Source organism: Amblyraja radiata, chromosome 15 (assembly GCF_010909765.2).
Source record: "Amblyraja radiata isolate CabotCenter1 chromosome 15, sAmbRad1.1.pri, whole genome shotgun sequence".
Lineage (NCBI taxonomy): Eukaryota > Metazoa > Chordata > Chondrichthyes > Rajiformes > Rajidae > Amblyraja > Amblyraja radiata.
Genome location: NC_045970.1, coordinates 1,716,524 through 1,783,995, shown reverse-complemented (window position 1 = coordinate 1,783,995; position 67,472 = coordinate 1,716,524). Strand labels below are relative to the sequence as shown.

The 67,472-nt window shown below is 47.4% G+C and overlaps 1 protein-coding gene across 2 annotated transcripts; it reads right to left on the bottom strand.

Moving 5' to 3' along the window:
* Nucleotides 1–7,182: 7,182 nt before the first annotated feature.
* On the bottom strand, nucleotides 7,183–39,687 carry vps52 (VPS52 subunit of GARP complex). 2 transcript variants are annotated; one of them, XM_033033530.1, is made up of 20 exons: nucleotides 39,585–39,687; nucleotides 38,041–38,128; nucleotides 35,439–35,491; nucleotides 33,512–33,587; nucleotides 32,184–32,251; nucleotides 30,417–30,592; nucleotides 29,158–29,308; nucleotides 28,541–28,641; nucleotides 26,713–26,845; nucleotides 25,735–25,792; nucleotides 24,786–24,919; nucleotides 21,524–21,679; nucleotides 20,937–21,055; nucleotides 19,139–19,262; nucleotides 18,160–18,255; nucleotides 15,610–15,717; nucleotides 12,501–12,566; nucleotides 11,469–11,580; nucleotides 8,037–8,155; nucleotides 7,183–7,730 (listed from the first exon to the last, which is right to left on the bottom strand). In XM_033033530.1, exons 1-20 carry the CDS (start codon nucleotides 39,594–39,596, stop codon nucleotides 7,584–7,586), a joined length of 2,097 nt encoding a protein of 698 aa, XP_032889421.1. In that variant the 5' UTR covers nucleotides 39,597–39,687; the 3' UTR covers nucleotides 7,183–7,583. The 2 variants fall into 2 exon arrangements, with proteins under 2 accessions (XP_032889421.1, XP_032889420.1); XM_033033529.1 differs by having other exon boundaries at nucleotides 39,576–39,633.
* Between the last annotated feature and the right edge of the window lie 27,785 nt (nucleotides 39,688–67,472).

Genomic DNA, 67,472 nt, shown 5'->3' with positions numbered 1-67,472 from the left:
TAGATGAGTCTAGAAGTTGGGAGGTCACGTTGCAGTTGTACAAGACATTGGTGAGGCTGCATTTAGAGTATTGTGTTCAGTTCTGGGCACCGTGTTATAGGAGATGTCATCGAACTGGAAAGGGCGCGGAGAAGATTTACGAGGATGTTGCTGGGACTCGAGGGGCCAGAGCTACAGGGAGAGGTTGGGGCAGGGCTGGGACTCTATTCCTTGGAGCGCAGGAGGATGAGGATTTATCTTATAGAGGTGTACAAAATCACCAGGGGAATAGATCGGGGAGACGCACAAAGTCTCTTGCCCAGAGTAGGGGAATCGAGGACCAGAGGACATGGGTTTAAGGTGAGAGAGGCGGGGGTGGGGAAAATTTGAATAGGAATCTAAAGGGCAACTTTTCCACACAGGGTGTGGTGTATGGAACGAGCTGCTGGACGTAGTTGAGGCTGGGACTATCACAACACTTGGACAGGTACATGGATAGGACAGGTGTGGAGGGATATGGGCCAAACGTGGGCAGCAGGTGGGATTAGTGTAGATGGGGCATGTAGGCCAGTGTGGCAAGTTGGGCCAAAGGGCCTGTTTCTATGCTGTATCACTCTGTCTGTCTGTCTGTCTGTCTGTCTCTCTCTCTCTGCTAGTGGGGATTGGGGCGAACGTAGACCCAATTCAAGCAATGCCAGCAGGGGTGAATGCGCCGAAGGGCCTGTTTCGGTCGCTCTGGGCTCCCCGCATCCACGCCGTTGTCCCACACGGCCGGCTTGGTGACTTTGGAGGGGAGGGGGTGGGTTTTGGGCAAAAGGTTTGGAAATTAGACAGAAATCGGCTTGAGGGGCTATATTAAGTGTGAATATAGGGTGAGTTATAAAATGCGGGGATCGGCCTGCCAGCGCCTGTGCATGCTCCCCCTGCTGCATTAAAGGGAATGCATGCATCACTGGCTGCATTGCTGCCTCTTTTGCTGCATTGCAGCTCTTTTATCCTTACCTGATTTTTTTTGCAGCTGGATTCCCGCACCACTTCCGGTTGAGTGGCGAGCCCCTCATCCGCAAAGGCGCTTCCGGTGGGACGCTTTAGGGCGGCGCATCGGCGCTGGCAAAGCGGGACGGCGGGTCTCACGCGTCCGGGTGGAGCGCGAAACGCGAAACGCGAAACGCCACGGGTTTGGTTCGGGTGGGGTTTTGGTTATTTTCTGGGGCATTCAGGGTAGAAAACGGAGGGGAGGGAGGGAAAGAGGGAGAGAGAGAGGGAAAGAGAGAGGGAAAGAGGGAGAGAGGGAGGGAGAGGGAGGGAGAGAAGGAGGGTGGGAGACGGAAGGGGAGATAGAGGGAGCGAGAGAGGGAGGGAACGAGGGAAAGAGGGAGGGAGAGAGGGAAAGAGGGAGGGAGGGAAAGAGGGAAAGAGGGAGGGAAAGAGAGAGGGAAAGAGGGAGAGAGGGAGGGAGAGGGAGGGAGAGAGGGAGGGAAAGAGGGAGAGAGGGAAAGAGGGAGGGAGGGAAAGAGGGAAAGAGGGAGGGAGAGAGGGAAAGAGGGAGGGAGGGAAAGAGGGAAAGAGGGAGGGAGAGAGGGAAAGAGGGAGAGAGGGAGGGAAAGAGGGAAAGAGGGAGGGAGAGAGGGAAAGAGGGAGAGAGGGAGGGAAAGAGGGAAAGAGGGAGAGAGGGAGGGAAAGAGGGAGGGATGGAAAGAGGGAGGGAGGGAGGAAGATAGTTTGGGAGAGTTTTGAAAAGTTTTGAGGAACTTTTCAGAAAGTTTGAGGAAGTTTTGCGGAGTTGAGAGGGAGAGAGGGAAGGAAGGAGTGTGAGAGAAAGTTTGGGAGAGTTTTGAGATAGTTTTGTAGAGAGAGAGAGAGTTTTGGAAAGTTTTGAGATCGTTTTGAGGAATGTGTCTGATTCTCTCTCTCCCTCACCATTCCTCCCTCTATGTGTGTGTGTCGGAGATAGGGAGAGGGAGGGAGAGAGGGAGAGAGGGAGAGAGGGAGAGAGGGAGAGAGGGAGAGATGGAGAGGGGGAGTAAAGGAAGGAGAGAGGGAGAGAGAAGTATTCACCTCTCCCTCCCTCTGTGGGTGGCACGGTGGCGCAGCGGTCGAGTTGCCGCCTCACGGCGCCAGATACACTAGTTCGATCCCGACCACGGGTGCTGCCTGTACGGAGTTTGCACGTTCTCTCCCCGTGACCTGCGTGGGTTTTCTCCGGGCGCTCCGGTTTCCTCCCACACTCCAAAGCCGTGCGGGTTTGGAGTTTAATTGGCTTCGGTAAAGATTGTAAATTGTCCCCAGTGTGTGTGTGTAGGATAGTGTTAAGTGTGCGGGAATCTGGCTGTAAACTTTTCTTCAGATGCGTTTTCATTTTGTATGTAAAAACCCACTTGAGAACCATGGGCGATTTAAAAAATTTACAGCCAGATTTATCACTTATGAAACTTTTTAGATGCCAAAGGAATCAAGAAAAAACACAAATAATGCCTTAGTTGATGAAATGCAGTGAGCAAACGGCAAATGTTCGCTAACCACTCTGGCTGTTGTTGTCCCTTCAGCTCTCGTTTCTATCTACTATCATTTCTCCTCACTTTTGGAATTCTGAAGTAGGCTAAATGTCTCACACGCTTATCCTGATTTCCATAATTATTTACAGCGCAAAAGTTGACAATTTTGGCGGATTTTAACGGGCCCACTACGCTGGAAACAATGGTAAGTGCTTACCTGCAGTACATCGCGTGTACTCCACTTGGAGTAGCGTAGCAACAGTACGGGTCATGGGTCGTGACCCGACTGCCATGAAACCTCCCTATAATTAAGTCTAATCCTGACCACTTCTTGTTTGCGCCTTATATTGGTTTTACGACGTTTGGCTGTGATTTTTGCCCATCTTACAGAGTCCCCCTCCGCTCTTGAATTTGGTGCCCTTGCACCCTGCTTGAAATGGAATTTCAAGGAATATCCGTGAGTCAACTGCAAGCCCACCAGCCATGAGTGAGTGAGCTGCCAGCACAACAGGCTTGATTGACCGAGCTGCCAGTTCAAGAATCGATTTGGTCCACAATGTCCATACTAGCCCTCTGGAAACCAGTCTCTTCAGCGCACAACACCCATACTAGCACTCCAGTAAGCGCCCCCCCACTGGCCACCAATATTGGAATTGGAGAGGTGGAATATTGTGTTGGGAGACCAGCCCTCCCATGTGGATCCCACTTAGTCTAGTTTTAATATAAAATTGCATACATGTAAGCCTACAAGTAACAAACAAAATGTGTACATCACCTCTGAAAAGAACATAGTTCCAATACCACTTGTTTTAGTGACTGAAATGAAAAAAAAGTTATCTAACTTGGGTGTGTGTGTGTGTCTAACTTAGGGTGTGTGTGTGCGTCTAAATTAGGGTGTGTGCGTGTGGTGTGTGCATGTGCGTGTGAGTTGTCTGTGCGTGGGTGTTAGTTGTCTATGCGTGATGTGTGGGAGGGGTGGAGAGAAGGGAGGAAGGAGAGAAAGGAGGGAGGGAAGTAGAGAAAGAAGGGAGGGAGGGAAGGAGAGAAAGAAGGGATGGAAGGAGAGAAAGAAGGGAGGGAGGGAAGGAAAGAAGGGAAAAGAGAAAGATGAGGGAGGGAAGGAGTGAAGGGAGGGAGGGAAGCAGGGAAGGAGAGGGCCGGCAGGAGGAACGGATGCCGGGGTCCCGGTGTGAGCTGAGGCCAAGGTTTGTTGCTCTAACCCCCGGCCCGGCCCTCCCTGTATTGTTCACCGCGTCTCCCCAGGGAGAGAGAGGGGGGAGCTGGGGCTGTGTGCGTGAAGCACGGCGACTGGAGGGGCGGGAGCGCTGCCCCGGGACCGTGAGGGAATGACCCACCCCCACCCCCCTCCATTCACCCCTCACATCCCCCTCCCCGTCTACCCCTTTCTTCCCCATCCACCGCTCTGCTCACTCTCCACCCGTCTCTCCCCCCTCCACCCGGGTTAGATCTACCCGAGCCGAGAGTCGAGAGTCGATTACTCTAGCGTGGGGCCCATTTGGGAGCAATTGGTCCAATTGGCTTAAGGCTGGCCCTGGGGCGGACCATGGGCTGTCAGACTTCCAGGCCAGGATTGCAAGATCGGGATGGACCCGCCCTATCGCCAACTCAAAATTCTCCTGGCTGTGATGTAGGACGGGGAACCTCACCATCCCACCCACTGGGACGGTGGTGATGGAGCCCGCGGTGGCTGCCGTTCCTGCTCTGCACAGCGCCGCAGTGTGGAGGCCCGCAACACAACAAGGGCCGGGGATGGTACACAATCCAGCGGTGATGGGGGCTGACTGGAGACATGGGACCAGAGCAGACAAGGCACCGTGCAACACGATAGGCAACATGTAGTGGCTGCACCAGTGTGGACCTCTAGTCACCGTGCTGTAGGATGGTGCGGTGGAGGTTCACCAGCACATCGCATGCAACAGATACAGCACAGTAACAGGCCCTTCGGCCCATCTCTCCTCTGCCAACCAAGGTGTCTACACCAACTCATCCCATCTGCCTACATCTGGACCATAAGAAAATATGTTCCCCATGTTGGGGGAGTCCAGAAACAGGGGTCACAGTTAAGAATAAGGGGTAGTCCATTCAGGACTTTTTCCTCACAGAGTTGTGAGTCTGTGGAATTCTCTGCCTCAGAGGGTGGTGGAGGCCGGTTCTCTGTATACTTTCAAGAGAGAGCTAGATAGAGCTCTTAAAGACAGTGGAGTCAGGGGATATAGGGAGAAGGCAGCAATGTGGTACTGATTGGGGATGATCAGCCATGATCACATTGAATGACGGTGCTGGCTCGAAGGGTCGAATGACCTACTCCTGCACCTATTGTCTATTGAGGTGCGGAAAAGCCTCTTCACCCAGAGAGTTGTGAATCTGGAATTCTCTGCCACAGAAGGCAATGGAGGCCAATTCACTGGATGTTTTCAAGGGAGAGTTAGATATGGCTCTTAGGGCTAACGGAATTAAGGGATATGGGGCAAAATTTGAACGATGTTCACCATGATCATATTGAATGGTGGTGCTGGCTCGAAGGGCCTACTCCCGCTTATATACTCCTTCATTATCCATTTACCTGTCCAAATGTTTAATGTCATACTTACCTCTACAGCTTCCTCTGGCAGCTTATTCTATACCCCTTTCCCGCCCACACCATCCTCCACCCCCGCATGAAAAATGTGACACTTGGGCCCCTGATGTAGTACATTTTGAAGATTTTAAGGAAGGTTTATAATCAATTTAAACCAAGACCTTACATAGACTGCGGAGGCCTCAATGGGCCCCGATCTCGGGTGAACATAGATGAAGAGGACTGAACTTCCCTCACAGTAGAAAATGTTGATTCTGCTGTGGGGGAACGTTCATGTTAAATTCTAGTGTGTTGTCCTGGGGGCGGAATTAAATTCATGGGAGGTTGGTCTTGGAGGGGGGGGGGATGATCCTCAAACTGCGGAGCACCCTGGACAACACAGCTCACGCTGGTCAACCTGAGAACCTTCAGCAACATGTAATGTTAAAATTGTACAAGGCATTGGTGAGGCCAATTCTGGAGTATGCTGTACAATTCTGGTCGCTAAATTATAGGAAAGATGTCAACAAAATAGAGAGTACAGAGGAGATTTACTAGAATGTTGCCTGGGTTTCAGCAACTAAGTTACAGAGAAAGGTTGAACAAGTTAGGTCTTTATTCTTTGGAGCGCAGAAGGTTAAGGGGGGACTTGATAGAGGTCTTTAAAATGATGAGAGGGATAGACAGAGTTGACGTGGATAAGCTTTTTCCATTGAGAGTAGGGAAGATTCAAACAAGAGGACAAGATTTGAGAATTAAGGGACAACATTTTAGGGGTAACATGAGGGGGAACTTCTTTACTCAGAGAGTGGTAGCTGTGTGGAATGAGCTTCCAGTGGAAGTGGTGGAGGCAGGTTCGATTTTATCATTTAAAAATAAATTGGATAGGTATATGGATGGGAAAGGAATGGAGGGTTATGGTCTCAGTGCAGGTAGATGGAACTAGGTGAGAGTAAGTGTTCGGCACGGACTAGAAGGGCCGAAATTAATGATCTGGATGAGGGAATCGAATGCAACATCTCCAAGTTTGCGGATGACACGAAGCTGGGGGGCAGTGTTAGCTGTGAGGAGGATGCTAGGAGGCTGCAAGGTGACTTGGATAGGTTGGATGAGTGGGAAAATGCATGGCAGATGCAGTATAATGTGGATAAATGTGAGGTTATCCACTTTGGTGGCAAAAACAGGAAAGTAGACTGTTATCTGAACGGTGGCCGACTAGGAAAAGGGGAGATGCAGCGAGACCTGGGTGTCATGGAACACTAGTCATTGAAAGTAGGCATGCAGGTGCAGCAGGCAGTGAAGAAAGCAAATGGTATGTTAGCATTCATAGCAAAAGGATTTGAGTGTAAGAGCAGGGAGGTTCTACTGCAGTTATACAGGGTCTTGGTGAGACCACACCTGGAGTATTGCGTACAGTTTTGGTCTCCTAATCTGAGGAAAGACATTCTTGCCATAGAGGGAGTACAGAGAAGGTTCACCAGACTGATTCCTGGGATGGGATATGAAGAAAGACTGGATAGACTCGGCTTGTACACTCTAGAATTTAGAAGTTTGAGGGGGGATCTTATGGAAACTTAAAAAATTCTTAAGAGGTTGGACAGGCTAGATGCAGGAAGATTATTCCCGATGTTGGGGAAGTCCAGAACTAGGGGTCTCAGTTAAGGATAAGAGGGAAGTCTTTTAAGACCGAGATGAGAAAATCATTTTTTACACAGAGAGTGGTGAATCTGTGGAATTCTCTGCCACAGAAGGTAGTTGAGGCCAGTTCATTGGCTATATTTAAGAGGGAGTTAGATGTGGCACTTGTGGCTAAAGGGATCAGGGGGTATGGAGAGAAGGCAGGGATGGGATACTGAGTTGGATGATCAGCCATGATCATTTCGAATGGCGGTGCAGGCTCGAAGGGCTGAATGGCCTACTCCTGCACCTATTTTCTATGTTTCCGTGCTGTAATTGTTATATGGTGAACAGACTGGTTCCACCAAGATGCAGCACAGAACGCCACAGGAGATCCTTCTTCCCTGTGGCTATCAAAGCGTACAACTCCTCCCCCTTGTGTGGTGGGGTAGACTGAGATTCAGACTGACTCCCCCCCCTCCACATCCCCCACAGTCAAAGAGACACCAGTTGTACAACAGAATGGTTCCATTGTTTTAATTCAGCACCAACTGGACAGAGCCTGGCCACGACCCTGCTCCGAGTCCTGTAGTCCAGTCCAGTCTGCTTCTAGCCTGGGTTTCCAGTCCAGTCCACTCCTAATCCGGGTGTGAGCGAGAGGAGGGGGGAGAGGATGAGGGAGAGGGAATATGAAGGAGGAGAGAGGGACTGTGAGATAGGGACATGGGGTGGGGGAGGGAAAGTGAGCGGGGGGAAGGGGAGAGGAGAAGGGGAAGGTGAAGAGAGGGGGAGGAGAGGAGAAAGGAGAAGAAGCAAAGAAGAGAGGAGGGAGGAGAAGAGTGCAGAGAGGAGAAGCAAAGAAGAGAGGGGAGGGGAGAGAAGGGATGTGAGGGAGGGGAGGGTCGGGGAGGGGGTCAGAAGTTGGGCTTGTGTTTCTTCACCTCCACCATGAGGTGGTGGATGTTGATGAGCTCCGAGCGGGCGGCCAGGGTTTTGAAGGGCGGCTGTGCCAGCACCTTGTGGAAGCGGTGGTAGTACTGGATCAGCTGGGTCAGTGCTCCCTGTGTGGGGAGTGAGAGGGGGGGCAGAGAATGGGGAGAGGGGGGAAGGGGTGAGGAGAGAAGGGGGGGGAAGATTACTCCCAGATCAGCAGCCTTCCCCATGCTCACCACCCCCCCCCCCCCCATGCTCCTGTGGCCCCCTCCCCCTCCGATCTTCTCCCTTCCCCCTCCAGTTTCCCCCCACCACCCCATCCCTTCCCGGTGGGGGGTAAATTCTGCCCCCATCCGCCCGGATGAAGCCCATGCCTCGGAGGAGGAGGGGTGGAGGAGGGGGGTAATTCTGCCCCCACTCACCCACCCACCCACCTGTATGATGCCGGTTCCATTCTTAAAGTTGGTGAAGGATCGCATGACGTCCTGACTCAGTCCCTCCACCGACTGCTTCCAGGAGCCGGCAAAGCCCCGAACCAGCGTCACTGCACGCCCTGGGGGGGGGGGGGGGAGAGAGAGATAGGGGGTTAATGAGTCAGTGTGTGAAGCAGGGGGCAGAGAATGGTAGCACTCTGACCCAAAATGTAGGGGAGAGAGAAGAAAAAGAAAATAATCAGAGAATAAGAGAGGGTGGGTTTCTTAAATGTGTATATTTTAATGCTAGGAGCATTGTAAGAAAAGTGGATGAACTTAGAGCCTGGATTGACACCTGGAAGTATGATGTTGTGGCGATCAGTGAAACATGGTTGCAGGAGGGCTGTGATTGGAAACTAAATATTCCAGGATTTCGTTGCTTCAGGTGTGATAGAATTGGAGGGGCAAGAGGTGGAGGTGTTGCATTGCTTATCAGGGAAGATATTACAGCAGTGCTTTGGCAGGATAGATTAGAGGGCTCGTCTAGGGAGGCTATTTGGGTGGAACTAAGAAATGGGAAAGGGGTAGCAACACTTATAGGGGTGTATTATAGACCGCCAAATGGGGAGCGAGAATTGGAAGAGCAAATATGTAAGGAGATTGCAGATATTAGTAGTAAGCACAAGGTAGTGATTGTGGGAGATTTCAATTTTCCACACATAGACTGGGAAACACATTCTGTAAATGGGCTGGATGGGTTGGAGTTTGTAAAATGTGTGCAGGATAGTTTTTTGCAACAATACATAGAAGTACCTACTAGAGAAGGGGCGGTACTGGACCTCCTGTTAGGAAATGAGATGGGTCAGGTGGCAGAGGTATGCGTTGGGGAACAGTTCGGGTCCAGTGATCACAATACCATTAGTTTCAATATAATTATGGAGAGGGACAAAACTGGACCTAGGGTTGAGATTTTTGATTGGAGAAAGGCTAACTTTGAGGAGATGCGAAAGGATTTAAAAGGAGTAAATTGGGACAGTTTGTTTTATGGGAAAGATGTGGAAGAGAAATGGAGTACATTCAAAGGTGAAATTTTAAGAGTACAGAATCTTTATGTCCCTGTTCGGTTGAAAGGAAATCGTAAAAATTGTAAAGAGCCATGGTTTTCAAGGGAAATTGGACACTTGGTTCGGAAAAAGAGGGATATCTACAATAGTTATAGGCAGCATGGAGTAAATGAGGTGCTTGAGGAGTATAAAGAATGTAAAAAGAATCTTAAGAAAGAAATTAGAAAAGCTAAAAGAAGATATGAGGTTGCTTTGGCAAGTAAGGTAAAAGTAAATCCGAAGGGTTTCTACCGCTATATTAATAGCAAAAGGATAACTAGGGATAAAATTGGTCCATTAGAGAGTCAGAGTGGCCAACTATCTGCAGAGCCAAAAGAGATGGGGGAGATATTGAACAGTTTCTTTTCTTCGGTATTCACCAAGGAAAAGGATATTGAATTATGTGAGGTAAGGGAAACAAGTAGAGTAGCTATGGAAACTATGAGGATCAAAGAAGAGGAAGTACTGACACTTTTGAGAAATATAAAAGTGGATAAGTCTCCAGGTCCGGACAGGATATTCCCTAGGACATTGAGGGAAGTTAGTGTAGAAATAGCAGGGGCTATGGCAGAAATATTTCAAATGTCATTAGAAACGGGAATAGTGCCGGAGGATTGGCGTACTGCGCATGTTGTTCCATTGTTTAAAAAGGGGTCTAAGAGTAAACCTAGCAATTATAGACCTATTAGTTTGACGTCAGTGGTGGGCAAATTAATGGAAAGAATACTTAGAGATAATATATATAAGCATCTGGATAAACAGGGTCTGATTAGGAACAGTCAACATGGATTTGTGCCTGGAAGGTCATGTTTAACTAATCTTCTTGAATTTTTTGAAGATGTTACTCGGGAAATTGATGAGGGTAAAGCAGTGGATGTTGTGTATATGGACTTCAGTAAGGCCTTTGACAAGGTTCCTCATGGAAGGTTGGTTAAGAAGGTTCAATGGTTGGGTATTAATGGTGGAGTAGCAAGATGGATTCAACAGTGGCTGAATGGGAGATGCCAGAGAGTAATGGTGGATGGTTGTTTGTCAGGTTGGAGGCCAGTGACGAGTGGGGTGCCACAGGGATCTGTATTGGGTCCACTGTTGTTTGTCATGTACATCAATGATCTGGACGATGGTGTGGTAAATTGGATTAGTAAGTATGCAGATGATACTAAGATAGGTGGGGTTGCGGGTAATGAAGAAGAGTTTCAAAGTCTACAGAGAGATTTATGCCAGTTGGAAGAGTGGGCTGAAAGATGGCAGATGGAGTTTAATGCTGATAAGTGTGAGGTGCTACATCTTGGCAGGACAAATCAAAATAGGACGTACATGGTAAATGGTAGGGAATTGAAGAATGTAGGTGAACAGAGGGATCTGGGAATAACTGTGCACAGTTCCATGAAAGTGGAATCTCATGTAGATAGGGTGGTAAAGAAAGCTTTTGGTGTGCTGGCCTTTATAAATCAGAGCATTGAGTATAGAAGTTGGGATGTAATGTTAAAATTGTACAAGGCATTGGTGAGGCCAATTCTGGAGTATGGTGTACAATTTTGGTCGCCTAATTTTAGGAAGGATGTCAACAAAATAGAGAGAGTACAGAGGAGATTTACTAGAATGTTGCCTGGGTTTCAGCAACTAAGTTACAGAGAAAGGTTGAACAAGTTAGGGCTTTATTCTTTGGAGCGCAGAAGGTTAAGGGGGGGACTTGATAGAGGTTTTTAAAATGATGAGAGGGATAGACAGAGTTGACGTGGAAAAGCTTTTCCCACTGAGAGTAGGGAAGATTCAAACAAGGGGACATGACTTGAGAATTAAGGGACTGAAGTTTAGGGGTAACATGAGGGGGAACTTCTTTACGCAGAGAGTGGTAGCTGTGTGGAATGAGCTTCCAGTGAAGGTGGTGGAGGCAGGTTCGTTTTTATCATTTAAAAATAAATTGGATAGTTATATGGATGGGAAAGGAATGGAGGGTTATGGTCTGAGCGCAGGTATATGGGACTAGGGGAGACTATGTGTTCGGCACGGACTAGAGGGGTCGAGATGGCCTGTTTCCGTGCTGTAATTGTTATATGGTTATATGGTTAATGAGACAGAGGGCAAAGAGAGAGGGGGGCGGTTAATGTGATGGGGACATTGGGGAGAGAGAGGGGGGGGGGTCAGAGAGATGTTCCATTCAGGATATGAGGAGGAATTTCTTTAGCAGATAAGGAGCGGGGGGACATGGAGGGAAGGGGGTTTCAGGGACAAAGGGGGGGTCAGAGAGACATGGGTGGGAGGCGAAGGCAGCAGCAGGCGGAGTGAGTGAGGGAGCTCCGCGGTGGTCTGGGGGAGTGTGAGCCGCTCCTCTCCGCTCCCCACTCACCCTCCTCTGACTTGAGCCGCTCCACCTGGCCCCTCTCCAGCAGCCCCTCCGCCTCCTTCACAAAGGCCATCATCCCGCCGAACGGGGCAGACAGGATCTCCTCAATAAACTCCTGCCGGGACGGGGGCTGCGTTAGGACAGGGCCTGTTATCTCACCCACCCCCACTCACCCACCGAGCCCCCCACCCACCCACCGAGCCCCTCACGCACACATCGAGCCCCACACCCACCCACCTGAGCCCCCCACTCACCTACTGAGCCCCCCACTCACCCACCGAGCCTCACCCACCCACCGAGCCCCTCATCCACCCACCTGAGCCCCCCACTCACCCACCAAGCCCCCCATCCACCCACCGAGCCCCCCACCCACCTAAGCCCCCCACTCACCCGCCGAGCCCCTCACCCACCCACCGAGCCCCTCATCCACCCACCTGAGCCCCTCACCCACCCACCGAGCCCCCCATCCACCCACCGAGCCCCCCATCCACCCACCGAGCCCCCCATCCACCCACCGAGCCCCCCATCCACCCACCGAGCTTCCCACCCTCTCACCGACCCAGCCATCCACACTCTGAGCCCATCCCATCCCCACCCAGCACCATCTCATCTCGCCCTGACCAGGTCCATCTCACCCAGTCCTATCCCATCCCATCCCAATCCGACCCGCCCCCATCATTCCCCTCCACTCCCATCCCATCACTGTCCCGTCCTGCCCCACCTTCACCAGTCCAATCTGACCCCATCCAGACCCGTCCCATCTCATCTCATCCCAGCCAGTCCCATCCCATCTCATCTCATCCCAGCCAGTCCCGTCCCATCCCATCCCATCCCAGCCAGTCCCGTCCCATCCCATCCCAATCAATCCCGCCCGGTCCCATCCCATCCCATCACCCCACTCCTGTCCCATCTGATCACAACCAGTCCCCCAGTCCCATCCCATCCCAATCAATCCCGCCCGGTCCCATCCCATCACCCCACTCCTGTCCCATCTGATCACAACCAGTCCCCCAGTCCCATCCCATCCCGTCCCACCTGCGTGCGGGCTCCGAGCAACTGCTGGAAACTCTCCACTTCCTTGCTGTCGTCAGTGGCTCTCTCCTGCAGACAGGGACACCAGGGTAAAGGGGCAGAACATCACCGTCCCTGCCCCACAGAGCCCCTGCCACACCGCCCCAGGCACCCCGCTTCCATCCTCACCTCGGCTGCTGTCGATGTGGAGTTTGCACGTTCTCCCCGTGACCTGCGTGGCTTTCCCCCCCCCCCGGGTGCTCCGGTTTCCTCCCACACTCCAAAAACGTGCAGGCTTGTAGAATAATTTGCTTCTGTAAACTGTCCCTGGTGTGTACTTTAGTTTAGTTTAGAGATACAGTACGGAAACAGGCCCTTCGGCCCACCGGGTCCGCGCCGACCAGCGAACCCCGCACATTAATACTATCCTATGCCCGGTACGGACAATTTTTACATTTACCAAGCCAATTAATCTACAAACCTGTACGCCTTTGGAGTGTGGGAGGAAACCAAAGATCTTGGAGAAAACCCACACAGGTCAAGGGGAGAACATACAGAGAACAACTCCGTACAGACAGCACCCATAGTCAGGATCGAACCCGGGTCTCCGGCGCTGCATTCGCTGTAAGGCAGCAACTCTACCGCTGCGCCACCGTGCCGCATCAGATGTAGGTGCAATGTAAGGTCATGTGATAGGAACAAACTTACGCCATTCGGCACATCAAGTCTACTCCGCTATTCAATCATGGCTGATCTATCTCTCCCTCCTAACCCCATTCTCCTGCCTTCTCCCCATAACCCCTGACACCCGCACTAATCAAGAATCTATCTCTGCCTTAAAAATATACACTGACTTGGCCTCCACAGCCTTCTGTGGCAAAGAATTCCACAGATTCACCGCCCTCTGACTAAAGAAATTCCTACTCATCTCCTTCCCAAAGGAACATCCTTTAATTCTGAGACTGTGCCCTCTGGTCCTAGACTCTCCCACTAGTGGAAACATCCTCTCCATATCCACTCTATCCAGGCATTTCACTATTCGGTAAGTTTCAATGAGGTCCCCCTCATCCTTTTAAACTCCATCGAGTACAGGCCCAGTGCCGTCAAACGCTCATCATACGTTAACTCGCACATTCCTGCAATCATTCTTGTAAACCTGTAAATGTAGAATCTGGGGGTGAAATCGATGAGAATGTGGGGGAGAATACAATGAGATCAGTGAAAGATCAGTGGTGCTTGGACAGTATGGATCCGATGGGCCTGTTTTGTGCTGTATCACTATTACTAGATTCCCTTCCCTAAATTAAGTATTAACCCAGATAGGTTAAACACAAAGTGCTGGATGAACTCAGCGGGTCAGGCAGCATCTGTGGAGAACATGTATAGGTGATGTTTCACAGAGTGCTGGAGTAACTCAGTGGGTCAGGCAGCATCTGTGGAGAACATGGATAGATGACGTTTCACAGAGTGCTGGAGTAACTTAGCGGATCAGGCAGCATCTGTGGACAACATGGATAGGTGATTTATATTGGGAAGGACCCTGACCCAAAATGCCATCTGTCCATTGGCTCCAGGGATGCTGCCAGAGCCGCTGAGTTCCTCCAATATTTTAGTTTGGTTTAGTTTAGAGATACAGCGGAGTTTAGAGATACAAGAGGTCCTTTGGCCCACCGAGTCCCCGGCGACCAGCGATCCTCGCACACTGACACTACCTTACACTCACTGGGGCAATTTACATTGATACCAAGCCAATCAAGCTACAATCCTTGTTCAATACGTACCAGGGGCCCATCCCCGACCTCTACCTCCGTTACAACGACGACTGCTTTGGTGCCACCTCCTGCACCCGCACACAACTGACTGACTTCATCCACTTCACCACCAACTTCCATCCGGCACTCAAATACACCTGGACTATTTCCGACACTTCCCTACCATTCCTTGACCTCACTATCTCCATCGCAGGTGATAGACTTCTGACCGACATCCACTATAAACCCACTGACTCCCATGGCTATCTGGACTACACTTCTTCCCACCCTGCTTCCTGTAAGGACTCCATCCCCTACTCCCAATTCCTCCGTCTACGCCGCATCTGCTCCCAGGATGATGCGTTCCACACCAGGGCATCTGAAATGTCCTTATTCTTCAGGGAACGGGGGTTCCCCTCCTCCACCATAGATGAGGCTCACACCAGGGTCTCATCCATACCCCGCAACACTGCTCTCTCTCCCCATCCCCGCACTCGCAACAAGGGCAGTCCCCCTAGTCCTCACCTTTCACCCCACCAGCCGTCACATACAAGTAATCCTCCGTCAGTTTCACCACCTCCAACGTGACCCCACCACTCGCCACATCTTCCCATCTCCCGCCATATCTGCCTTCCGCAAAGACCGCTCCCTCCGTAACTCCCTTGTCAATTCTTCCCTTCCCTCCCGTACCACCCCCTCCCCGGGCACTTTCCCTTGCAACCGCAAGAAATGCAACACCTGTCCCTTTACTTCCCCCCTCGACTCCATTCAAGGACCCAAGCAGTCGTTCCAGGTGCAACAGAGGTTCACCTGTATCTCCTCCAACCTCATCTACAGCATCCGCTGCTCTAGATGTCAGCTGATCTACATCGGGGAGACTAAGCGGAGGCTGGGCGATCGTTTTGCCCAACACCTCCGCTCGGTCTGCAAGAACCTACCTGACCTCCCGGTGGCTCAGCACTTCAACTCCCCCTCCCATTCCCCGTCCGACCTCTCTGTCTTGGGTCTCCTCCATGGCCAGAGTGAGCAACACCGGAAATTGCATCCTGCGGGCATGAACATTGAATTCTCCCAATTTTGTTAGCCCTTGCTGCCTCCTCCCTTCCCTCAGCCCTCGGGCTGTCTCCTCCCATCCCTCAGCCCTAGGGCTCCTCCTCCTCCTCCTCCTTTTTTCTTCCTTCTCCCCGCCACCCCCTATCAGTCTGAAGAAGGGTTTCGGCCCGAAACGTTGCATATTTCCTTCGCTCCATAGATGCTGCTGCACCTGCTGAGTTTCTCCAGCATTTTTGTGTACCTAGCAACTCTACGCTGCCACTTTGTGCTGTGTTCAGGGATACGGCCACGGCCACTCGCATCATCTCCAGCAGGGGACAGAGACTCACCATCAGGACGCCCAACATCATATCGTAGTTGTTGATGAGGAATATCAGCTGCTCCCGGCGGGAGGAAAACTCAGCGGCCATCCGCAGCACAAAGTTCTCCACCTCCACCTGTGAAGAGAAAGATCGGTCTGGGTCACAGCGCCGTTGGGAACAGCTCCGTCCAAGCCCCACGACAAAAAGCAGAGAGTTGTGGACATACTGCAGCCCAGACCATCACACACACAACCAACCTCCCTTCCATCGACTCCATCTACACCTCACGCGGCCTCGGCAAGGCCAGCAGCCCAGACCATCACACACACAAACCAACCTCCCTTCCATTGACTCCATCTACACCTCACGTTGCCTCAGCAAGTCCAGCAGCATAATCAAGGACCGGTGTCACCCCGGTCACTCCCCTCTTCTCCCATCTCCCATCAAGAAAGAGATACAGAAGTGTGAAAATGCACCCACCTCCATATTATCTTTAATTGGACTTATCTATATACTTTTAAAACTGTGTGTGTGTGTGTGGGTGTATGGCATTTCGCCTTTGAAACGTATCTCCTCGAAAACCAGATGCAAAAACGCGGAGATTTTTTACAATTTCAGTAGTGATCTTATGAGCAGAAATCTACTCCTTGGTCAATTATTTCCCCAGATTTTGAATAACATTGATCACAAAACTCACTTAGAAAAAAATAAAATTGTTGCTTGAGCTGCTGACGTCACAATGCCCATATGCGCACCAATCGAGGCCCACCTGCCTCCAGGCCCCGCCCCTCGCCGCTGTGGACTAAAGCTCCGCGCCCTGCCCAAGTACGCTCGCGCCATGCCTCCCGCAGCTGGCCTCCCCCACCCGCCCGCTCCAACCTCCCCCCCACCCCGTTCTCAAAATGCGCAGAAAGAACGAGCGTTCTGCAGAGGGAGGTCACAGCAGGTTACAGCCGGTCACAGGAGGCCACCGGTTTGCTTCTGAATTCACACCGTCTCCCCCACCCGATGGTAGAACATGGCGGCGGCAGTTATTGTCGTGCGGGGCACGCAATGAGAAGGTGGCCCTAGTGGCCATTACTCCCTCTGGGAAATCTGCAATTCCTCCGTTGATCGCAGGGGCACCGCCCTCTCCCTCTCTCCCCCATCCTCCTTCCTTCTCCCCCTCCCCCACCCCTCCCCCGCTCCTCCCCCCTTCTTCTCCCCTCCTTCACCCCCACTCGCCCTCTCCCCCCTCTTCCCCTTCCCACTCCTCTCCCCCACATCTCCCGCCGCTTCCCTCTTCTCTCTCCACCCACTCCCTCTCCCTACCCCTTCCCACTCTTCCCCCTCTCCCCCTTATCCATCTCCCCCCTCTCTCCCCCTCACCTCCCCCCTCCTCTCCCATCCAACCCCTCCCATCCACCACCTCCTCCACCCCATCTCATCCCCTCCCCCCTCTCACCTCCTCCCCTCCCTTCCCCCCCATCTCTCCCCCTCCCTTCCCACCCTCCTTCTCCTCCTCCCCTTCACCCACCCTCTCCCTCCCCCTGTCTCTTGCCGCTCTCTCTGTCTCTGCCCCTCGCTCTCTCTGTCTCAGTCATTCTCTCTCTGTCTCTGCCCCTTCTCTCTCCACACCCCCCCTCCCTCTCTAGAAGCGCCTGCGTGTTGGGAGCTATGCATCAGTAGATAGGGCCGTTATGGGGTAAAAGGAGCAAATTAATAATATTAATATAATATCAAGGGGGTAGTTAGTGTGTATGCGGGGGGTGGGTTAGTTAGTGTGTGACGCTGCATACTGCATCTCCACTAAATGTTGTGGCCTTTATCTGTTCCATGTGGACGACGTGTTTGTACTCGTTCATCGTTGTTTGACTGGATTTTCACTGTTCTTCAGTGCACGTGGTAATAATAAACTACATACACACATGCCCACATATGTATGCACACAGGTACATACAGACGTACATACGAACACACGTACGTACACAAACGTACACGCACGTACACACACACGTATACGCACGCACATACACACACACGTGCAAACACACACACGTACACACACCCATACGTACATGCAGATGTACGCACACACCCCCGTACACACACACACCTGTACACGCGCACACACGTACGTACACGCAGACACACACGCCTGTACACACACCCATGCACACACACATTATGTACACGCACGTACGTACACACGTACACCGACGCACACACATACACTGTAGACGCACACGTACATGCACACACGTACACATACATGTACACACTCACACGTACACACAAACACGTACATGTACACACACATACACGTACACACATACGTACACTCACATATGTACACACACACACACAGCTACACACACATACACACACGTACGTACACACACAGATGTGCGTACACACGTGCAGCTGGCTGGGTGATCACCAGGAGACAAGGTGGGTGTTGCTGAGAGAGCCCAGTGTTATCCTGGACCTGGTCCTGTCCTCTCACATCCCAGGAACGTGTCACCCCCCCACCCCCGAGCCGCTGTACCGGAGGGGGGTGTGGGGGGTGGGGGGAGGTGACCCGGCTCACACACTGACCTGTAGCTGGGCCAGTAGGCTGTGTGCTTTCTCGTTGGGGTAGGTTTCGTTGATGCTGACGATCGCTGAGGAGAACTCTGCATACCTCCTGGTGACCTGCGGGGGGAGAGAGAGGGGGGGAGGAGTGGACAGGAGTTACAGACGGCACCTGACAGCACCCTGCTGCCTCACGATCGGACGGCACCTTGAACCCTAGAGACACACACACACACACGAGATAAACAGCGGGCCAGGTAGAAGAGGGCTCTCCTCGAGCCCCTTGTCCGGGATTACGTTTGTGCCCGGGTGGGGTTAGAGAGGGACGACACACTGTCCACGGACGCTCTGGGGGATTTCCGGGACCGCTGGGCACCGCGGGGGGTGGAATGTATCCTTGACAAGGATTTTAATATAGTTAGTCATAGAGTCATACAGTGTGTGGGTGGAGAGTGTGTGTGGGCCAGGTGCGTACGTGGGCTGCGTGGGCCTTACATAGTGGGGCCGGGTGTGTGTGTGCGCGTGTGTGTGTGTGCGGGGGGCCGGGTGTGTACGTGGGCTGCGTGGGCCTTACATAGTGGGGTCGGGTGTGGGGCTTACATAGTGGGGTCGGGTGTGTGTGCGCGTGTGTGTGTGCGGGGGGCCGGGTGTGTACGTGGGCTGCGTGGGCCTTACATAGTGGGGTCGGGTGTGTGTGCGCGTGTGTGTGTGGGGGGCCGGGTGTGTACGTGGGCTGCGTGGGGCTTACATAGTGGGGCTGGGTGTGGGCCTTACATAGTGGGGCCGGGTGTGGGCCTTACATAGTGGGGCTGGGTGTGGGCCTTACATAGTGGGGTCGGGTGTGGGCCTTACATAGTGGGGCCAGGTGTGTGTGCGCGTGTGTGTGTGGGGGGCCGGGTGTGTACGTGGGCTGCGTGGGCCTTACATAGTGGGGCTGGGTGTGGGCCTTACATAGTGGGGTCGGGTGTGGGCCTTACATAGTGGGGCCGGGTGTGGGCCTTACATAGTGGGGCCGGGTGTCGAGGGCTCCCAGTTTCTGTGGGTCTGTGGTGCGAATGTTCTGGGTGTTCAGCTCCAGGATAAACTCAAACCTCGGCCACAGGATCTCCAGCAGGGTGTCCCAGTACCTGGGGAGACACACGCACCCGTTACCAACCTTGCCCTCTCTTGCAGCATCTTTAACCAAAAATAGATTCATTCAGTATTTACAACACCAAGTAATTCAGGACAAAACCCACCCACACAATACAAGTACAACAAATGTTCTTAAACATATGGGCGGTCACGGTGGTGCAGCGGTAGAGTTGCTGCCTTACAGCGAATGCAGCGCTGGAGACCCGGGTTCGATCCCGACTACAGCACGTCTGAAAGGAGTTTGTACGTTCTCCCCGTGACCTGCGAGGGTTTTCTCTGTGATTCAGTTTCCTCCCACACTCCAAAGACGTACAGGTTTGTAGGTTAATTGGCTTGGTAAATGTAAAGACTGTCCCTCGTGGGTGTAGGATAGTGTTAATGTGCGGGGCGGCGTGGACCCGGTGGGCCGAATGGCCTGTTTCCACTGTAAATCACTAAATTAAGTTAAACTAAACGTGTAAGGAGTGGATGCGAAAGCGGGATAACATAGATGTAGTGAGAACGGGTGATCAATGGTCGGCCTGGCCTGTTTCCATGAGGTATCTCTAAACTAAACTCAACTTAACCAAACTGATGGGGGTCAGGCAGCATCTGTGGAGAATGTGAATAGGTGACGTTTCAGAGTGCTGGAGTAACTCAGCGGGTCAGGCAGCATCTGTGGAGAATGTGAATAGGTGACGTTTCAGTGCTGGAGTAACTCAGCGTGTCAGGCAGCATCTGTGGAGAATGTGAATAGGTGACGTTTCAGAGTGCTGGAGTAACTCAGCGGGTCAGGCAGCATCTGTGGAGAATGTGAATAGGTGACGTTTCAGTGCTGGAGTAACTCAGCGTGTCAGGCAGCATCTGTGGAGAATGTGAATAGGTGACGTTTCAGAGTGCTGGAGTAACTCAGCGTGTCAGGCAGCATCTGTGGAGAATGTGAATAGGTGACGTTTCACAGAGTGCTGGAGGAACTCAGCGGGTCAGGCAGCATCTGTGGAGAACGTGGATAGGTGACGTTTCACACAAGTCTGAAGAAGTGTCTCGACCCGAAACATCATCCCCTCTCCAGAGATGCTGCCTGTCCCTCTGAGTTACTCCAGCATTTTGTGTCTACCTTCGGTTTAAACCAGCATCTGTAGTTCCCTTCTTACGACTGGTGTCGGGGGAGAAGGAGATACATAGATAAGGAAGTGTAAGGTGTGAAAAAAGGACTAAGGGAATAGTGAAGGAAATTGTAGAATTGATCAGTGTTCGCTGGGAAAAGGTGACAACAAAGCAAACACAGATAAAATGTAGTCAGAGCCAGTAAGACTGGAGGGAGAACTGGGAAGGGGGAGGGATGGAGAGAGAGGGAAAGTAAGCCTGACTTGAAGCTAGAGAAGTCAATGTGTAAGAAGGAACTGCAGATGAGTTTTTGTGTGAAACATCACCTATCCATGTCCTCCAGAGATGCTGCCTGACCCGCTAAGTTACTCCAGCACTCTGTGAAACATCACCTATCCATGTTCTCCAGAGATGCTGCCTGTCTCGCTGAGTTACTCCAGCACTCTGTGAAACATCACCTATACATGTTCTCCACAGATGCTTTCTTCAGAAATCAATGTTCATACCGCTGGGGTGCAAGCTACCCGAGCGATATATGAGGTGCTGTTTGTCTCCAGCATTGGACATTCTGCTTCACCTACTTGTCGACAGCAGGGACGTTCCGCTTGGTCATCATGGTCTTGAAGCGGAGGATGATGTGGATGGACAGGAAAACGGCGATACTGTCGTAGCAATCGGCAACATAGGTGTCCATGTGTTTCTGAAGGGGAATTACAGAGACCATTCTGATTCACATAGAACAATTCTGTAGGGATTGGGCAGGCCAGATGTAGGAACAATGTTCCCCATGTTGGGGGAGTCCAGAACCAGGGCTCACAGTTTAAGAAAAAGGGATAGGCCATGTAATATGATCATGGCAGATCATCCAAAATCAGTACCCTGTTCCTGCCTTCTCCCCATATCTGTTGATACCGTTATCCGTAAGAGTTAAATCTAACTCTCATGAAAGCATTCAGTGAATTGGCCTCCACTGTCATCTGTGTGTGAAATATTTATTTTCCTCATCTCCGTTCTAAATGGCCTACCCCTTATTCTTAAACTGACCATTGGTTCTGGACTCCCCCAACATGGGGAGCATTTTTCCTGCATCTAGCCTGTCCGCGGGGAAGGCCAAATGCAAGGGTTATTAATTTCTCTCCACCAGCGGCAAGAGTCTGCTTAAACTCACCAAGAACATGCTGAGGGTTTTGCCCATGATGGCGTTGAAGAGATCTTGAGCGGAGTTTCCGGTCACCATGAAGAAGTCACAGAGGAAGAGGTATTCACGACAGCTGTTGTCTAGAAGGGCGTAGTGCTGGCTCCGAAACAGGCTCTCAAAGGGGTACTGGGAGGGAGGAGAGTAACGTCACATCACATAAGATAAGACAAAAAATAATGGAGTAACTCAGCGGGACAGGCAGCATCTCTGGAGAGAAGGAATGGGTGACGTTTCGGGTCGAGACCCTTCTTCAGACTGATGCTTCTTGGACTCCCCGACAGTCTTCTACTCTTTCTAGACCTCGTTATTTCTAACTGTCGACGTGACGTCGACCGTCTCAACTTTTCCACCCCCTTTATCTAGTCTAACCTAACCCCCTCACCCCCTCTGGACGTACAGCCCTCCGCTCACTATAGACTGCAGCAACCCCGACACTCGTCTGCAAGGCAGGTGCCGTGGTAGTCTGGCACGAGGATCTCTGTCTGGCTGACCTAGTCCAATCTGGCTGACCTAGTCTAGCTGAGGCCAGGCACCTCCTCCTACTTAGCAAAGTCATAAGAGCATCTAAATCATCTATATTTTGTGTTATTGTCTATCCATAGTCAATATTTTAATACTAAATATCAGTTTTAGTCCCATGTATTGTGCAAAAAATAATAATTTTGATTATATTGAGTGGATGTTTCTAGATTAATTTATGGGAATTAAACATTAAATTCCTTCCATCTGGCATATAAATTCATGACAATGAGATTTAAAAATCATGTTATATTGTGAACACTTGTGTGAATGGGATTAGTTTGTCATTTGGATACTTAGGCTATTTAAAAAAATTATCCTTTTCTTAAGAAATAGAATCTACAGGACATTCTTAATGGGAAAGTAGTGGGCAGAAAGGCATGTCATGCGTGGTTTGAAGAGCAAAAACTTGCAGTTTACAATGCCAATATTGAAAAGTTGAGGAAAAACAAGGTGTACAGAGTTGCTTATTGGTTACAATCTGAGGAGTACGATGATGCTACTGATTATGATATGCCAATGTACCAGCTAGCAACTGATCTTCTCCATAACGACTTAGTCTATTGCTAGAAATTGTAATTTATTTACCTATCTGTTATGGACTTACAACATATATTACAATAATATTAAAGTTCTGATCTTGAGAATATCACATTTTTGAATTTTCAAGGCAGTTTATTACTATTTCCGTCACAACAGTCAATTTTGTAATTAACTACAATTAAGTAATTAACTAATTATATGCTTTAATTTCAGGTCATCCAAGTAAGATGTTTTATATTTGTTTCAGAATGCTTCAATCTATAATAACTGAAAATTCCATTCAGTTCTCTTAATTTTTAAGAAAGTTATGGCCATTTGACTGTCCTCGATCACAGCTTTGTGTTAAGTCAATGGAAAAGCTATAGGGAACAAGATGCTAATTTCCGAGTGTGAAAATGGCCATAACTTTTTTAATACTGAAGATATGAAAGTGAATTAGGTGTCAAAATAAACTTCTTTTTATGCTTTATCTGATGGGATAAATTGCAGACTTGATTTTTAAAATCTCAAATTGTTGTAGCATAGCTGCTAAATGTTATTCACCGTAGCCTGTGTCTGTACACTGTGGACGGCTTGATTGAAATCGTGTATAGTCTTTACTCTGGCTGGATACCACGCAGTAAAAAGATTTTCACTCTACCTCGGTACACGTGGCAGTATTAGACTTAGCTGAAGCTGGGTCTCTGGCACTGTGAGGCAGCAGCTCTACCGCTGCGCCCACTGTGACGCTCCAGATGGACAAATTCACCTTGAGTTTGAGTTCAGGTAATATCACGTGTACCGAGGTACAGTGAAAAGCTTTTGATGCGTGCTAACCAGTCAGCGGAGAGATGGAGAAGATTTACGAGGATGTTGCCAGGACTAGAAGGTGTGAGCTATAGGGAGAGGTTGAGTAGGCTGGGACTCTATGCCATTGAGCGCAGGAGGATGAGGGGTGATCTTATAGAGGTGTATACTGTAATATCATGAGAGGAATAGATCCGGTATTTGCAGTCTCTTGCCCAGAGTGGGGGAATCAAGGACCACAGGATATAGGTTCAAAGTGATGGGGAAAATATTTAATAGGAATCTGAGGGGCAACTTTTCCACACAGAGGGTGGTGGGTGTTTGGAACAAGCTGCCAGAAGAGGTACTTGAGGCTGGTACTATCCCAACGTTTAAGAAACAGTTGGACAGGTACGTGGATAGGACAGGTTTGGAGGGATATGAACCAAACGCAGGCAGGTGGGACGAGTGTAGCTGGGACATGTTGGCCAGTGTGGGCAAGTTGGGTCGAAGGGCCTGTTTACACACAGTATCACTCTATGACTCGTTGACAGCCCCAGAGCAGAAGCGTCCACGTGGTGTGGCTGGAAACTGGAAGTATCCCGAGCAAATACTCCTACCACCATCATCTACTGCGACAAGCGATGGCTCCCACTGATTGTGGCGGAAGCTTGCATCCTTCACAGGACGGATGATGACAGCGAGGCCAACATTTGTAACAAGGTTGTCACGAAAAGGAGAATAATCCATGACAGTACATGATTACAATCCAGCCGTCCACAGTGTACAGATGCAGGATAAAGGGAATAATGTTTAGTGTAAGATACAGTCCATTAAAGATAGTCCAGGGGATCTGCTCAGCTATTGCCGTGAGATGTTCCGGTTTAGTTTAGTTTTAGTATAGTTTAGAGATACAGCACGGAAACAATCCCTTCAGCCCACCGAGTCCGTGCTGACCAACGATCGCCCGTTCACACACTAGTTTAGTTTAGAGATACAGCACGGAAACAGGCCCTTCGGCCCACCGAGTCCGTGCCGACCAGCGATCCCCGCACACATTAACACTACCTCGCACACACACACAAGGGACAGTTTTACATTTACACCAAGCCAATGAACCTACCACCCTGTATGTCTTTGGAGTGCGGGAGGAAATCCCACGTGATCACAGGGTGAACGTACAAACTCCGTACAGACAGCACCCGTGGTAGGGATCGAACCCGGGTCTCCGGCGCTGCAAGCAATGTAAGGCAGCAACCCTACTGCTGTGCCATTGTTTCTCTATCCACAGCCACCACTGCCTGACCTGCTGAGTGCTGGTCTGACCATGGGGAATGGACAGTGGGGGGGGGGGGCGGTTTGGAAGGGAGGGGTTGGAAAGGGAGGGAGGGTGTAGCACGCTTACCCGAGTGTCGTTCTTCTGTGCTGCGTGGGGCACAATGATGGGGGCTTCCAGTTCCGATGAGGCAATCACGTTTCCACGGTTACCCAGGGTGAAGATGGTGTTCCTGTTCTTCAGCGACGGCTTGGAGAAGAAGCGTTGAGCAGTGAGTCAAGGTGAACTACGTAGGAAGGAACTGCAGATGCCGGTTTAAACCGAAGATAGACGCAACATGCTGGAGTAACTCTGCGGGACAGGCAGCATCTCTGGAGAGAAGGAATGGGTGGTATTTCTGGTCGAGACTCTTCTTCAGACTCATTCTTTTGAAGAAGGGTCTCGATCCGAAGCTTCACCCATCCCTTCTCTTCAGAGATGCTGCCTGCCCCGCTGAGTTGCTCCAGTCAAGGCTAAATGTTGCTGCTTAATGTTGCAGGGGACTACCCGAGCTGTGACTACTGAAGTTCACCAGGGTTTAGTTGCCGTCGTTAGCAGCAGTGTCACGATACGCAGTCAGCACTGGCAAATCATTTGTCGGCACTGGTCCTGTACTCGCTGGAGTTTAGAACGATGAGGGGGGGGGGGGGACCTCACTGAAACATACAGAATAGTGAAAGGCTTGGATATAGTGGATGTGGAGAGGATGTTTCCATTAGTGGGAGAGTCTAGGGCCAGAGGTCACAGCCTCAGAATTAAAGGACGTTCTTTTAGGAAGATGAGGAGAAATTTATTTCATCAGAGGGTGATGAATCTGTGGAATTTTTTGCCTCAGACGGCTGTGGAGACCAAGTCAGTAGATATTTTTAAAGCAGAGATAGGTAGATTCTTGATTAGTACAGGTGTCAGATGTTATAGGGAGAAGGCAGGAGAATGGGGTTAGGACGGAGAGATAGATCAGCCATGATTGAATGGCGGAGTCGACTTGATGGGCCGAATGGTCCAATTCACTCTTATTCCTTATGGCCTTAAAGGATATCTTTCTTGGCCGTGTCCTCCACTCCCATCAGATCATCCTTGTCTGCGACCTCTTCATACTGGGGAGGAGAACAAGGTTCAATGACAGTAGAGCACAAATTACACAAGACTTTGCAATGGTAATGGCTGCCTTTATCACAGACACCGCACATGGATAGGTGACGTTTCACTGAGTGCTGGAGTAACTCAGCGGGTCAGGCAGCATCTGTGGAGAACATGGATAGGTGACGTTTCACAGAGTGCTGGAGTAACTCAGCGGGTCAGGCAGCATCTGTGGAGAACATGGATAGGTGACGTTTCACAGAGTGCTGGAGTAACTCAGCGGGTCAGGCAGCATCTGTGGAGAACATGGATAGGTGACGTTTCACAGAGTGCTGGAGTAACTCAGCGGGTCAGGCAGCATCTGTGGAGAACATGGATAGGTGACGTTTCACAGAGTGCTGGAGTAACTCAGCGGGTCAGGGGGGTGGGAGATTGCAACCTTCACGTGGTCCGCCCTCTTTCGACGAATGCAATCAACCTGCCGTGCACAATCAAGTAAGATCAAATAGAACAAGTTGTCCTACAACTTTAGGCTGGGCACGCCATACGCAAGAAGAAGAAGCGGGTCAGGCAGCATCTGTGGAGAACGTGGATAGGTGACGTTTCACAGTGCTGGAGTAACTCAGCGGGTCAGGCAGCATCTTGTGGAGAACATGGATAGGTGACATTTCAGAGAGCGGGAGTAACTAAGCGGGTCAGGTAGCTCTGTGGAGAACGTGGACAGTGACGTATCATGGATAGGTGAGCGTGTGGGAAGGGCGGGAGGTGTGGAGGGAGGGAGGTGGGAGAGGATGTAGGGGAAGGAGGGGATGGGTGGAGGAAGGGGAGAGGGGGAGCAAGGGATGAAGGGGTGGGGAGGTGGACGGAGGTGGGGAGGGAGGTGGGGAGGGAGTGAAGGGGGAGAGTGAAGGGAGGGAGGGAGGGGAGGGGCTCTGACCTGCACTTTCATCAGCCGGCTGCTGTAGGACTTGAAGTAGGACATGTAGATCTTGCTGACGGTGTCCACGTATTCATCCCGGATCTCCTTCGCTACCTGACGCTCGTTTGCCAGCAAGAACTGGAAGAAAAACCTTAGGGGGGAAGAGCAGGCAATGATGGTGGTGGGAGGGAGGGAGAATGGGGTTAGGAGGGAGAGATAGATCAGCCATGATTGAAAGGCTGAGTAGACTTGATGGGCCGAAAGGCCTCATTCTACTCCTATCCCGAATGAATGAATACGTTTATTGGCCAAGTATGTTCACATACAAGGAATTTACCTTGGTGCTCTGCTCACAAGTAACAACACACCATACAATAAACAATTAAGAATAAAACATCAAACATTAAAAATAAAACATTACAGTTTAAACATGTGAATGAAATAAAATACCAGAGCAAAAGGAGGCTACAGATTTTTGGTTATTGAGTAGAGCTACTACTCGTGGAAGAAAGCTGTTTTTATGTCTGGCTGTGGCAGCTTTGACAGTCCGGAGTTGCCTTTCAGAGGGAAGTGATTCAAAGAGTTTGTGGCCAGGGTGAGAGGGGTCAGAGATGATCTTACCCGCTCGCTTCCTGGCCCTTGCAGTGTACAGTTTGTCAATGGAGGGAGGGTTGCAGCCAATAAACTTAGCTGATCGGACGATTGGCTGCAGCCTCCGGGTGTCGTGCTTGGTAGCTGAGCCAAACCAGACCATGATGGAGAAGGTGTGACCTTATGAGGGGAACAGGCAGTCGGGGTGGACGGAGCGGAGGTGTTCAGCGAAACGATCGCCGAGCCAGCGCTTGGTCTCGCTGATATAGAGAAGTTGACAGCTGGAAAAGCGGACACAGTAGATGAGGTTGGAGGAGGTGCAGGTGAACCCTTGCCTCACCATGAAAGACTGTTTGGGACCTTGGATGGAGGCGAGGGGGGAGATGAGAAATGTGGCACCTGGATCTCACACCTTGTACGGGACAGGGAGATGACTTACCTGTACCTCAGTCTGTTACGTGACGGGGACAGAGAGAGGCCGTACCTGTATCTCACCTGTTACATAGAAACATAGAAAATAGATGCAGGAGGCCATTCGGCCCTTCGAGCCAGCACCGCCATTCATTGTGATCATGGCTGATCGTCCCCTATCAATAACCCGTGCCTGCCTTCTCCCCATATCCCTTGACTCCACTAGCCCCTAGAGCTCTCTTTTAAATCCATTCGGTGACTTGGCCTCCACTGTGGCAGGGAATTCCATAAATTCACAACTCTCTGGGTGAAAAAGTTTTTTCTCACCTCAGTCTTAAATGACCTCCCCTTTATTCTAAGACTGTGGCCCCTGGTTCTGGACTCGCCCCACATTGGGAACAATTTTCCTGCATCTAGCTTGTCCAGTCCTTTTATAATGTTAAATATTTATATAAGAACCCCCTCATCCTTTTAAACTCCAGTGAATACAAGCCTAGTCTTTTCAATCTTTCCACCATCCCAGGGATCAATCTCGTGAACCGACACTGCACTGCCTCAATCACAAGGATGTCCTTCCTCAAATTAGGAGACCAAAACTGTACACAATACTCCAGATGTGGTCTCACCAGAGTCCTATAAAACTGCAGAAGAACCTCTTTACTCCTATACTGAAATCCTCTTGTTGTGAAGGCCAACATTCCATTAGCTTTCTTCACTGCCTGCTGTACCTGTAAGCCAACTTTCAGTGACCGGTGTACAAGGACGCCCAGTCTCGCTGCACCTCCCCCTTACCCAACCTAACCTAACCCCATGTACAGGACAGACATAGAGAGAGATGCCATACCTGTATTTCAGCAGTGCGTTCTGAGGAACCTGGTAGTTGGTCATGGGTTTGCGAAATGAATAGATCTTCTGCAGAATAAACTCCCTGATCTTCGAAACGGCCTGCACAAACGATAAGCAGAACAGTCATCCCTTTTGCAGTGGAGCGCTGATCCCTTGAACTTTAGCCCGCGAATGCCAACCAATGGGTGGCAACTGAAGGCATTCTGCACTACCCGCTGCGTCACCATGCCTGCCGTTGTAGAGAAGTTACAGAAAGAGAGATGCCACATCTGTACTTCCAGCCTGGTATTGGTCAGACAGAGAGGCCGTACTTGTATCTCACCTGTTGTACAGGATAGAGACAGAGAGAGAGAAAGAGAGAGATGCCATACAGAGGGTGGTGAGTCTGTGGAATTCTCTGCCTCAGAGGGCGGTGGAGGCCGGTTCTCTGGATACTTTTAAGAGAGAGCTAGATAGGGCTCTTAAAGATAGCGGAGTCAGGGGATATGGGGAGAAGGCAGGAACGGGGTACTGATTGGGGATGATCAGCCATGATCACATTGAATGGCAGTGCTGGCTCGAAGGGCCGAATGGCCTACTCCTGCACCTATTGTCTATTGATGCCGAAGCCCGTACCTTGATCTTGAGGCGGTCCAGGATGTCTTGCACATCAGAGCAGGCCAAGGTCTCCTTGAAGGACTGCTCTTTGACGTAGTTAATCTTGTTGTTGAGCTCGTGGAGCTGCTCCACAAACTGTTGCTCAGTGACTGGGATGTCCAGGATGGTGCTGTAACGTAAACGGGCAGGGAGGGGGTGAGAGGCATTCAGTGCCAGAGATGGGCACGGCACCAGCTGATCTGGTCTCAACGCTCGTGCCATACACCCCCCCCCCCCCACTCCCCAAAACATTGACGGCGTTCATAACAAGAGGAGTTGAGTATAGAAGCAAAGAGGTCCTTCTGCAGTTGTACAGGGCCCTAGTGGGACCACACCTGAAGTATTGTGTACAGTTTTGGTCTCCTAATTTGAGGAAGGACATTCTTGCTATTGAGGGAGTGCAGCGTAGGTTCACAAGGTTAATTCCTGGGATGGCAGGACTGTCATCTGCTGAGAGAATGGAGCGGCTGGGCTTGTACACTCTGGAATTTAGAAGGATGAGAGGAGACCTTATTGAAACATTTAAGATTATTAGGGGATTGGACACACTAGAGGCAGGAAACATGTACCCAATGTTGGGGGAGTCCAGAACCAGGGATCACAGTTTAAGAATAAGGGGTAAGCCATTTAGAACGGAGATGAGGAAACACTTTTTCACCCAGAGAGTTGCAAGTGGGTGGGTGCAATGGTGGGTCGGGGTGGGTGGGTGCAATGGTGGGTCGGGGGTTGGTGGGTTGGGGGAGGGGTGGGTGGATGAGTCGGGGTGGGTGGGTGGGTGCGCGGTGGGTCGGCGGTGGGTAGTGGGTGGGTCGGGGGTTGGTAGGTTGGGGGAGTGGTGGGTCGGGGTGGGTGGATGGGTCGGGGTGGGTGGGTGGATGTGCGGTGGGTCGGGGGTTGGTGGGTTGGGGGAGGGGTGGGTGGATGAGTCGGGGTGGGTGGGTGCAATGGTGGGTCGGGGTGGGTGGGTGCGGGGTGGGTGGGTGGGTGCAATGGTGGGTCGGGGTGGGTGGGTGCAATGGTGGGTCGGGGGTTGGTGGGTTGGGGGAGGGGTGGGTGGATGAGTCGGGGTGGGTAGGTGCGGGGTGGGTGGGTGCAATGGTGGGTGGGTGGGTCGGTGCGGGGTGGGTGGGTGCAATGGTGGGTCGGGGTGGGTGGGTGGATGCAATGGTGGGTCGGGGTGGGTGGGTGCGGGGTGGGTCAGCGGTGGGTAGTGGGTGCCACTGAGCCCGGTCACTCACGTGATCATGATGTTGGGCACGATGAGCTCGTCCACTAACTGGCTGAGTTCGCTGCGCACGGACTGGCGGTTCTTCAGCTTGATGTTCATGGCGATGGACTGCTCCTGTAGAGTCTGGATCTCACAGCTGATGCTGCTCAGGTCACACTGGAAGGTGCTCAACATCTGCTCCATCCTCTGCCACAAGGCACACAGCAGACAAGGAGGGTCAGAGAGTCATACAGCATGGAAACAGGTCCTTCAGCCCAGCTCATCAATGCCAAACAAGATGCCCCATCTAATCTCGTCATCGAAAGGGTTGAGAGAAGATTTACGAGTATGTTGCCAGGACTAGAGGGTGTGAGCTATAGGGAGAGGTTGAGTAGGCTGGGTCTCTGTTTATAAGTTTATAATTCATAAGAGCAGTAGTAGGCTTTTCGGCCCATCGAGTCTACTGTGCCATTCAATCATAGCTGATCTATCTTTCTCTCGCAACCCCATTCTCCTGCCTTCTCCCCATAACTCTTGACACCCTTACCAATGAATAAGACTTTACAAACCCATAAGCTCTTGGGATAAACATATTACAATCTACTCATCTTTCTTATAATTTTCACAATTTCCCACATCAGAGTCGCAAAACCATAAAGCTGATCGTTTAGCTCTCAAAGAGATCACAAAGTCTGCATTTGCTTTTACCACTCACTGTATGGGTATTACCACATGCAGAACACCAAATGTATCTAAAATTGGACCGGGCAGGATTTTTAGTAAATTTGTGGACCATTTTTCTGTAAATGTGCAATATTTGGTCTCATTTCTGCTTTGCCCAGTCTATTTGTCTTGAAGCTCAGTATTGCTAAACTCTGCTACCTTAGACCCACTGCATCAAAGTCTCGCACGACTCTATGTTTCAGTGAGACAACATCTCATTCCACTGAACTCCCGAGTGTGTTGGCTATTATGGATTTCCAGAGATAACAAAAACCCAGAAAGCATTCTCTAATACTGCCTGTAATACAAGTATATCTCCTTCCCTTGATGCAGTGTATGGTACTCCGGGCAAGGTCATATGGAACTGGAACAAAAATAGACCACTGAACCCGAGCCCCATTCAATGGGATCACAACTAATTTGATTTTAGCTCGAGCATTACTTCCCTGACATTTCCCATAACCTTCAATATCGCAACAGACCAAAGTTGTCTAATATTATAGTTCCATGGTGTGTAGGAGGATGAGGGGTGATCTTACAGAGGTGTACACAATCATGAGAGGAATACATCGGGTAGATGGAGAGTCTTTTACCCAGAGTGGGAGAATCGAGGACCAGAGGACATAGGTTCAAGGTGAAGGGGAAAAGATTCAATAGGAATCTGAGGGGTAACTTTTTCACACAGGTGGATGTATGTAACAGGCTGCTAGAGGAGGTAGTTGAGGCTGGGACTATCCCATCGTTTAAGAAAGGTACGTGGATAGGACAGGTTTGCAGGTTTATGGACCAAGCGCAGGCAAGTGGGGTTAGTGTAGCTGGGACATTGTTGGCCTGTGTTTCTACCCGATCTATTCCTCTCATGATTTTGTACACCTCTGTAAGATCTCCCCTCATCCTCCTGTGCTCCATGGAATAGAGACCCAGCCTACTCAACTTCTCCCAACAGCTCACACCCTCTAGTCCGGGCAACATCCTCGTTGACCTCCATACAAGAGCAGCCCAGTGGAGTCGCTGGCCACGACCCTGCCAGTATCACTATGGCAGTGCCCTCAAGGCTGTGGCCGCACCCACTTACCTCCAGGATGGTGTCACAGGCTGTGATCTGGTTGTGCAGGCTGGCGATGTTCTCACTCTCCTTGATGTCTGTTGTGGCCGCTGAGGAACGCAGTGGGAACAGAGCAAAGAGCACAACTCCCACCCCTCCAGAGCCCAGCACGACGGATCAGTTCATAGCAGGTGGAGCTGGAGTACCCTGCTGTCGTCACCTGTCCATGTACCTGCCCTGTGTCATTACCTGTCCATGTACCTGCCCTGTGTCATTACCTGTCCATGTACCTGCCCTGTGTCATTACCTGTCCATGTACCTGCCCTGTGTCCGTACCTGTGATGGACCGGGTCATTTACCTGTCCTGTGTCAGTACCTGTGCTGGACTGGGCAGTGTGCGTGTACCTGCCCTGTGTCAACTCTATCAGACATCCACAGGTGTACAGTAGAGAGCACACTGACTGGTTGCATCACAGCCAGGTCAGCAACTCACCACCCAGGAGCCAAGGTGAGTACAGAGAGTGGCGGACACTGCCCGGTCCTTCACGGGTACTCACCTCCCCACCATCGAAGGGATCCACAGGAGTTGTTGCCTCAAAAAGACCGACAGCATCATCAGAGACCCACACCACCCTGGCCATGTTTTATCTCGCTGCTACCATCGAGAAGAAGGTACAGGAGCCTGAATACGCACACATCTCCAGATTCAGGGACACTTTCTTCCCAGCTGTTATCCTATCACCAACTAAACAGCGGTCCTGACCTCCCATCTACCTCATTGGAGACCCTCGGACTATCTTTAATCTGACTTTATCTTGCACTAAACATTATTCCCTTTATCCTGTATCTGTACACTGTGATGTTAATCATATATAGTCTTTATGCTGATTGGAAAGCACACAACAAAAACACTTCTCACTGTACATGAAACTAAACCAGTGTGCATTCATTTGCAGGAAAAATTAACTGTTTAAAGTTCATAAGTGATAGGAGCAGAAAAGACCATTCAGCCCATCATGTCTACTCCACCATTCAATCGTGGCTGATCTATCTCTCCCTTCTTACCTCATTCTCTTGACTTCTCCCCATAACCCCCGACACCCACACTAATCAAGAATCTATCTATCCCAGCCTTAAAAATATCCATAGCCTTGGCTTCCAGTGTGGCAATGAATTCCACCCTAAAGAAATTCCTCCTCATCTCCTTCCTACAGGAACATCCTTTAATTTTGAGGCTGTGACCTCTGGTCCTAGACTCTCCCACTACAGGAAGCTCGGGAGGGGAACTAAATGCACCATTTCAGCCCAATGAGGTACGCCAGAGGCAGATGGTGGAGATTGTTTTTGGAAAAGGATACAGTCTTTGATGGAGGCATGTTCAATATACTGTAACTCAGTCTCCACCTGTTTGGAGTAGTGTCTCAGATCAACGCCCTGTGGACAAATATAGCTCAGTTAAACCCACTCTCACACCTCCTCCAGCTTCACGAACCTGCTCCTTCCAGACAATCATCAGGTTCTTGAACACCACACAACATTAACCTCAATAGACAATAGACAACTGGTGCAGGAGGAGGCCAGTCAACCCTTCGAGCCAGCATCGACATTCACTGTGATCATGGCTGATCATCCACAATCAGTAACCCGTTCCTGCCTTCTCCCCATATCCCCGGACTCCGCTATCTTTAAGAGCTCTATTCAACTTTCTCATGACACAAAACTGGTTGGCAGTGTGAACTGTGAAGAGGATGTTAGGAGGTTGCAGGTTGACCTGGACAGGTTGAGTGAGTGGGCAGATGCGTGGCAGATGCAGTATAATATAGATAAATGTGAGGTTATCCACTTTGGCGACAAAAACAAGGGGGCAGATTATTATCTCAATGGGGTTAGGTTAGGTAAGGGGGAGGTGCAGCGAGACCTGGGCGTCCTTGTACACGGTCACTGAAAGTTGGCTTACAGGTACAGCAGGCAGTGAAGAAAGCTAAAGGAATGTTGGCCTTCATAACAAGAGGATTTCAGTATAGGAGTAAAGAGGTTCTTCTGCAGTTGTATAGGGCTCTGGTGAGACCACATCTGGAGTATTGTGTACAGTTTTGGTCTCCTAATTTGAGGAAGGAAATCTTTGTGATTGAGATTAGATTAGATTAGATATAATTTATTGCCACACAGCCAGGCTGGTGGAAATTTGGGTGCCGAGGCAGTGCAGCATAGATTAATCCCTGGGATGGCGGGACTGTCATATGAGGAAAGATTGAAAAGACTAGGCTTGTATTCACTAAAGTTTAGAAGGATGAGGGGGAATCTTATAGAAACATATAAAATTATAAAAGGACCGGACAAGCTAGACGCAGGAAAAAAATTCCCAATATGGGACGAGTCCAGAACCAGGGGCCACAGTCTTAGAATAAAGGGGAGGTCATTTAAGACTGAGGTGAGAAAAAATGTTTTCACCCAGAGAGTTGTGAATTTATGGAATTCCCTGCCACAGAGGGCAGTGGAGGCCAAGTCACCAGATGAATTTAAGAGAGTTAGATAGAGCTCTAGGGGCTAGTGGAGTCAAGGGATATGGGGAGAAGGCAGGCACGGGTTATTGATAAGGGACGATCAGCCATGATCACAATGAATGGCGGTGCTGACTCGAAGGGCCGAATGGCCTCCCCCTGCACCTATTTTTTATGTTTCTATGAAAGCATCCAAAGAATTAGCCCCCACTGCCTTCTGAGGCAGAGAATTCCACAGATTCACAACTCTCTGGATGAAAAAGTTTTTCCTCACCTCCGTTTTAAATGGCTTACCCCTTATTCTTAAACTGAGGCACCTGTTTCTGGACTCCCCCAACATTGGGAACATATTTCCTGCCTCTAGCCTGTCCAAACCCTTAATAATCTTATATGTTTCAATAAGAACCCAACTCATCCTTCTAAACTCCATAGTGTACAAGCCCAGCCGTTACAATCTCTCAATATATGACAGTCCAGTCATCCCGGAAATTAACCTTGTAAACCTACGCTGCACTCCCTCAATGGCACGGTGGCGCAGTGGTAGAGTTGCTGCTTTACAGCACTTGCAGCACCGGAGACCCGGGTTGATCCCGACTATGGGCACTATCTAAACGGAGTTGTACGTTCTCCCCGTAACCGCACGGGGTTTCTCCGAGATCTTCACAGATACCATTTGCTCGTATGTGAGCAGTCCCTCCAGCGACTGCTAAATCAATCCCATTTTACAAACATTAATCCGATCCCTACACTTTTGGACAAGATGCTAAAAATGAAGTAAACTTACAGTCTTTAACGCTTCCTTCACGAGTTCATCCTCGAGGTTGGCCTGTATGTGTGCTGCAATGCAAAGGTAATAAATAATCATCTTTGAAGATAGACTGAGCGGGAATAAATTAGAAATGCTGGTTTAAACTGATGTTAAACACAAAAAGCTGGATTAACTCAGGGAGACAGGCAGCATCTCTGGAGAGAAGGAATAGGTGACGTTTCGGGTCGAGACCTCATCCTTCTAAACTTTAGTGAATACAAGCCTTCTTCAGTGAGTCAGGGGAAAGGAAAACGAGAGATATGGTTGTTAATATAGAACAAATGAATGAAAGATCTGCAAAAAAGGTTATGATGATAAAGGAAACAGGTCATTGTTAGCTGTGAGCTAGGTGAAAACGAGTTACAGACAATGAGACTCCACAAGACGACTTTGAAACTGGAACAACAACTAGGATGGAGGAAGGACGGAGAGAGAGGCGACGCAAGGGTTATTTGAAGTTAGAGAAATCAAGAATGCACCGCTGGGTTGTAAGCTGCTCAAGCGGAATATAAGGTGCTGTTCCTCAAATAGACATACAGGCTTTGAGAAAGGCTAACGTTCTGCACAAATTAAGTGTTCAACAGGTTGGTGCACTGCAGCTCAGATGAAAGCAGCAATGCAAAGTAAAATTGAAAAGGAATGATTTGCAATTTGCAAGCTGGAGACACAAGAAAGTGCAGATGCTGGAATCTTGAACAAAACACAAACTGCTGGAGGAACTCAGCAGTTCAGGCATCATCAATGGAGGCAATGGACAGATGACTTTGCATTTTGGGATGCTTCCTCAGACAGCAATGAACAAGATTCATAAATTCATACAGTATAGAAACAGGCCTGTTGGTCCAACTCCTGCATGCCAAGCAAGATGACCCATCCTGCCCGCATTTGGCCCAAATCCCTCTAAATCTTTCCGATCCATGTCCCTGTCCAAATGTCATTTTAATCTTTTCATAGATCTGCCTCAACTACTTCCTCTAGCAGCTTGTGGCAGTAATCCATCATCCTCTCTGGGTGTAATACATTGTACACTCAACCGATCTATTCCCCTCATGAATTCATGCACCTCTTTAACATCACCCCTCAGCCTCCTGCGCTCCAAGAACAGAAATCCTAACATATTTCAATAAGAAAACTTCCAGAAAATTTGTGGACATCTGTTAACTCTTGAACCTGATGTTATTTACACTAAAAGTCACACAAATTGTACAATTTCCTGGCTACAATAATCCAATATTAATCCTAGCACCTTAATTCCCACCAACCACACAGACAATTCTGCAAAAGTATTATAGGGGGGTTGCACGAAAGGTCACTGGGTCAGAGGGCTCGACGCACGGAGCCGCTAAATCCATCTGGAGGACATCCGTCACTTCCGGTATATGTTATTAATGCTAAAAACGCGTACTTTCCTACCTGTTAAAAACCGCCAAAATGTTGAATTTCTGCGCTGAAAAAAATTGTGGGAGTCGGGGTAAGTGTGAGAGACATGTACCCAACTTTAGAATTCCAAAAGTGAAGCGAAATGAAGGTATAGAGAAGCGAGAACTGAAGGGACAACAACAGCTAAAGTGCTTGATAAACATTGGTCGTGCAGATATGGAATTGAAAATATTGGGAATTATCACGTTTGCTCACTGCATTTCATCAAGTAAGGCATTATTTGTGTTTTTTCTTGATTCCTTTGGTATCTAAAAAATCTCAGAAGTGATAAATCTGGCTGTAAATTTTTCTTCAGATGCGTTTTCATTTTGTATGTAAAAACCCACGGGAACTATGGGCGATATAAAAAAATTACAGCCAGATTTATCACTTCTGAAACTTTTTAGATGCCAAAGGAATCAAGAAAAAACACCTTAGTTGATGAAATGCAGTGAGCAAACGGCCAATGTTCGCTAAGCACTCTGTCTATTGTTGTCCCTTCAGCTTTCGCTTCTGCCGTCATTTCTCCTCACTTTTGGAATTCTGAAGTAGGCTAAATGTCTCACACGCTTATCCCGATTTCCATAATTATTTAGTGCAAAAATTAACAATTTCAGCGGATTTTAACGGGCCCACTACGCTGGAAACAAGAGTAAGTGCCTACCTGCAGTTCATCGCGTGTAATCCATTTGGAGTAGCGTAGCAACAGTACGGGTCATGGGTCGTGACCCGACTGCCGTGAAACCTCCCTATTATAAGCTACAGTGCTGGAGTAACTCAGCGGGTCAGGCAGCATCTCTGGAGAACATGGATAGGCGACGTTTCACGGAGTGCTGGAGTAACTCAGCAGATCAGGCAGCATCTGTGGAGAACATGGATAGGTGACGTTTCACAGAGTACTGCAGTAACTCAGCAGGTCAGGCAGCATCTCTGGTGAACATGGATAGGTCGAGACCCTTCTTACTCAAAACATTGCTTATCCCTGTTCTCCAGAGGTTCTGTCTGACCACCCATTATGTTACTCCAGTACTCTGTATCTCATTATAAACCAACATCTGCAATTCCTTGTATCTCCTTTTATTAACAGCTGTCGTGTTAAGCCGAACAGGTTAGCAAGCAGCCCCCATTGTGCGTTAGGCTCAGGAGGAACGGTACTCACTGTCCACTTCGTCCAGGATGAACTCATCGGAGGTGATATCCAGTTCACCCATCAGCATCTCACCGCCCACTGCCTGCATCCGCTGCCCCTAGAGAACAGAAAACGCCTGTATCATCATACAAACTCCAGACATACAGGTTTGTGGGTTAACGACTTCTGTAAAAATTGTAAATTGTCCCTAGTGTCTGTGCGACAGTGATAGTGAGCGGGGAATCGCTGGTCGGCACGGATTTGGTGGGCCAAAGGGCCTGTTTCCGCGCTGTGTCTCTAAACTAAACTAAACTAAACCCATGCTGGCATCCCCACCCTACTAGCGCAATGGGGGTTTATGCTGGATGGTGTTTTGGGGAAGATTTCTATCAGGATGCCTACAGATGGGGTAGTTTATGGCCACTGTGCCTTCAGTCTACGTTAGAGGTTAAACGTCGGCTGAGCAAGGCCAGTTCTTGCCTTGGGTTTGGCCATTCGTGATTGCTGCAACTCTCCACAACGTTGCTGTCAGTGGCCAACTTACACTGATACCTCCCCCCCCCCCCCCCTCCCTCCCCCCTCCCTCCCCCTCCCCCTCCCCCTCCCCCTCCCTCAGTGTGGAGCTCCCCCCTCAATGTAGAGCTCCCTCCCCCTCCCCCTCAATGTAGAGCTCCCTCCCCTTCCCCCCTCAATGTAGAACTCCCCCCTCAATGTAGAACTCCCCCCACAATGTAGAGCTCCCTCCCCCTCCCCCCCTCAATGTAGAGCTCCCTCCCCTTCCCCCCTCAATGTAGAGCTCCCTCCCCCCTCAATGTAGAGCTCCCTCCCCTTCCCCCCTCAATGTAGAGCTCCCTCCCCCTCCCCCCTCAATGTAGAGCTCCCTCCCCTTCCCCCCCCCCATGTAAGCTCCCTCCCTCACCTTCCCCCCCTCATGTAAGCTCCCCCCGCCCCCTTCCCCCCTCAATGTAGAGCTCCCTCCCCTTCCCCCTCAATGTAGAGCTCCTCCCCTTCCCCCTCATGTAGAGCTCCCTCCCTCCCCTTCCCCCCTCAATGTAGAGCTCCCTCCCCCTCCCCCCCCCCCCCCTCATGTAGACTCCCTCCCTCCCCCTCCCCCCCCAATGTAGAAGTCCCCCCCCCCCCCCCAGTGCCCCCCCCCCCCCCCCCCCCCCCACAACATTGACCAGCTCCATTCCCCTCCCCCCCCCCACACATTGACCATCTCCAGTGCCCCCCCTCCCCCCCCCCCCCCCACACATTGACCAGCTCCAGTGCCCCCTCCCCCCCCCCCACACATTGACCAGCTCCAGTGCCCCTCCCCCCCACACATTGACCAGCTCAGTGCCCCCCCCCCCCCCCCCCCCCCACACATTGACCAGCTCCAGTGCCCCCTCCCCCCCCCCCCACACATTGACCAGCTCCAGTGCCCCCTCCCCTCCCCCCACCAACACATTGACAGCTCCAGTTCTCCGCTCCCCCCCCCCCCCTCCCCCCACACCCACCCATTGACCAGCTCCAGTGCCCCCTCCCCCCCCCCACACATTGACCAGCTCCAGTGCCCCTTCTACCTCCATCACCTCCGTCGCCATCGCGGCCACTTCCGCGCATTTTGCGGACTACAACTCCCAGCAACCCCCGCGGCGCGGCCTAGCCAGGGACCCGCAGCCTGGGCCTGGAGTTGATCCGCAGCCCCTTGGGCCTGGAGTTGTACAGCCGGCCTTCCCCCTCTGCCTTGTCTCCCAGCCTTGGCCCCCAGTCTAACCCAGGCCAACAGACCCACAAACAACAGCAGCCTCTCTCCCTCCCCCTGACCACATCACCCCTCGCTGCTGTGGAGCAAGGATCTGCCTTTGCTGCTTCACACTGAAGACAGTCACTAAATCCTGCAGTTACTCAGCCGGTCGAACAGCATCTGTAGGGGAGAGAGAGAGAGAGGAATAGGGGGGGTTGCACGAAAGGTCACTGGGTCATAGGGTTTGACGCACGGAGCCGCTATATCCATCTGGAGGACATCCGTCACTTCCGGTATATGTTATTAATGCTAGAAACGCGTACTTTCCTACCTGTTAAAAACCGACAAAATGTTGAATTTTTGCGCTGAAAAAAATTGTGGGAGTCGGGGTAAGTGTGAGAGACATGTACCCAACTTTAGAATTCCAAACGTGAAGCGAAATGAAGGTATAGAGAAGCGAGAACTGAAGGGACAACAGCAGCTAAAGTGCTTGGTAAACATTGAAAATATTGGGAATTATCGCGTTTGCTCACTGCATTTCATCAAGTAAGGCATTATTTGTGTTTTTTCTTGATTCCTTTGGTATCTAAAAGTTCTCAGAAGTGATAAATCTGGCTGTAAGTTTTTCTTCCGATGCGTTTTCATTTTGTATGTAAAAACCCACGAGAACCATGGGCGATTTAAAAAAATTACAGCCAGATTTATCACTTCTGAAACTTTTTAGATGCCAAAGAAATCAAGAAAAAACACAAATACTGCCTTACTTGATGAAATGCAGTGAGCAAACAGCCAATGTTCGCCAAGCACTCTGGCTGTTGTTGTCCCTTCAGCTCTTGTTTCTATCTACCGTCATTTCTCCTCACTTTTGGAATTCTGAAGTATGCCAAATGTCTCTCACGCTTATCCCGATTTCCATAATTATTTACAGCGCAAAAATTGACAATTTCAGCGGTGGGGTTTTAACGGGCCCCCTACGCTGGAAACAATAGTAAGCGCCCACCTGCAGTCCATCCATTTGGAGTAGCGTAGCAAAAGTACGGGTCATGGGTCGTGACCCGACTGCCGTGAAACCTCCCTATAGGTGACATTCCGGGCTGAGACCCTTCTCCAGAGACACCTTGAGGCTTAAGGGATCTCCAGCAGTGGATATAATCCTCTCTGGAATCAACTCCAAGCCATTGACTCCTTGCAGAGACCCGAGGAATTATTATGTGTGGGGTGAAAGACCAAGAGCATTGATGCTTGTTTTATTTCTGCTCTGAAGCTGTGCGCTGGCACCATCGAGACAGGCTGCTCAGTTAGGATATTGTTGACCGAGGTGCAGTGAAAAGCTGTTTGCAATGAGCCACCGGCATCTGATCAGCTTCGCCCGGGTGGTGGAGGATGGAGGCGCTTGTGCCCTCTTCTCCCCAACCCAGGGAGGAAGGGTTGGACGGGGAGCAGGCCAGGAGCTTCTATGAGAACGTCCTTGCTTCCAGCAGCAAAGCCAGCACCAGCAGACAGGCCAGCACCAGCAGACAGACCAGCACCAGCAGCCAGGCCAGCAGCAGCAGCCAGGCCAGCACCAGCAACCAGGCCAGTCCAAGTCAACATAGATTTATGAAAGGGAAATCATGCTTGACTAATCTTCTGGAATTTTTTGAGGATGTGACAAGTAAAATGGATGAAGGGGTGCCAGTGGATGTAGTGTATCTAGGACGTTCAGTAAGCCTTTGATAAGGTCCCAAACGGGAGACTGGTGACTAAAATTAGAGCACATGGTATTGGGGGTAGGGTGTTGACATGGATAGAAAATTGGTTGGCAGACCGGAAGCAAAGAGTGGGAGGCAGTGGCGAGTGGAGTGCCGCAAGGCTCAGTGTTGGGGCCACAACTGTTTACCATATACAGTAATGATTTGGAAGAGGGAATTAGGAGCAACACTAGCAAGTTTGCAGATGACACAAAGCTGGGTGGCAATGCGAACTGTGAAGAGGATGTTAGGAGGTTGCAGGGTGACCTGGACAGGTTGAGTGAGTGGGCAGATGCATGGCAGATGCAGTATTATATAGATAAATGTGAGGTTATCCACTCATATGTCAGGCTGTTATTCATTGATTACAGCTCGGCATTTAACACAATCATCCCCTCCAAACTGGTTACCAAACTCGCAGAACTGGGTCTCTGCGCATCCCTCTGCAACTGGATCCTCGACTTCCTCGTCCACAGACCACAGTCTGTTCGTATTGGTGGAAATGTGTCAGCCTCAATAACAATCAGCACGGGAGCACCTCAAGGCTGCGTGCTCAGCCCCCTGCTGTACTCACTCTATACCCATGACTGCGTAGCGAACCACAGTGCGAACTCCATCATCAAGTTCGCTGACGACACCACTATTGTGGGGCGTATCACTGATGGGGATGAGTCAGAGTACAGAAGAGAGATCGAGCAACTGTCCATATGGTGCCAGCGCAATAACCTGGCCCTCAACACCAGCAATACCAAGGAACTGATTGTGGACTTTGGAAGGAGTAGGAGGGGGACCCACAGCCCCATTTATATCAACGGGTCGATGGTTGAAAGGGTCAAGAGCTTCAAATTCCTGGGCGTGCACATCTCTGAAGATCTTTCCTGGTCCGAGAACACTAATGCAATCATCAAAAAAGCACATCAGCGCCTCTACTTCCTGAGAAGATTACGGAGAGTCGGATTGTCAAGGAAGACTCTCTCTAATTTCTACAGGTGCACAGTCGAGAGCATGCTGACCGGTTGCATCGTGGCTTGGTTCGGCAATTTGAGCGCCCTGGAAAGGAAAAGACTACAAAAAGTAGTAAACACTGCCCAGTCCATCATCGGCTCTGACCTTCCTTCCATCGAGGGGATCTATCGCAGTCGCTGCCTCAAAAAGGCTGGCAGTATCATGAAAGACCCACACCATCCGGGCCACACACTCATCTCCCTGCTACCTTCAGGTAGAAGGTACAGGAGCCTGAAGACTGCAACAACCAGGTTCAGGAATAGTTACTTCCCCTCAGCCATCAGGCTATTAAACCTGGCTCGGACAAAACTCTGATTATTACCAACCACTTTCTGTTATTTGCACTATCAGTTTATTTATTCATGTGTGTATATATTTATATCATGGTATATGGACACATTTATCTGTTTTGTAGTAAATGCCTACTATTTTCTGTGTGCTTAAGCAAAGCAAGAATTTCATTGTCCTATACAGGGACACATGACAATAAACTAACTTGAACTTGAACTTGAACTTTGGCGGCAAAAACAAGGGGGCGGATTATTATCTCAACGGGGTTAGGTTAGGTAAGGGGGAGGTACAGCGAGACCTGGGTGTCCTTGTACACCGGTCACTGAAAGTTGGCGTACAGGTACAGCAGGCAGTGAAGAAAGCTAATGGAATGTTGGCCTTCATAACAACAGGATTTCAGTGTAGGAGTAAAGAGGTTCTTCTGCAGTTGTATAGGGCTCTGGTGAAACCACATCTGGAGTATTGTGTACAGTTTTGGTCTCCTAATTTGATGAAGGACATCCTTGTGATTGAGGTAGTGCAGCGTAGGTTCACAAGATTGATCCCTGGGATGGCGGGACTGTCATATGAGGAAAGATTGAAAAGACTAGGCTTGTATTCACTGGAGTTTAGAAGGATGAGGGGGTTCATAGAAACATATAAAATTATAAAAGGACTAGACAAGCTAAATGTAGGAAAAATGTTCCCAATGTTGGGCGAGTCCAGAACCAAGGACCACAGTCTTAGAATAAAAGGGAGGTCATTTAGGACTGAGGTGAGAAAAAACTTTTTCACCCAGAGAGTTGTGAATTTATTGAATTCTCTGCCACAGACGGCAGTGGAGGCCAAATCACTGGATGGATTTAAGAGAGAGTTAGATAGAGCTCTAGTTGCTAGTGGAGTCAAGGGATATGGGGAGAAGGCAGGCACTGGTTATTGATAGGGGACGATCAGCCATGACCACAATGAATGGCGGTGCTGGCTCAAAGGGCCGAATGGCCTGCACCTATTTTCTATGTTTCTATGTTTAATGTTTTCCTGTTCTACAAGTTTGTCCATCTCTCTCTGAAAAACAGTCACGCCATTAGTTACACCAAAAGGAACTCTGTAGTAGTGGTATAATTTCTTTTACAGCTGGTGTACAACTGATTCTTTCAAAGGAATTTGGTAGGAAGCACTTTTTAGGTCAAAAGTAGAGGATATCTTATACTTAGGGAATGTATTGATAATCTCTTCTATACGAGGTAATGGATATGTATCAAGCTCCATGAACTGGTTTATAGTTTGAGAGTAATCAATGCAGAGTCTCTTACTATGTCCCTCCAAGGGGTCCTTAACCACGCCAACTTGTGCCCTCCAAGGGGAAGAGCTGGGTTCTAGGATACCTTCTTGTAAAAGATTAGTTACTTCTGTTTTGATAAAGTTCCTATCATCTTTACTAAAATGTCTTGATTTTGTAGCAATTGGGATAATTAGAGGATAAATTTGTGAATAAATGAAGAACACTCAACAGATGCAGCAGAAAGACTACACAATACTGGTGGCTTTGACAATACAAGATCAGGAATAGTTCCTTCATACATTATTTGAAGTGATCTGTGCTGTTTCTGAAAATCCTGACCTAGAATTATATCACTACACAAATTTTTCAAAATACCAAGACATACAGATTTATAGCTAGTTTTGTTCAGAATAAAGTCTACAATACAAGATCCAATAATTTGAGTGTTGAGAGTTGTCAGAGCCATCGAGATTTCTCTATTTGAAGGAATTATAGTTAGATTTAGTCGAGACACAACTTGTTCACATAAAACTTTCTGAACTGCCAGAATCAAGTAGTACATTAAGTGTATGGCCATTGATGGATACCGTTGTAGCTGCATGAGACAAGCTCAGCTCTTTAATATTTAAACTCGGAAACATCTGTCAAACATGGCTGATTCCGCAGGCCTTTCCCGCCTGAAATCTCCGCACATGTGCACACTCTGGAAGAGCCCCGCACACGCACCCACTTCAGGTACCTAATAGGCAAGAATGGCTGCGCTGTCGGAGAGACACTAAGAGTGCATGGGGGGGGAGGTTGAGGGGAGATGGACTGAATGCATGGGGGGGGGGGGGGGGGATGGAAAGGAGCAGGGTGAAGGGAGGAGGGGTAACTGAGTGAACTGCCACACCAGCTGTAAGTGACTGAAGTGCCAGCCCACCAGCCATGACTCACTGAACTGCAGGTCAGTCAGGAGTCAGATCCCTGCTGATTGTATTGTATTGTAGCAGTATATATTGTACTTTGTATTGTGCATTGTATTATATTGTACTTTGTATTGTATCCTAGGTAAGAGGGGAGTATGAGTGCCAGAGCAGTTTACTGTTCTGGATGTCAGATGTGGGAGGTCAAGGAATCCGATAGCCTTCCAAACGTCCATATCTGCGCCAGGTGCGTCGAGATGTGGCTCTTAAGGGACCGTATTAGGAACCTGGAGCAGCAGATCGATGACCTCCGTCTGGTCAGGGAGAGCGAGGAAGTCATTGAGAGGAGTTACAGAGAGGTGGTCACTCCAAGACCACAGGAGGCAGGCAAGTGGGTCACGGTTAGGAGGGACAAGGGGCACAGGCAGGGACTAGAGAGTACCCCGGTGGCTGTACACCTTGACAATAAGTACTCCTGTTTGAGTACTGTTGAGGGGGACAGCCTACCTGGGGGTAGCAACAGTGGCCAGGCCTCCGGTACAGAGACCGGCCCTGTTGCTCAGAAGGGTAAGGAAAAGAAGAGGAGGGCAGTAGTAATAAGGAACTCTATAGTTAGGGGGTTAGATAGGAGATCTGTGGAGACCCGGATGGTAGTTTGCCTCCCTGGTGCCAGGGTCTGGGATGTGTCTGAACGTGTCCAAGATATCCTGAAATGGGAGGGCGAGGAGCCCGAGGTTGTGGTGCATATAGGTACCAATGACATAGGTAGAAAAAGAGAAGAGGTCCTGAAAGGAGAATTTAGGGAGTTAGGAGGAGAGTTAAGGAGAAGGACCGCAAAGGTAACATTCTCGGGATTACTGCCTGTGCCACGCGACAGTGAGAGTAGGAATGGAGCGAGTTGGAGGATAAATGCGTGGCTGAGGGACTGGTGCAGAGGGCAGGGATTCAAGTTTCTGGATCATTGGGACCTCTTTTGTGGAAGGTGGGACCTGTACAAAAAGGACGGGTTGCACTTGAACCCAAGGGGGACCAATATCCTGGCGGGGAGATTTGCAAAGTCTACTGCGGAGACTTTAAACTAGAACGGTTGGGGGGCAGGGACTCAAATAGAGAAAGCTAGTAGACAGTGTGTGAGGCAGGAACAGAGAAGGGAAGTACTCAGACCCAATAGTCCCCGAGGATTGGCGTACTGCGCATGTTGTTCCATTGTTTAAAAAGGGTTCTAAGAGTAAACCTAGCAATTATAGACCTGTTGGTTTGACTTCAGTGGTGGGCAAATTAATGGAAAAGATACTTAGAGATAATATATATAAGCATCTGGATAAACAGGGTCTGATTAGGAACAGTCAACATGGAATTGTGCCTGGAAGGTCATGTTTGACTAATCTTCTTGAATTTTTTGAAGAGGTTACTAGGGAAATTGACGAGGGTAAAGCAGTGGATGTTGTCTATATGGACTTTAGTAAGGCCTTTGACAAGGTTCCTCATGGAAGGTTGGTTAAGAAGGTTAAACTGTTGGGTATAAATGCAGGAATAGCAAGATGGATTCAGCAGTGGCTGAATGGGAGAAGCCAGAGGGTAATGGTGGATGGCTGTTTGTCGGGTTGGAGGCAGGTGACTAGTGGGGTGCCTCAGGGATCTGTGTTGGGTCCTTTGTTGTTTGTCATGTACATCAATGATCTGGATGAAGGGGTGGTAAATTGGATTAGTAAGTATGCAGATGATACCAAGATAGGGGGTGTTGTGGATAATGAAGAGGATTTCCAAAGTCTACAGAGTGATTTAGGCCATTTGGAAAAATGGGCTGAAAGATGGCAGATGGAGTTTAATGCTGATAAATGTGAGGTGTTACACCTTGGCAGGACAAATCAAAATAGGACGTACATGATAAATGGTAGGGAATTGAAGAATACAGTTGAACAGAGGGATCTGGGAATAACCGTGCATAGTTCCTTGAAGGTGGAATCGCATATAGATAGGGTGGTAAAGAAAGCTTTTGGTATGCTAGCCTTTATAAATCAGAGCATTGAGTATAGAAGCTGGGATGTAATGTTAAAATTGTACAAGGCATTGGTGAGACCAAATCTGGAGTATGGTGTACAATTTTGGTCGCCCAATTATAGGAAGGATGTCAACAAAATGGAGAGAGTACAGAGGAGATTTACTAGAATGTTGCCTGGGTTTCAACAACCAAGTTACAGAGATAGGTTGAATAAGTTAGGTCTTTATTCTCTGGAGCGCAGAAGGTTAAGGGGGGACTTGATAGAGGTCTTTAAAATGATGAGAGGGATAGACAGAGTTGACGTGATCAAGCTTTTCCCTTTGAGAATAGGGAAGTTTCAAACAAGAGGACATGACTTCAGAATTAAGGGACAGAAGTTTAGGGGTAACATGAGGGGGAACTTCTTTACTCAGAGAGTGGTAGCGGTGTGGAATGAGCTTCCAGTGGAAGTGGTGGCGGCAGGTTCGTTGGTATCATATAAAAATAAATTGGATAGGCATATGGATGAGAAGGGAATGGAGGGTTATGGTATGAGTGCAGGCAGGTGGGACTAAGGAAAAAAAGTTGTTCGGCATGGACTTGTAGGGCCGAGATGGCCTGTTTCTGTGCTGTAATTGTTATATGGTTATATGGTTAACATGTAGGGGGGAAAGAAGAAAAAAATAATAAACAGAGAATAAGAGGTGGTGAGGTTCTTAAATGTGTGAGCAGAGAGACAGAGGGGTGTAAAATGAGGGTAGAAGCAATAGGTAGCAAGATGAAAAGTAAAAGTGGCAGGCAGACAAATCCCGGGCAAAAATCAAAAAGGGCAACTTTTCAACATAATTGTATAAGGGGTAAGAGCGTTGTAAAATCAAGCCTGAAGGCTTTGTGTCTCAATGCAAAGAGCATTAATAATAAGGTGGATGAGTTGAATGTGCAGATAGCTATTAATGATTATGATATAGTTGGGATCACGGAGACATGGCTCCAGGGTGACCAAGGCTGGGAGCTGAACATCCAGGGATATTCAATATTCAGGAGGGATAGACAGAAAGGAAAAGGAGGTGTGGTAGCGTTGCTGGTTAGCGAGGAGATTAACGCAATGGAAAGGAAGGACATTAGCTTGGAGGATGTGGAATCGATATGGGTAGAGCTGCGAAACATTAAGGGGCAGAAAACGCTAGTGGGAGTTGTGTACAGGCCACCTAACAGTAGTGGTGGAGTTGGGGATGGCATCAAACAGGAAATTAGAAATGTGTGCAACAAAGTTATAATGGGTGACTTCAAACTACATATAGATTGGGTGAATCAAATTGGCAGGGGTGCTGAGGAAGTGGATTTCTTGCAATGTATGCAGGATAGTTTTCTAAACCAACATGTAGAGGAACCAATGAGAGAGCAGGCTATTCTAGACTGGGTATTGAGTAATGAGGAAGGGTTAGTTAGGAGTTTTGTTGTGCATGGTCCCTTGGGGAAGAGTGACCATAATATGGTTGAGTTCTTCATTAGGATAGAGAGTGACATTGTTAATTCAGAAACAAGGGTTCTGAACTTAAAGAAAGGTAACTTTGAGGGTATGGGACATGAATTGGCCAAGATTGACTGGCAATTGATTCTTGAAGGGTTTACGGTGGATATGCAATGGAAGGCATTTAAAGGCTGCATGGATGAACTACAACAATTGTTCATCCCAGTTTGGCAAAAGAATAAATCAGTGAAGGTAGTGCATCCGTGGATAACAAGGGAAATCAGGGATAGTATCAAAACAAAAGATGAAGCGTACAAATCAGCCAGAAAAAGCAGCCTACCTGAGGACTGGGAGAAATTCAGTCCAGAGGAGGACAAATGGCTTAATTAGGAAAGAGAAAATAGATTATGAAAGAAAACTGGCAGGGAACATAAAAACTGACTGCAAAAGTTTTTATAGATATGTGAAGAGAAAGAGATTAGTTAAAACAAATGTAGGTCCCTTGCAGTCAGAAACAGGTGAATTGATCATGGGAACAAGGGTATGGCAGACCAATTGAATAACTACTTTGGTTCCGTCTTCACTAAGGAAAACATAAATAATCTGTCAGAGATAGCAGGGGACTGCGGGTCAAATGAGATGGAGGAACTGTGAAATCCAGGTTAGCCGGGAAGTGGTGTTAGGTAAATTGAATGGATTAAAGGGCGATAAATCCCCAGGGCCGGATAGGCTGCATCCCAGAGTAGCCCCAGAAGTAGTGGATGCATTAGTGATAATGTTTCAAAACTCTTTAGATTCTGGAGTAGTTCCTGAGGATTGGAAGGTAGCCAATGTAACCACACTTTTTAAAAAGGGAGGGAGAGAGAAAACGGGGAATTACAGAACAGTTAGTCTGTGGGGAAACTGCTAGAGTCAGTTATGAAAGATGGGATAGCAGCACATTTGGAAAGTGGTGAAATCGTTGGACAAAGTCAGCATGGATTTACGAAAGGTAAATCATGTTTGACGAATCTTATAGAATTTTTCGAGGATGTAACTAGTAGAGTGGATAAGGGAGAACCAGTGGATGTGTTATATGTGGACTTTCAGAAGGCTTTCGACAAGGTCCCACATAAGAGATTAGTGTACAAACTTAAAGCACACGGTATTAGGGGTTCAGTATTGATATGGATAGAGAACTGGCTATCAAACAGGAAGCAAAGAGTAGGAGTAAACGGATCCTTTTCAGAATGCAAGGGAGTGACTAGTGGAGTACCGCAAGGCTCAGTGCTGGGACCCCAGCTATTTACAATATATATTAATGATTTGTACGAGGGAATTGAATGCAACATCTCCAAGTTTGTGGATGACACGAAGCTGGGGGGCAGTGTTAGCTGTGAGGAGGATGCTAGGAGGCTGCAAGGTGACTTGGATAGGCTGGGTGAGTGGGCAAATGCATGGCAGATGCAGTATAATGTGGATAAATGTGAGGTTATCCACTTTGGTGGCAAAAACAGGAAAGTAGACTATTATCTAAATGGTGGCCGATTAGGAAAAGGGGAGATGCAACGAGACCTGGGTGTCATGGTACACCAGTCATTGAAAGTAGGCATGCAGGTGCAGCAGGCAGTGAAGAAAGCGAATGGTATGTTAGCATTCATAGCAAAAGGATTTGAGTATAGGAGCAGGGAGGTTCTACTGCAGTTGTACAGGGTCTTGGTGAGACCACACCTGGAGTATTGTGTACAGTTTTGGTCTCCAAATCTGAGGAAAGACATTCTTGCCATAGAGGGAGTACAGAGAAGGTTCACCAGACTGATTCCTGGGATGTCAGGACTTTCATATGAAGAAAGACTGGATAGACTCGGCTTGTACTCGCTAGAATTTAGAAGATTGAGGGGGGATCTTATAGAAACTTACAAAATTCTTAAGGGGTTGGACAGGCTAGATGCAGGAAGATTGTTCCCGATGTTGGGGAAGTCCAGGACAAGGGGTCACAGTTTAAGGATAAGGGGGAAATCCTTTAGGACCGAGATGAGAAAAACATTTTTCACACAGAGAGTGGTGAATCTCTGGAACTCTCTGCCACAGAAGGTAGTTGAGGCCAGTTCATTGGCTATATTTAAGAGGGAGTTAGATGTGGCCCTTGTGGCTAAAGGGATCAGGGGGTATGGAGAGAAGGCAGGTACAGGATGCTGAGTTGGATGATCAGCCATGATCATATTGAATGGCGGTGCAGGCACGAAGGGCCGAATGGCCTACTCCTGCACCTATTTTCTATGTTTCTACGCGTCCAAGAATCCATTCAGTCCACAATGTCCATACTAGCCCTCTGAAAACCAGTCCCTTCACCCCACAACCGCCATACTAGCGCTCCAGAGATACACGCAAGGATAGGCTTTCCTCCTTCATTGCTGTGATCTGTAAAAAAAGATGAAAATGTCTAAAATTGATTGTCCGCCCTCTCCCCCTTCTCTCTCACAGTCTGTCACCTGTTTTCAGCAGAATTTCTGTCAGTTTCTGAGCTGCTAGCTAACCAGGCCCGAATTTGTGAGCTGCCAGCCCACCAGCAGGCCTGTGTGACTTTGTGAGCTGCCACGTCTCAGTGACTGAGCTGCCAGCCCAAGAATCCATTCGGCCCACAATGTCCATACTAGCCCTCTGGAAACCAGTCCCTTCAGCCCACAACACCCATGCTAGCGCTCCAGAAAGCCCCCCCCCCCCCCCCCCCCCCCCCCCCCCCCCCCCCCCCCCCCCCCCCCCCACTGGCCAGCAATATTGGAATTGGTGGAGAGGTGGAATATTGCATTGGGGGACCAGCCCTCCCATGTGAAGCTGGAACCCAACGGATCCTACTTAGTCTAGTTTGTACTATCTACGGCGTACCTGAAGAGAAAGAAGGTAAATCTATGTCTGAATTTGTGGAGCAACTTTTAAAAACTGAACTCGTAATAACAACGGACACCAACGTACGGATCCAGCACACGCACAGAGCTTTGGCTCACAAACCGGAAGGTAATTCACCACCTAGGTCTATAGTGGTAAATTTCCTGGAGTTTAATACCAAAGAAATGGTATTGAAAAAGGCCTGGGGAAAGAAGATAATGATTGACGGGCGACGTCTATCATTTGACCACGACTATGCAACGGAGGTTGTCCAGAAGCGCAAGGCATATAAGGGAATAAAGAGGGCCCTGAAGGAGAGAGGTGTCCGCTTCCAGACCCCGCTGGACAAGATGCGTATTCACTGGGACTCAGGAACATGCACATATCACAGTGCACAGGATGCAGCACAGGAGTTGAGGAGGAGAGGCTACTCCGTGGAGACACCTGATTACAGCGCTGAGGAGCTGGCGGACCCAGAGATGGAGCGTCTTCTCCAGGCTTTGACATGGCAGAGAGTTGGAAAGAGGAGTGAAGATAAGAGTGAGACAGCAAGAGAGCGACTACAGGAGTCTGAGCAGACCCCATCCAACTAGCTTTTATTGTGTCACAAATTCTTTTGGACTAAAAAATAAGTGCTATCGGATGACGTTGGACGATACTAGGATGCGTGAAATGGAGTGTTTCACCTCTAGTGAGGCGCCCTCTGGGAGGAGGTTTTCCCCTATACCTGCCAACGGGGACTCGGGATGGAAAGGAATCACCCTTACTTGGAAGTCAACTGTTTTTTCTTTTCTTTCCTTTTTTTTATTTGGCACATGTTGTCCAGATGTTCAGACCTGCACAGTTTCAAGTTATCTGGAGATTTATGAATGCAAGACAGGAGTAGGTAAATTGAATGTCACGTAATACTATCAAATTGGTGTCACTCAATGTAAATGGGATGAATAATCCAGTTAAAAGGAGCAAGGTCCTGGCTAAATTGAAAAAAGAAAAGGCCCAGGTACTATTTTTATAAGCAACCCACCTGCCTCAACAAGAACATGAGAAATTAAAACACTTTGGCTTTAGAAATGCATTTTATAGTTCCTATAAAACTAGCCAAAAGAGGGGCGTGGCTATCCTTATTACAAAAGCAGTCCAATTTGAATGCCATAAAGAAGTCAGGGACAAAGAGGGAAGGTATGTATTAGTTAAAGGAAAGTTGGAAAACAAAGTAGTGACACTGATCAATGTATATGCCCCCCCAGAGAGTACCAAATGTTTTTTCAAAACTCTGTTTGACATTATTGCTTTAGAGACTGAAGGTATTTTGATATGTGGAGGGGACTTCAATGTGGTCATGAATCATAATTTGGATACAACAAGCCTAAAAAACCCAAGATGCATCTGACCAAGTTTATTAACACATCAGTACAGGAAATGGGCCTAATTGATGTTTGGAGAGAACTTCACCCTTTAGGAAGGGACTACACACACTATTCAGTACCTCACTCAGTCTACTCCAGGATTGACTACTTTTTAATGAATACGGGTGAAAGTCACAGGATCACAGAGTGTAAAATCGAGGTGGCAGATGTATCTGATCACAGTGCGATCAGCTTGACAGTACACCTGAATAGTAGAAAAAGAAATACTGTTTGGAGGCTCAATGTGGGTATTCTGAATAATAAGGCAAATGTAGAACAAATAAGGGAAGAGATAAAAAGGTACATAGAAGAGAATGATAACGGGGATGTGGATCCTTTAATACTGTGGGATGCTATGAAGGCAGTTATACGTGGAAAGCTGATCGCCCTGACATCATCACAAAAAAAGGCCCGGCTAGCTACGTATGAACATAAAGTAGAAAAACTGAAAGAATTGGAGAAAAAACATAAAAACATACAGGATCAGTTGGTACTAAAACAGATTAAGGAAAAAAGGGGGGAGATAGATGAGATCGTCAGGGGAGATATGGGAAAAAAGGGCAAGATTCGTAAAGCAGACCTATTATGAAGCAGGTCCAAAAGCAACTAGACTCCTGGCCAGACTCCTGCGTAAACAGCAGGCCTCTAATACAATTCATAAAATAAGAGATCCTAAAACCAATCAATTATCACATGAGCCAGATGAGATAGAAAGAATATTTGAAGAATACTATAAGAAACTCTATTCTAAACCACCATCAGCTGACGAAAGGACAATGAGAAGTTTTCTTAACTCACTTGATCTGCCATCCATTGGTGAGACACAAAATAATACCATTACTTCACAATTTACGGTTAATGAGCTGGAAGCTGCAATCAGTAGACTCAAGGCTAGTAAATCACCAGGCAGCGATGGATTTCCACCAGAATGGTACAAGGTCTTTAAGAAAGAGCTAAAACCTCTGCTCCTGTCTTGCTTTAACTGGACCCTTAAAGAGGGCAGGGCTCCCCCATCATGGAAGGAAGCAATTATTACCATTTTACACAAAGAAGGCAAAGACAGAGCAATGTAAACATTTCAGGCCAATCTCAATTTTAAATGTAGACTACAAACTATTTACCTCAATCATTTGCAAAAGACTCAAGACTTTTGTACCAGATCTGATTAATGAAGACCAAACTGGATTTATTCGGGGGCGTCAAACACAGGATAATATTAGAAGAACCCTCCACATTGTGGATAATGCTCAAAGAAAGGATACAAATATGGTCCTGGTCAGTTTAGATGCAGAAAAAGCCTTTGATAGTGTTAGTTGGGTATTTTTATATGAAGTACTGAGGAGATTTGGTTTCAATGAAGATGCAATTCGGTGTATTAAAACAATATATCAGGAGCCTACAGCTAGGATTAAGGTAAATGGAAACATCAAAAAGGATCCAGTTAGAGAGGGGCACAAGGCAAGGATGCTGTCTTTCTCCTACTATCTTTGTTTTGTATATTGAACCCTTAGCACAAGCAATAAGGCAGAGAGAAGACCTGCAGGGGGTCACAATAGGGGGGAAAGAACATATAATTGGTCTTTTCGCTGATGATATCATTATTTTTCTTTAACGACCAGATATATGTCTCCCAAATCTAATGAACCTATTTGAAACATATGGATACCACTCAGGGTATAAATTGAATATAACAAAAACACAAATTCTTTCATTCAATTATTCTCCATCCCAACAAATCAGAGATGCATATAATCTGAAATGGAACGCTAAAATGATGCAGTATCTTGGTGTAACTATAACCAAAACACTTTCCAACTTGTTTGAAACTAATTATAACAAAATTGAAGAAAACATCAAAAAGGATGTTGAGAGGTGGTCGACCCTTCCTCTAGACTTCAGTGCCAGAATACAAACGGTAAAAATGAATACCCTACCTAAACTACTATATTTATTCCAATCTCTCCCAATTAATGTCCCCCGAGATAAATTCATAGCCTGGGATAAAATGATCTCTAGATTCATTTGGAATAGCAAAAAACCAAGAATAAAACTAACAACAATTCAACTGCCGAAAAGCAAGGGTGGAATGGCTTTACCAAATCTGAGGAAATACGTTTCTGCAGCTCAACTCAGAACTCTGGCTTGTTGGTGTAGACCTGATTATGAATCTCGATGGAAAGAAATGGAAAGGGAGATACAGCGTTACCAGACCCAGATTTTGGTGGGAGACAAATATCTGAGAGGGGCTTTGAGACATGCTATGGGTCCAATAGCAGCATTTATGTTAGAAATATGGAATGTTATAGTGGAAAAATATAAATTAAAAAGAGGGGTTCACGCATTGAAGTGGTTCGCATATGACTCAAAGTTTAAGCCAGGGGTGTATGATTCAAAATTCAAAGAATGGGCACAAAAAGGCATAACGGCAATGTATACAATTTCAGAAAATGGCGAGTTTATGAGCTTCCAAGATTTAAAGTCAAAGTATGGTCTCGAAAACAAAGATTTTGTTAGATACTTGCAATTAAGAGACTACTTTACAAAAGAGATAAGGCCAGAACTAGGTGAAACTTCAAATAATGTGATCAAGGTGATTGTGGATGCATATAAACAGAAAGGGTCTCGGGTCATCTCTGCTTTCTACCAAGCTCTGGTGGAAAGCGGGGGAGAATCAACGCTCTACATAAAAACTAAATTTGAAGCAGAATTAAAGATTCAAATAACAGAAGAAGAATGGTATCAAATGTGTGAAACACAATGTTCATCCACAAGCTCACTAGTATGGAGAGAATTTTGCTGGAAGAATCTATCTCGCTTTTTTATAACACCCAAAATAAAAAGCCGACAACTTGTTGTCCAACAACACTGTTGGAGGCTGTGTGGGAGTACGGAGGCAGACCACTCGCATATTTTCTGGAACTGTGTAAAGATAAGGCCATACTGGGAAAATGTTAATGCAGCTGTAAATAATATCTTGGGTTATAAAATCCCAAATACCTGCCCTGTGATGTATCTGGGGCGTATTAAAGATAGTGTAAAAATAGAAGGTACATATTTGATTAAAGTTTTGCAGCAAGTAAGAAGGCCATTACCAGGCAGTGGCTTAATGTAAAAAGTCCAAAACAGGAACAGTGGTTAGAAATTGTGCGAGACATCTTTAATATGGAGAAATTGACATATTCCTGGAGAGTCAAGGAGAATTCATTTGAGAAGTTCTGGGAAAAATTGACTGTTTATTTGAGCCATGACACCAATTAGATAAATGCCGAGCTAGATATGGGAAGATTGCGTTATATAGAACTAGATGGTATGTTTGTATGAATGTTGAATTATCTCCAGATAACTAATCAATGTAATGTTTTTTCTGTTTTTCATTTGGTAAGTGAACCACACGGTCTTAATCCAATTTTTTTATTTATTTACTTATTTTTTTTCCCCCCCCGATCTACTTATTTTTTTATTTTGATTGCTGTTTTTCTTACTTTGTTTTATTTATGGTGATGGTGTTGCACTGTTTTGAATATATCTCTTAAAAATCAATAAAAATGTAAGAAAAAAAAAAAGAAAGTAGGCATGCAGGTGCAGCAGGCAGTGAAGAAAGTGAATGGTATGTTAGCATTCATAGCAAAAGGATTTGAGTATAGGAGCAGGGAGGTTCTACTGCAGTTGTACAGGGTATTGGTGAGACCACACCTGGAGTATTGTGAACAGTTTTGGTCTCCGAATCTGAGGAAAGACATTCTTGCCATAGAGGGAGTACAGAGAAGGTTCACCAGACTGATTCCTGGAATGTCAGGACTTTCATATGAAGAAAGACTGGATAGACTTGGCTTGTACTCGCTAGAATTTAGAAGATTGAGGGGGGATCTTATAGAAACTTACAAAATTCTTAAGGGGTTGGACAGGCTAGATGCAGGAAGATTGTTCCCGATGTTGGGGAAGTCCAGGACAAGGGGTCACAGTTTAAGGATAAAGGGGAAATCCTTTAGGACCGAGATGAGAAAAACATTTTTCACACAGAGAGTGGTGAATCTCTGGAACTCTCTGCCACAGAAGGTAGTTGAGGCCCATTCATTGGCTATATTTAAGAGGAGTTAGATGTGGCCCTTGTGGCTAAAGGGATCAGGGGGTATGGAGAGAAGGCAGGTACAGGATGCTGAGTTGGATGATCAGCCATGATCATATTGAATGGCGGTGCAGGTTCGAAGGGCCGAATGGCCTACTCCTGCACCTATTTTCTATGTTTCTACGCGTCCAAGAATCCATTCAGTCCACAATGTCCATACTAGCCCTCTGAAAACCAGTCCCTTCACCCCACAACCGCCATACTAGCGCTCCAGAGATACACGCAAGGATAGGCTTTCCTCCTTCATTGCTGTGATCTGTAAAAAAAGATGAAAATGTCTAAAATTGATTGTCCGCCCTCTCCCCCTTCTCTCTCACAGTCTGTCACCTGTTTTCAGCAGAATTTCTGTCAGTTTCTGAGCTGCTAGCTAACCAGGCCCGAATTTGTGAGCTGCCAGCCCACCAGCAGGCCTGTGTGACTTTGTGAGCTGCCACGTCTCAGTGACTGAGCTGCCAGCCGAACAATCCATTCGGCCCACAATTTCCATACTAGCCCTCTGGAAACCAGTCCCTTCGGCCACAAAACCCATGCTAGCGCTCCAGAAAGCCCCCCCCCCCCCACTGGCCAGCAATATTGGAATTGGTGGAGAGGTGGAATATTGCATTGGGAGACCAGTCCTCCCATGTGAAGCTGGAACCCAACGGATCCTACTTAGTCTAGTTTGTACTATCTACGGCGTACCTGAAGAGAAAGAAGGTAAATCTATGTCTGAATTTGTGGAGCAACTTTTAAAAACTGAACTCGTAATAACAACGGACACCAACGTATGGATCCAGCACACGCACAGAGCTTTGGCTCACAAACCGGAAGGTAATTCACCACCTAGGTCTATAGTGGTAAATTTCCTGGAGTTTAATACCAAAGAAATGGTATTGAAAAAGGCCTGGGGAAAGAAGATAATGATTGACGGGCGACGTCTATCATTTGACCACGACTATGCAACGGAGGTTGTCCAGAAGCGCAAGGCATATAAGGGAATAAAGAGGTCCCTGAAGGAGAGAGGTGTCCGCTTCCAGACCCCGCTGGACAAGATGCGTATTCATTGGGACTCAGGAACATGCACATATCATAGTGCACAAGATGCAGCACAGGAGTTGAGGAGGAGAGGCTACTCCGTGGAGACACCTGATTACAGCGCTGAGGAGCTGGCGGACCCAGAGATGGAGCGTCTTCTCCAGGCTTTGACATGGCAGAGAGTTGGAAAGAGGAGTGAAGATAAGAGTGAGACAGCAAGAGAGCGACTACAGGAGGCTGAGCAGACCCCATCCAACTAGCTTTTATTGTGTCACAAATTCTTTTGGACTAAAAAATAAGTGCTATCGGATGACGTTGGACGATACTAGGATGCGTGAAATGGAGTGTTTCACCTCTAGTGAGGAGCCCTCTGGGAGGAGGTTTTCCCCTATACCTGCCAACGGGGACTCGGGAAGGAAAGGAATCATCCTTACTTGGAAGTCAACTGTCTTTTCTTTTCTTTTCTTTTTTTTATTTGGCACGTGTTGTCCAGATGTTCAGACCTGCACAGTTTCAAGTTATCTGGAGATTTATGAATGCAAGACAGGAGTAGGTAAATTAAATGTCACATAATACTATCAAATTGGTGTCACTCAATGTAAATGGGATGAATAATCCAGTTAAAAGGAGCAAGGTCCTGGCTAAATTGAAAAAAGAAAAGGCCCAGGTACTATTTTTATAAGAAACCCACCTGCCTCAACAAGAACATGAGAAATTTAAACACTTTGGCTTTAGAAATGCATTTTATAGTTCCTATAAAACTAGCCAAAAGAGGGGAGTGGCTATCCTTATTACAAAAGCAGTCCAATTTGAATGCCATAAAGAAGTCTGGGACAAAGAGGGAAGGTATGTATTAGTTAAAGGAAAGTTGGAAAACAAAGTAGTGACACTGATCAATGTATATGCCCCCCCAGAGAGCACCAAATGTTTTTTCAAAACTCTGTTTGACATTATTGCTTTAGAGACTGAAGGTATTTTGATATGTGGAGGGGACTTCAATGTGGTCATGAATCATAATTTGGATACAACAAGCCTAAAAAACCCAAGATGCATCTGACCAAGTTTATTAACACATCAGTACAGGAAATGGGCCTAATTGATGTTTGGAGATAACTTCACCCTTTAGAAAGGGACTACACACACTATTCAGTACCTCACTCAGTCTACTCCATGATTGACTACTTTTTAATGAATACTGGTAAAAGTCACAGGATCACAGAGTGTAAAATCGGGGTGGCAGATGTATCTGATCACAGTGCGATCAGCTTGACTGTACACCTGAATAGTAGAAAAAGAAATACTGTTTGGAGGCTCAATGTGGGTATTTTGAATAATAAGGCAAATGTGGAACAAATAAGGGAAGAGATAAAAAGGTACATAGAAGAGAATGATAACGGGGATGTGGATCCTGTAATACTGTGGGATGCCATGAAGGCAGTTACACGTGGAAAGCTGATCGCCCTGACATCATCACAAAAAAAGGCCCGGCTAGCTACGTATGAACATAAAGTAGAAAAACTGAAAGAATTGGAGAAAAAACAAAAACATACAGGATCAGTTGGTACTAAAACAGATTAAGGAAAAAAGGGGGGAGATAGATGAGATCCTCAGGGGAGATATGGAAAAAAGGGCAAGATTCGTAAAGCAGACCTATTATGAAGCAGGTCCAAAAGCAACTAGACTCCTGGCCAGACTCCTGCGTAAACAGCAGGCCTCTAATACAATTCATAAAATAAGAGATCCTAAAACCAATCAATTATCACATGAGCCAGATGAGATAGAAAGAATATTTGAAGAATACTATAACAAACTCTATTCTAAACCACCATCAGCTGACGAAAGGACAATAACCATATAACCATATAACAATTACAGCACGGAAACAGGCCATCTCGGCCCTACAAGTCCGTGCCGAACAATTTTTTTCCCTTAGTCCCACCTGCCTGCACTCATACCATAACCCTCCATTCCCTTCTCATCCATATGCCTATCCAATTTATTCTTAAATGATACCAACGAACCTGCCGCCACCACTTCCACTGGAAGCTCATTCCACACCGCTACCACTCTCTGAGTAAAGAAGTTCCCCCTCATGTTACCCCTAAACTTCTGTCCCTTAATTCTGAAGTCATGTCCTCTTGTTTGAATCTTCCCTATTCTCAAAGGGAAAAGCTTGATCACATCAACTCTGTCTATCCCTCTCATCATTTTAAAGACCTCTATCAAGTCCCCCCTTAACCTTCTGCGCTCCAGAGAATAAAGACCTAACTTATTCAACCTATCTCTGTAACTTAGTTGTTGAAACCCAGGCAACATTCTAGTAAATCTCCTCTGTACTCTCTCTATTTTGTTGACATCCTTCCTATAATTGGGCGACCAAAATTGTACACCATACTCCAGATTTGGTCTCACCAATGCCTTGTACAATTTTAACATTACATCCCAGCTTCTATACTCAATGCTCTGATTTATAAAGGCTAGCATACCAAAAGCTTTCTTTACCACCCTATCTATATGAGATTCCACCTTCAAGGAACTATGCACGGTTATTCCCAGATCCCTCTGTTCAACTGTATTCTTCAATTCCCTACCATTTATCATGTACGTCCTATTTTGATTTGTCCTGCCAAGGTGTAACACCTCACATTTATCAGCATTAAACTCCATCTGCCATCTTTCAGCCCATTTTTCCAAATGGCCTAAATCACTCTGTAGACTTTGGAAATCCTCTTTATTATCCACAACACCCCCTATCTTGGTATCATCTGCATACTTACTAATCCAATTTACCACCCCTTCATCCAGATCATTGATGTACATGACAAACAACAAAGGACCCAACACAGATCCCTGAGGCACCCCACTAGTCACCTGCCTCCAACCCGACAAACAGCCATCCACCATTACCCTCTGGCTTCTCCCATTCAGCCACTGCTGAATCCATCTTGCTATTCCTGCATTTATACCCAACAGTTTAACCTTCTTAACCAACCTTCCATGAGGAACCTTGTCAAAGGCCTTACTAAAGTCCATATAGACAACATCCACTGCTTTACCCTCGTCAATTTCCCTAGTAACCTCTTCAAAAAATTCAAGAAGATTAGTCAAACATGACCTTCCAGGCACAAATCCATGTTGACTGTTCCTAATCAGACCCTGTTTATCCAGATGCTTATATATATTATCTCTAAGTATCTTTTCCATTAATTTGCCCACCACTGAAGTCAAACTAACAGGTCTATAATTGCTAGGTTTACTCTTAGAACCCTTTTTAAACAATGGAACAACATGCGCAGTACGCCAATCCTCGGGGACTATTCCCGTTTCTAATGACATTTGAAATATTTCTGTCATAGCCCCGGCTATTTCTACACTAACTTCCCTCAATGTCCTAGGGAATATCCTGTCAGGACCTGGAGACTTATCCACTTTTATATTTTTCAAAAGTGTCAGTACTTCTTTTACTTTGAAACTCATAGTATCCATAACTACTCTACTCGTTTCCCTTACCTCACATAATTCAATATCCTTCTCCTTGGTGAATACCGAAGAAAAGAAATTGTTCAATATCTCCCCCATCTCTTTTGGCTCTGCAGATAGCTGCCCACTCTGTTTCTCCAATGGACCAATTTTATCCCTCGTTATCCTTTTGCTATTAATATAGCTGTAGAAACCCTTTGGATTTACTTTCACCTTACTTGCCAAAGCAACCTCATATCTTCTTTTAGCTTTTCTAATTTCTTTCTTAAGATTCTTTTTACATTCCTTATACTCCACAAGCACCTCATTTACTTCATGCTGCCTATAATTATTGTAGATCTCCCTCTTTTTCCGAACAAGATGTCCAATTTCCCTTGAAAACCAGGGCTCTTTCCAATTTTTACTGTTTCCTTTCAACCGAACAGGAACATAAAGATTCTGTACTCTTAAAATTTCCCCTTTAAATGTCCACCATTTCTCTTCTACATCTTTCCCATAAAACAAAATGTCCCAGTCCACTCCTTTTAAATCATCTCGCATCTCATCAAAGTTAGCCTTTCTCCAATCAAAAATCTCAACCCTAGGTCCAGTTCTGACCTTCTCCATAATTATATTGAAACTAATGGTATTGTGATCACTGGACCCGAAGTGCTCCCCAACGCATACCTCCGCCACCTGTCCCGTCTCATTTCCTAACAGGAGGTCCAGCACTGCCCCTCCTCTAGTAGGTACCTCTATGTATTGCTGCAAAAAACTATCCTGCACACATTTTACAAACTCCAAACCATCCAGCCCATTTACAGAATGTGTTTCCCAGTCTATGTGTGGAAAGTTGAAATCTCCCACAATCACTACCTTGTGCTTACTACTAATATCTGCTATCTCCTTACATATTTGCTCTTCCAATTCTCGTTCCCCATTTGGCGGTCTATAATACACCCCTATAAGTGTTGCTACACCTTTCCCACTTCTCAGTTCCACCCAAATAGCCTCCCTAGATGAGCCCTCCAATCTATCCTGCCAAAGCACTGCTGTAATATCTTCCCTGACTAGCAATGCAACACCTCCACCTCTTGCCCCTCCAATTCTATCACACCTGAAGCAACGAAATCCTGGAATATTTAGTTTCCAATCACAGCCCTCCTGCAACCATGTTTCACTGATCGCCACAACATCATACTTCCAGGTGTCTATCCAGACTCTAAGCTCATCCACCTTTCTTACAATGCTCCTAGCATTAAAATATGCACATTTAAGAAACCCCCCGTCACTTCTTCTCTGTTTATTTCCTTTTTTTTCTTTCTCCTCTTGTGTCCGAGTGCTTCCCTTTTCTGCTTCCTGCCTCCCATTCTGTCTACTAGCTTTCTCTATTTGAGTCCCTCGCGCCAACCATTCTAGTTTAAAGTCTCCCCAGTGACCTTTGCAAATTTCCCCGCCAGGATATTGGTTCCCCCTCGGGTTCAAGTGCAACCCATCCTTTCTGTACAGGTCCCACCTTCCCCAAAAGAAGTCCCAATGATCCAGAAACTTGAATCCCTGCCCTCTGCACCAGTCTTTCAGCCACGCATTTATCCTCCACCTCGCTCCATTCCTACTCTCACTGTCGCATGGTACAGGCAGTAATCCTGAGATTGTGTTCAAAAGGGAACTGCAGATGCTGGAATATCGAAGGTACACAAAATTGCTGGGGAAACTCAGCGGGTGCAGCAGCATCTATGGAGCGAAGGAAATAGGCGACGTTTCGGGCCGAAACCCTTCTACAATCCTGAGATTGTTACCTTTTTGGTCCTTTTCCTTAACTCTCCTCCCAACTCCCTAAATCCTCCCTTCAGGACCTCTTCACTTTTTTTACCTATGTCATTTGTACCAATATGGACCACGACCTCAGGCTCCTCTCCCTCTGATTTCAGGATATCTTGGATGCGTTGAGACACGTCCGAGACCTTGGCACCAGGGAGGCAGACCACCATCCTGGTCTCCCGACTGCGTCCACAGAAACGCCTATCCGATCCCCTAACAATAGAGTCCCCAATTACTATTGCCCTCTTCTTTTTTCCCTATCTTTCGGAGCAACAGGGCCGGTCTCTGTGCTGGAGGCCCGTCCGCTGTTGCTACCCCCGGGTAGGCTGTCACCCCCATCCGTACTCAAACAGGAGTACTTATTTGCAAGGTGTACCGACATTGGAGTACTCCCTCGTTCCTGCCTCTGCCCCTTGCCCTTCCTTAGCGTGACCCACATGTCTCTCTCCCGTGGTTTTGGAGTGACCACCTTCCTATAACTCCCCTCTATGACCTCGTCACTCTCCCTGACCAGACAGAGGTCATCGAGCTGCTGCTCCAGGAACCTAATACGGTCCCTTAGGAGCCCCATCTCTCTGCACCTGGTGCAGATGTGGACATCAGGAGGGCCATCCGACACCATGACCTCCCACATCTGACATCCAGAACAATACACTGCTCTGACTGTCATTCTCTTGCCTTACCCTGGATCCGATACCAGTATAATACAATAGAAACTGCTTGGAGAAATCAGCAGGTATCTGACACAAACAGCTGCTCCCTCTTGCCCTTTAAACTGTACCTTTATTATATAAACAAAAAGCACTGTACCTTTAGCCCACTGTACCCTTAGCTCACTGTACCTTTACTAGCTCACTGTACCTTTACTAGCCCACTGTACCTTTACTAGCCCACTGTACCTTTACTAGCCCACTGTACCCTTAGCTCACTGTACCTTTACTAGCCCACTGTACCTTTACTAGCCCACTGTACCTTTACTAGCCCACTGTACCCTTGGCTCACTGTACCCTTGGCTCACTGTACCCTTGGCTCACTGTACCCTTGGCTCACTGTACCCTTGGCTCACTGTACCTTTACTAGCTCACTGTACCTTTACTAGCCCACTGTACCTTTACTAGCCCACTGTACCTTTACTAGCCCACTGTACCCTTAGCCCACTGTACTCTTGGCTCACTGTACCTTTACTAAAGCACTGTACCTTTAACCAGAAAGCAGAAATGCTAACCTGAGGTTGCACCCAATCAGCTGCTTCCTCTAGGCTGCTTCCACCAATCAGCGACAATGAGAAGTTTTCTTAACTCACTTGATCTGCCATCCATTGGTGAGACACAAAATAATACCATTACTTCACAATTTACGGTTAATGAGCTGGAAGCTGCAATCAGTAGACTCAAGGCTAGTAAATCACCAGGCAGCGATGGATTTCCACCAGAATGGTACAAGGCCTTTAAGAAAGAGCTAACACCTCTGCTCCTGTCTTGCTTTAATTGGACCCTTAAAGTGGGCAGGGCTCCCCCATCATGGAAGGAAGCAATTATTACCATTTTACCCAAGGAAGGCAAAGACAAAGAGCAATGTAAACATTTCAGGCCAATCTCAATTTTAAATGTAGACTACAAACTATTTACCTCAGTCATTTGCAAAAGACTAGAGACTTTTGTACCAGATCTGATTAATGAAGACCAAACTGGGTTTATTCGGGGGCGTCAAACACAGGATAATATTAGAAGAACCCTCCACATTGTGGATAATGCTCAAAAAAAGGATACAAATATGGTCCTGGTCAGTTTAGATGCAGAAAAAGCCTTTGATAGTGTTAGTTGGGTATTTTTATATGAAGTACTGAGGAGATTTGGTTTCAATGAAGATGCAATTCGGTGCATTAAAACAATATATCAGGAGCCTACAGCTAGGATTAAGGTAAATGGAAACATCAAAAAGGATCCAGTTAGAGAGGGGCACAAGGCAAGGATGCTGTCTTTCTCCTACTATCTTTGTTTTGTATATTGAACCCTTAGCACAAGCAATAAGGCAGAGAGAAGACCTGCAGGGGGTCAAAATAGGGGGGTAAGAACATATAATTGGTCTTTTCGCTGATGATATCATTATTTTTCTTGAACGACCAGATATATGTCTCCCAAATCTAATGAACCTATTTGAAACATATGGATACTACTCGGGGTATAAATTGAATATAACAAAAACACAAATTATTTCATTCAATTATTCTCCATCCCTACAAATCAGAGATGCATATAATCTGAAATGGAATGCTAAAATGATGCAGTATCTTGGTGTAACTATAACCAAAACACTTTCCAACTTGTTTGAAACTAATTATAACAAAATTGAAGAAAACATCAAAAAGGATGTTGAGAGGTGGTCGACCCTTCCTCTAGACTTCAGTGCCAGAATACAAACGGTAAAAATGAATACCCTACCTAAACTACTATATTTATTCCAATCTCTCCCAATTAATGTCCCCCGAGATAAATTCATAGCCTGGGATAAAATGATCTCTAGATTCATTTGGAATAGCAAAAAACCAAGAATAAAACTAACAACAATTCAACTGCCGAAAAGCAAGGGTGGAATGGCTTTACCAAATCTGAGGAAATACGTTTCTGCAGCTCAACTCAGAACTCTGACTTGTTGGTGTAGACCTGATTATGAATCTCGATGGAAAGAAATGGAAAGGGAGATACAGCGTTACCAGACCCAGATTTTGGTGGGAGACAAATATCTGAGAGGGGCTTTGAGACATGCTATGGATCCAATAGCAGCATTTACGTTAGAAATATGGAATGTTATACAGGTAGTGGAAAAATATAAATTAAAAAGAGGGGTTCACGCATTGAAGTGGTTCGCATATGACTCAAAGTTTAAGCCAGGGGTGTATGATTCAAAATTCAAAGAATGGGCACAATAAGGCATAACGGCAATGTATACAGTTTCAGAAAATGGCGAGTTTATGAGCTTCCAAGATTTAAAGTCAAAGTATGGTCTCGAAAACAAAGATTTTGTTAGATACTTGCAATTAAGAGACTACTTTACAAAAGAGATAAGGCCAGAACTAGATGAAACTTCAAATAATGTGATCAAGGTGATTGTGGATGCATATAAACAGAAGGGGTCTCGGGTCATCTCTGCTTTCTACCAAGCTCTGGTGGAAAGCGGGGGAGAATCAACGCTCTACATAAAAACTAAATTTGAAGCAGAATTAAAGATTCAAATAACAGAAGAAGAATGGTATCAAATGTGTGAAACACAATGTTCATCCACAAGCTCACTAGTATGGAGAGAATTTTGCTGGAAGAATCTATCTCGCTTTTTTATAACACCCAAAATAAAAAGCCGACAACTTGTTGTCCAACAACACTGTTGGAGGCTGTGTGGGAGTACGGAGGCAGACCACTCGCATATTTTCTGGAACTGTGTAAAGATAAGGCCATACTGGGAAAATGTTAATGCAGCTGTAAATAATATCTTGGGTTATAAAATCCCAAATACCTGCCCTGTGATGTATCTGGGGCGTATTAAAGATAGTGTAAAAATAGAAGGTACATATTTGATTAAAGTTTTGCAGCAAGTAAGAAGGCCATTACCAGGCAGTGGCTTAATGTAAAAAGTCCAAAACAGGAACAGTGGTTAGAAATTGTGCGAGACATCTTTAATATGGAGAAATTGACATATTCCTGGAGAGTCAAGGAGAATTCATTTGAGAAGTTCTGGGAAAAATTGACTGTTTATTTGAGCCATGACACCAATTAGATAAATGCCGAGCTAGATATGGGAAGATTGCGTTATATAGAACTAGATGGTATGTTTGTATGAATGTTGAATTATCTCCAGATAACTAATCAATGTAATGTTTTTTCTGTTTTTCATTTTGGTAAGTGAACCACACGGTCTTAATCCAATTTTTTTATTTATTTACTTCTTTTTTTTTTCCCCCCGATCTACTTATTTTTTTATTTTGATTGCTGTTTTTCTTACTTTGTTTTATTTATGGTGATGGTGTTGCACTGTTTTGAATATATCTCTTAAAAATCAATAAAAATGTAAGAAAAAAAAAAAAGAAAGTAGGCATGCAGGTGCAGCAGGCAGTGAAGAAAGTGAATGGTATGTTAGCATTCATAGCAAAAGGATTTGAGTATAGGAGCAGGGAGGTTCTACTGCAGTTGTACAGGGTATTGGTGAGACCACACCTGGAGTATTGTGAACAGTTTTGGTCTCCGAATCTGAGGAAAGACATTCTTGCCATAGAGGGAGTACAGAGAAGGTTCACCAGACTGATTCCTGGAATGTCAGGACTTTCATATGAAGAAAGACTGGATAGACTTGGCTTGTACTCGCTAGAATTTAGAAGATTGAGGGGGATCTTATAGAAACTTACAA

What these genes read in the sequence shown, in the direction of transcription:
- vps52 (XM_033033529.1), bottom strand. Translation starts at nt 39,596, where the DNA reads ATGGCGACGGAGGTGATGGAG. An exon ending in GGAGGACACGGCCAAGAAAG is followed by an intron (nt 24,920 to 25,734) that starts ATATCCTTTAAG and finishes TCACTGCTCAAC; the next exon opens with GCTTCTTCTCCAAGCCGTCG. An exon ending in GCCTACTGGCCCAGCTACAG is followed by an intron (nt 15,718 to 18,159) that starts GTCAGTGTGTGA and finishes TTCTCTTCACAG; the next exon opens with GTGGAGGTGGAGAACTTTGT.